Source organism: Alosa sapidissima, chromosome 1, assembly GCF_018492685.1.
Source record: "Alosa sapidissima isolate fAloSap1 chromosome 1, fAloSap1.pri, whole genome shotgun sequence".
Lineage (NCBI taxonomy): Eukaryota > Metazoa > Chordata > Actinopteri > Clupeiformes > Clupeidae > Alosa > Alosa sapidissima.
Genome location: NC_055957.1, coordinates 39,014,971 through 39,085,875, shown reverse-complemented (window position 1 = coordinate 39,085,875; position 70,905 = coordinate 39,014,971). Strand labels below are relative to the sequence as shown.

Genomic DNA, 70,905 nt, shown 5'->3' with positions numbered 1-70,905 from the left:
ACTGATTTGTGTTTTGTTTTGGGTTTTTTCCAGAGGGCCTTGAAAACCCCATGGAGTGTGTAAGTACTCCTGTATACATCCTTCGTTCTTCTCCATAGCACCACCTCAAGTCTCTTTTCTGTTCATTTCTGTTCCCTTACACCTGCAGTCTGTCTGCATTCTCACTGTTGTTCTTGAACAAATCCTTACCCTTCTATTTCCTCTGGAGTCCAAGTACTGTTGTCACAAACAACCTGTTCTATCAATTTCCTTTCCTCTTTTTCCTTGTGTATGTATGTGTGTGTGTTTTGTGGGTGTGGGTGGGAGGGTTGGTGTGTTTGTGTGTGTGTGTGTTTGTGTGTGTGTGTGTGTGTGTGTGTGTGTGTGTGTGTGTGTGTGTGTGTTTGCCTCCTCTTGTATCTTTGTGTGTGTGGTTATGTGTGGTATGTATGTCAGATTGAGACCCCTATCTTGAATCTGGCTAAGAGGGTTGACCATTGGACATGGGATCCCAATGAGGAGCGCAAACGTCAAGAAAGATGGCAACAAGAGCAGGAGCGCTTGCTGAAGGTATATTAGTGAGCTACAGGCACAGTGTCTCAGCACAGGTGCACAAACACACTATAGGCACCGTCACCTGCTACATATTCACCATGGTCAGCTGCTTGTGTCATATCATGAGAGGCACATCAGAGGCCTGTCCACTAAGAACTGTTCTGCAGTGTGTCATGCTATGGGGATAGAAAACACAGTAGAGCTATATGCCCATTCCATTAATCTGTCTTAGCTGTGATTTATATAGCATGATTCTAGGCACAGTGGTTTGGTGTAGCCATTCCAGTGCTGAAGCTGACCAGCTTGTGATCTATGTTTGTGGTGGTCAGTGTGTGCTTATGAGGGGCCTGCCTGTGTGTCTGTCCTCCGCCTGTGTGCTGTCTGGACTTTGGTGCCTCCTTGTGGCCTGCCTCACCTCATGTCCCTATGCTTTCCCCAGATGCTTCTCTCTCTTATATGCATACTGTTTCTGTTTCTCTCTCTCTCTCTCTCTCTCTCTCTCTCTCTCTCTCTCTCTCTCTCTCTCTCTCTCTCTCTCTCTCTCTCTCTCTCTCTCTCTCTCTCTCTGTCTGTCTGTCTGTCTGTCTGTCTGTCTGTCTCTCTTTCTCTCCCTCTCTCCCTCATATATGCTCTCTCTCTCTCTCTCTCTCTCTGTCTGTCTGTCTGTCTCTCTTTCTCTCCCTCTCTCCCTCATATATGCTCTCTCTCTCTCTCTCTCTGTTTCTCTCTCTGACCCCTCCCTGCCTGACGGCCTGTGTGTGTGTGTGTGTGTGTGTGTGTGTGTGTGTGTGTACGGTTGCAGGAGAAGTACCAGCGTGAGCAGGAGAAGCTGAAGCAGGAGTGGGAGAGAGCCCAGCGGGAGGTGGAGGAGGAGGAGAGGAGGCACCATGAGGAGGTGAGAAGAGAAAGGAAGAGAAGGCCTCTCTGTCCCCCATTGCTGCCCCTTCCCTCTGCCACTCCCTCCCCAAACACACTCAAGACTGCACCACCAACCAATATCTGTTGATTAATGCTGTGGGTTTTGTGTATTGTGTAATATATCTTTTTCTAATGCTGTGTTTATGTACATATCCTTTTTTCTATGATTATTTTAACCTATTTTAATTGGTATGTAACATGACTTTGATCTAGAATTGTTCTTTAAATAAAAATTATTATTATTATTGTTATTATTATTATTATTATTATTATTATTATTATTATTATTATTAGCAGCAGCAGTGCTGTGGTCGCTGGTCCCAGCACAGTTCCAGTACCCCCTGGGGGAGGGAAGGGTTTTTTTCCCAGTTGGCCTAGTTCAAATGTCTCCAATGATGCACAAACACGGTATTCAGCAAAGCAGAGTTAGACCAACGTGTTTAGTTGAAGCTGAATCAGTTTTGCCATTAAGAGGAACCTTTGTGTAACTGATGCATATACTCTGTTTTTTAATTTTCCAAATGGCCCTTTAGTAGTGAATAGAATGACAAGTCTATGACAGGAGCTATTTGTCTAGCATCCCCTCACAGTCATAGTCTCTGCTTGCCCTCTCCATATATGCACTGTTTGGTTTCTGTCTGTCACCCTTACTTTCAAAAATTGAGTTTGTTTTGACATGGTTGTTGGACATTTCTGTTTGTCATTTTCCCCCACCCACTTCCTTTCCCAACAGGAGAGACGCATCCTTGAGGAGACTATGACCCCGTTGACATCTCGTTCTGGCAGCGGAGGGTTGACCAGTCCAGTGTCCTCCCCGCAACGCACGCAGGACAGCATCGTCCTGTCACTGTCGGAGCTGGACAGGAAACTGACCCAAGACAAGCAGACAGAAAGCGGAGGACACACAAGCACTCACAATGGAGTGGCACACACACAGAGGTCAGTAGCAAGACAAAACCACACACACAGAGGTCAGTAGCAAGACAAATCACACAGGGGTCAGTAGCAAGACAAACCACACATACAGGTCGTGGATGTAGTCATCCATACTAAGTAGGTTTTAATAGGTTAATATTTGACAGTGACTTTAAGTGTGTGTGTGTGTGTGTGTGTGTGTGTGTGTGTGTGTGTGTGTGTGTGTGTTATTTAAACACCCTTCTTTATTTGTGTTAGAACTCTTTAAGCAATATGGCACAAGTAAGAGTGCCATTGGTTATGGGTATCACCACAACTGTGATTCGACAGTTTGGCAGTTCTACTACCAACTAATCAAGTTTAAAGACATCAAATTGTGTTTCTATAATTTGTTTTTGTTCATTCATCCTCTGCCCAAATAATAGTTCCAATCTCAGTCTTGGGGTGTCCTGTTTACAAGCAATAAAACACACCCCCAAGCTCAGTGAGAGAGACTATGCAGTCATTTGTAGACCTATACTTGCTTGTCTAGACATCACATGCTAAACTGAACAGTCACTCCATTTGATCCATTTACTCCATTTTGTCACTCAGTAACTGTCAAGTGTGATGTTATGAAATCACTGTTCTCTCCCTTTGAACGAATGGAACATTCCCATTGGATAATTCCATGCAAATGTGATCACTAGCAGTGAAGAGCATGAGTAGGGATGTCCTGAGATATCGCCACTAATTGAATGCCAGTCTTGTCCAATACATTAATAAATATAATATATATATAATATGTAAGTGTATAATAATTATTTTAGAATGTAATGTGTAGACTGGATCTTACTGGTGTAATCATATGTGCTGCTTGACTTTGGAAGTTTAAGTATAAGGACATATTCCAGAAAGTAAAAGACTGATACTACATGTGATATCTCTCTCATATTGTTCTTTTTTCACAGTCCTACCCTCCATAGCCCAGCTCTGACAGGGTCACCTACACCAGTGCAACAGAATGGGAAGGTCCCCTCTCCTATTGACAACAGCGAGTCAGCCACCCCACAGCTGCAGTTCATACAGGGTGATTTGATTAGACTTATGCACATATACATACACATGTGTCTGCAATTGGTCACTTTGGATGAAGGCGTCAGCTAAATGCACTAATAATATTAGTAATAATAATAGATAGATAGATAGATAGATAGATAGATAGATAGATAGATAGATAGATAGATAGATAGATAGATACTTTATTGATCCCCAAGGGGAAATTCAAGAAATAATAATAATAAAAGTAGATATGCAAACACAAGACACAATCTGTTATAAGCACACTCAATATCCTCATATACACACATTCTTATATACCAATATAATACCAGTGTGATGTCCTTCATTCATGTGTGCCTGGAGACGAAGATGCATTTACTGTCCGGTGTGTCCAAACAGATGGCTCATGGAGAAGCTCGCCCGCGGACAGGAAGCCGCAGAGTGACGAATGGAAGAAGACTTCCTCTCTGGACCGCAACTTCAGTCCTCCACAAAACTACCCTGCCGCGATGAGAAGGTGTGTGTGCGCGTGTGTGCGTGTGTGTGTACACATGCATGTCGTTTGAATAACGTATGTATTGATAAATTGTGATAGCATTGCATAGCAAAATGAGGTAACCAATTGCATCCACTAGCCTATTTTTTGTTGAAAACAAATATTTTTCCAGTTTTGCATTGTAAAAGCATGTGTGTGTATGGACTTTATGAGTGATGAATACCGTACACACATTCACGTATGCTTGCCCAGAGATTGTGTCTGCTGAGGCTGTGATGATGGCTGTGTTTGAGTGTGTATAATTGTGGGCTGCTGTTGAATGTTGCACTGGCTTGTTGCCTCCAGGTCAGGGTCCTATGAGAACGTTTTAGGGTCATCCACACCATCTCCAACATCACCCGACACCCAACCACCCTCCCCAAGCAGGTATGGCACACACACACATGCGCAACCACATGCGCACACACACACACACACACACCCACTCACACACTCACTCACACACACACACACACACACACACACACACACACACACACACACACACACACGCACACACACACACACATGAGCACTAAGGAGACAGATAAAGCTCATCACTCATACAGGTTGGTAGATATAGAACTGCAAAGACAGAACACCCACTTCCAGTGACATGACTACACTACCATACAGGTAGCAGTGCCTGGTCTGAACCCTGTCATGGTGGAGGTCGGTCTGTTGGTCATGCTGAAGAGCATTTTGGCGGCTCGGTGATGTGCGTGCACGAAGAGTTCCGGAGAAAAACATTCCAGAACCAGAACATGGGCACCTGCAAAGGGGTGTTGTCTGTGTACTTGATGATACATTTCCACTGCATACATTTCAACGTTTGTTTTTGTTGTTATTGTTTTTGTTTTCATGGCCTGTAGATCTGTGAGTGGAAAGAAGCTGTGTTCAAGCTGTGCCCAGCCCCTGGGGAAGGGCGCGGCCATGATTATCGAGACGCTGGGACTGTACTTTCACATACAGTGCTTCAAGGTATGTTAGAGAAAGGGGCCGCATATTGGACCGGATGCTTGTTTTGTTGATGCCAAAGAGTCTGCGCAGCCCGTTTACACTCCATGTGTTTGTTTCCTACAGTGTGGAATGTGTAAAGGGCTTCTAGGCGACACCAGCACGGGGACAGACGTCAGGATTCGTAATGGCCTCCTCAATTGCCAAGAGTGCTACATCAAATCACGTGGTGAGCAATCCAACACACACGCAAGTAGGCGCACATGCGATATAATACATTAACAAAACAGGACACTAAACCGTAAGTGTTGTCTTTGTTGTGCCCCCCCCCCCCAGCTGCTGGTCAGCCTACCACGCTGTGAGCTGCAGTGGACCTGAATGACACCCGTAGACACACCAACACAGAACAGAACAGAGTCTCTGACAATCTCCACTGAAGCAACCTGCAATGAGCGGAGTAATTTTAACACAACATCTCAGATTAACTGATATACTGATAAGGAGGGTTTAAAGCTCCCCCACGTTACACGTTTCTCTCTTTCTTTACATCAAGTCTACTCAGTTTTCAGATACGATAACATCTCTTTATTTTTGTACTTGTAAAATAACTTCCCCCTCCTACACTCTGCTTGACCTACATAACACAATAATAAGTGCACTGTAGGACGTCAATAAGATAAATAGTCATTTAACCTGAGTTACACAACGCTGGATATTTCGATATAAGTAGTTTTTAAAGGCTGTGGGGTCACGTGGTCGGAAAGCTAGATTTCCTCCTGATTGAAATTTCTATACAAAAAAGGCCTCCTAAGATCACATGCTCACTTTGCACCTTGATATATTAGTATTATTAGTATTTTTTTATCCGAGGCATAAGTGAGAGTCTGTCGGTCTGAAGCACACCTTACCGTCTTTAAATAGTAACTATCTCTCTGTATACAGAATCCTGTCAGAAAGTCTATAGTAGCCTATCTATCTATGCTTTTTAAATAGGATCATGTCTGGTGTCGCTGCAGTTTAACATGTATGATGCCTTAATCATTCACAACGTTGCTGAGCTGCCGAGCTTGGTGGCTGCAAAGTATTTTCTTGCATGAATTAACCTTCTGATTGATTTAAGTAGAGTCTACTTTTTTTTTCTTCTGAACTGGTGTGTTTTTTTTCTTTAGATTGTGTACATGTTTTTTTCCCTTTTGCTAATTGAAATTTCATTTGCTTGAGATGTAAGAAATGGAGCACACATGACCAACGTATGAGGCGAAAAAACAATGTTATCAGGCGAGAGGCATGTAACATGTACCCATACTGCGCCATTGTTGGTTGTGTGCATGCAAAACCTTCCCATTTCATTTTGCTGCATTGTTTTTGATTGAACAGTTCTCAAGTATTTGCGTATTGCCCGTTGTTACTCACAGCACTGTAAAGCCGAACAGTCAAACTAACTTAATTTATTTGAGTAAACTAATAACTTTAAAATGTTTAATTTACTACATCAGTTTAAGGTTAATCAAATGTGTGATTTCAGTACCAGTAACTCAAGTATTTAGATTTAAGGTGACTTCACTGTACATAAAACTACGGAGCATTCTGCAAACATATCTTGCCTTTCCCACAACTGAATAATGAACAGTAGCAGATAATAGTACATTGACTCGCTGTCAGCAGGGGAGACGTAGATGTGCAACACAGTGGACAATAAAGCCTGAAACGGTGTGACAGCCAAGGCTATGCTAATCGATGCTACTTGACTAACTAATTGGGTGAACAATGAGAGCACTGGATCATTCTGTAAAGAATCAAGTTGGTCTCTTGAGATTTTTCAAGGCACTTCCAACAATGGTTACTACCATACATTTGCCAGTATTCAACAACATTTAACTGCATCTATCCACCTGCACATGTCAAATTTCACTATAAAGACAAAACCCATGTCCATTGTGGCATCAGTATATTAGTGAAGCCAATACTGTCAAATGCACACCCTGACAACTATATTTACCAAACTATATTTACCAAAGGATCATGAGAATAAATTCCTCAGATTGACTTACACTCTTACACAATTGAGTCTGAGTTATATTTACATAAATATTTTGTTTAGGTTGACTGTGAGTGTTACTGTGACCTACCTATGGTGGGAATGAAGCATACATGTCAAAGCACAACCTGAAGACACAGTCCCTAAATTGTATTGATATTTCCGTGCAACTAGAAAAAAAACATTAAAAAAAAAACAATTGAAAATAAGTAAGTCAGTTTTATGATGTTAATGTTATTGCAAAAGATCATGATAATTTACGTAACACTCAAAACAGCTAAGTTGCTTAACTTTGTATTTTTGAGTTAGAAAAAAAATATGCATGAGTTATTATTCATTATTCATTATTTCGAGTTAGTTTGACTGCTTGGGTTTACTGTGAATAATGTTTTTAACTTTATGCGAATGCATGGTTGATGCAAATCATATATCCTTATTTAAGTTTAGAAATACATTTTATTCAAACAGTTCATTAGCTTCCCCTTGTGTACCTAATGCTCTCGCTTTCCGTTCTTACTGTACGGGGTGATTTTGCATCAACGTATGTGCCTTATGAACGAAGGTGGTTGCACAATTTATGAGAAGTTTGATTCCATAGATTCCATGAAAATCCCAAAGATCATCTCAGTAACGTGAAATACAACGAGATGGTGTGGATGCCTAACTTAAATCCGAATGTCAAACACGATCGCCTATCAGAGAGTAACAATTCAAACCAAACCAACCGATGGAGTACGTAGCCTACTTGGAAATACACTCTTTCTAAGTTCCGACTAATTATCTCTGTTAAGGCATGTGGTTTTCTAGGAGGACAAATGCACAGAGCACAATGGATTTCTACAATGTAAATCTTCTATGAAACTGTTATTATAGAACATTAGCTCATTTCACAAAACCTCATGTCTACATTTTCCTGCGTTTTCTGTGAATATTTTTTGTGAAACTTGAAACATATCCTTTAAGCGACCCTGCACAGATAGACATCTTTCTGCAAGGTTTGAATGATATTAACTATGTTACTAGTTTATTCCCATTTTTGGTAATTGACTGTCCTATCTAACCGCAATGTAAACCGTCTGTTGCACTTCTGCAAAGCTTTGTCCCATTTCAATAGCGTTGCTGTCATTGCTTTTCCCTTTTTATGCAGTATTGTTTCCGTTTCCGTTTTGCTTTGTTAAGCATTTAGATAAGGAACGATTTAAACTGGATTAAAATGCAATAAAGTGGAGGTGGAGTGGTGCAGAATCGTGTAATATGTTTAAGCTCTGTATTTATTGTAATCGATTAAAAAAAAATCTAAACTGAAACGAATTAGAAGGAACTGCTATGCAATGGCTTTTATAGCAAGTGTATGTTTGTACAATAAAACATTGTAAATGCACTTATTGACCATTGTGTGTAATTGGTGTGTTTGCATGAGTGTGTACCCGAATTAGAAATCTCATTTTGACGCGTCTGGATCTGTCCTTGGTGCTGAAAAACGACAGATGTGGTGGTACTTTATGTAATAAACATTGTATTTGGTATGTGAAATAATGGATACTATGGTATTCACAATACAAAACAATCACCTCGCTGCCAGAATTGTACTATGTATCGCTTTATTAGCAAGGCATGGGCACGCTATACCAAAACTGTTATGCACATATAAATATTCCACTTTTCTTTTTAAACACTCGAGTTGGATTTAGGTCTGTTGATGTTCATTCTATATCTAAAACGCAATAAAAAACATGTCCTATCATTTCACCTTTAAATAAAACACCATATTAATAAATAAATATTACAAATAAATATACTTTTAAACTGTAGATTAATATTGAAAACCCATAATCGCAATCACCCCTTTCTACACATTAGTTGTATAGGGTTGAGGGTAGGTAGGCTTATATGCAGGTTGCACTGCATTTTGGTAAACATGCCCAGATACTAGACTTAAAAATCCGAGCACAATATTGAAGCCCATTTGAAATACATTATACGGCTTGGGTGTATCAGTCTTGCAGTAAAAATGGACACAGCTCAAAATCTGACTAGTTAAAAACAGTTCTATCTCACATTAGGCACAACAGCTAAGGCGACACATGGAGAATACTGCAGGGTATACTTTACCCTCAAAAGAAAAGTGCTGGGAACTTCATGTTCAGCACACACACATTGTGTGCGCCCGAGAGATCTATAGCCTATCGTCTCTAGAAAATTACTAATAAACACATCTGTCCATGCGTAAAGTAAATGATCCGCAAATCCTTGTAGATGTTCTTCGTTTCGCATGAAATGTGTGTTACCTCAAGTGTTTTCTCCTGGACGCTCTCCACAGGTCAAATGTGGTATCATCAGAACATCTTTACCATTCCTGCCTTGTTGCCGTTTTGTCTTTGCAAGGAAGAGAGAACGTTGGCGAACGGTCCACCCAGAGAGTCCGGCAAATTTGAGATTCCACTTGCAGGCGACGCCCATCCAGGACTGGACGTGGTGCCTACGAGGTTTCCACTTGGCGACGTCTTGACAGACTCCATATGTCCGGTGCCTGTTGCTATCCCCGGGGAAGGGCTGAGTCCACCACAGGTGGAAGTTGGATTTGGGTTTGACCCAGGCCCTCCTGTGCTATCCGGATCGGTGACTTTAGATTCTTTGTTGTCTTCCTCGCGTGAGTCTGGTTTCTTTCCAGAGGATCCGTTTTTTGCGGCAGATACAGCAGCAACTGCGCGCTCTTGCTTGCGAAATTTTGCACGCCTGTTTTGGAACCAAACCTGGGGGAAATGAATGAAACTTAACATTGTAGATAGTATTATTATTATTATTATTATTATTATTATTATTATTATTATTATTATTAGTGGTGGTAGTAGTAGCAGCAGTAACTGATAGCCAATTACTAGTAGTATTTAATAACAATAGTAGTAGTAGTAATAATAATAATAATAATAATAATAATAATTGCCTTATAATAATAATAATAATAATAATTGCCTAATACAAATTCATAATTGTTTTTAGACATTTGCGTTAAAGTGGCGGAAGAGATCCGTCAATTTAAAATGTTTATTAACATTAGACCTATATGGACGTTGGCTTGGATAAAATATGGTGATAGGCTACCTGCACACGCGCTTCAGTCAGGTCTATTTTAAGAGCAAGTTCCTCGCGTGTATAGATGTCTGGGTAGTGCGTCTCAGCGAAAACGCGCTCCAGTTCTTTCAGTTGTGCGCTGGTGAAGGTGGTTCTTATGCGCCTCTGTTTCCGCTTCTCATTCAAACCGCCATGGTCCGTGAACAGCTTATATGGAACTGTAAAAGAAAAACATTTCGTAACAGCGAAGAGTAAAAGGGTCGTTTGAAAATGTAAATCTGGGTAATGACATCCTGATAACTTATTTTATTATAGGCCTACAGACCTAACGCCAAACCAATTATTGCAAAATATAGAACAATGAAGATTTAATGCAAAGTAGAAGTAAGTAAAATACTGTCTACTTCTGGAGCTACTTCGGTAAGATATGGGTAGGCCTACAGAAGTTCTCAGCGACACAGCTAAACTTGTCTGGCAATATCTGGTCGCCCTTATCTTGCGACTTCAGTACAGTTCCGTAATCAACTTTAGTCTTCGTTTATTGAATTATTTCCCAAGCTTACGTCTCATCGCAAAGTAAATAAATTATGCCAATCATTTTGGCAGTTTGAGGTAATTTTGTTGGCTGTTGAGGGTGTGACAGGGATAGTGTAACCGCATAACCCAATTACCGCGCGCCTGCAATCGCTTCTAACGCGATAAATACTTTCATTTGTTTAAGCAAATTTCGTTTCGGTAAATACTAAACACATTTCCATTTCCAAATGCAATAAAGTCCCCTGTACTATATAACCAACAGGATTTGTCGGCTGTGTCACAGTCAGCAGAACCTCTTATTACCTGCAGAGTACGCGCTGCTTTGGTGGTCTCGTAGGGGGCCTAGGCTGCAGGTGCCGGGTGTCAGTGAGGGACACCCGGCCGTTGGCCCGAAGGTAGTCCGGATGGGGTTATATTGAAATCCACTGGCTTGGCTGCAGGAACTGAAGTCTGCATAAGCTGATGCGAGACTGGAAGTGTCCATTCCAGCCATGCAAGACTCGTAAGCAGATGAGTTCAGGTAAGAATATTCCATCTTATACATTGGAAATCACGCGGTGAAATGAAAATGCTGCTTGGAGATGCTGTTGCGTGAAAAACAACTTCTTTATGCACACAAGTGATGTAAAAGCAGAGGGTCCACTGACGGTGCGCTCGTGTTGCTGCCTCTTCTTGACTGTGCTGAGGTAAGGTAGTTCAGGCTAGTTTTATGAAAGGACCTTCGCGCGCAACACCTTGCACTCCGGTCTCCAGAGCATACAAGTAAGCGCTCTAAGGACTTGGATAGTCTAATACCGCCAGGCGGTGGGTCTCGAAGCTCGCGATTTTTTTTACATGACAATAACTCATCAGTGCATTGGGGCCCTTGCAGTCGCGAGGGGGACCCGCGTCGCACGCCCAACCTCCTCCATCATCGATTCCCTCGCGCATCTCTAATTAGACTTTAATACCGCGCCCTCCATTACCGAAGAAGTCTCCCTGTCTCCCTTTCCGTGCTCTCCTCCATCCCCACTCACTTCTCTCACGGTCGCTTTCCTCTCTTCCATCTCCGCGCCCCCTAATTCAATCAAAGCACTTATAAATAATGAGAGTTGGGTGACGATTCTCCCTGATCAAATTTCGCGCGAGCTTTTAAGCCTTTTAACTCATCATTCAGCCGTGGTGCAATTTTTACCTGCCTCCCTCTCCTACCCTCCTCACCCGGCTCCAGGGTTAAAGGGGGCGAGGGAGTCGTTCCTCGGCTAGAGATCAATTTGACCACAAAATACACCATGTTGAGTTTGTAACGTCCAATTTACCACACAGCAACAGTATAGCAGAAACAGCGACTGCAATGATGCATCTTAACAGATTATTCATGTAGATGTTGGATTTTAGCCTATTTAATCACCCGCTTAGTTTTTAAAAGCTAAGCTTGTTAAACGTAGGCCTATTTCAGGCGTACGTGCATAGCCTAGACCTACTGTTAAGGGTAGACTACAGGTTCATTGTCAGGCCTATCACTTGCACACGTAAAGCCAGCATAAGTGTTAATACAATACAACAAAACAACATCGTGTTGAATAATGGCAGCACCAAATATCAGTTAGGCCTACTCTTGGTTTGAGCCTATCGAAGTGTGTGTGCCTAAAAACTACACTGATAGTCTGAGCCCACTGCCCTTACTAATTCCTCACAACAATTTCCCTACAGGTAGCCCCCCATAGGCCTAGCCTACAACCCTTGTCCAAAAACATCAGTTTGTCTTATCAAAAATTGTATACGGCTTCAGCACTTAAGTTTGGTATCATTGTAGTAGCTATAGACATTTTCGAAAATATCCTAACGAACTCGGTGTTTGTTTGTTTGTTTTACTGTAGGCTGTGCCATAAGTGTGTGCTCCCTGTAGCCAATAGCCTACGCCACACACTGACATATCAATCGTCGAACAAAGTGGTTTACATACTCTCATCTTGGAAACATGATTTTGAAAAGACCCTGTAAGCAATTTCGAAGACTAGACTGCTCTTTGACTGAGTGACCATAATGTGGTATGGTTTCGATGTCCCCCAAGAAGTAGTTTGGGCCAGTGTTTGAAGAAGAGCGCGGAAACAGAATGAGCAGATGTAAAGACATCTGGTCCTCGTGGATACTGAAGGAAAATCAAATTAACTTCTACTTTCTATTCCTCTGAGGGTAGAAACAGCCAGACTAAATCCAAAAGAGCAATTCACACGTATCTAAATATCCATAGTATAAGAGCTTTGACAATATAGCCTAATGGCTTAAAAGTTATGTTACACACACACACACATCTCTCTCCCTCTCTCTCTCTCTGTGTGTGTGTGTGTGTGTGTGTTTATAAGATTAGCTTGCAATCAGTAGCACAATAATGCACGTATCCTAAGGAATTTCGGCTATATTTAGATCCTCGATTTATTTCAGAATTGTAGCATGGCTTAATGTAGGCTATTCGATTTATAGACCAAGGCAACTCTTTAAATTCCACCCTTACTGCATTGTTCCATTGTATTACATACTATGTATGGTTAAAATATGAAATATCAGAGGACTAGTTTAAAAAGTATACTGATGTTAACTGGTTTGGCCAGACTATTTGGTTAGCTATGCTGTCTGGACTGTAGGCTGTCTATTCATAGGCCTACTACAACAGATCCTGGACACTGTTATAATTTTGCATTGACTTTAATAAGATACAGTCCCATTTATCAGTTAGCAAATTAGATTTTTGGCCGATTAGGCTACTGGTGGCAGTGTCAGGGTCACAACCCTACCCAAGTTATTTCAACACAGCAGTTTAGCCCGAGGGCAGTTTTCTTCGACGTGCCCCGCTGGCACGTGTCCCAAACCCTGTGGAAAAGGTCGCAAGCAAACCAGAGCTAACAGGTCGCCACCTAAAATGTGCATTGTTAGCCGAAAAGCTTGTTTCGTCCCGGTGTAGTTTTCGAAAGCGGAAAAAAGACCTGCATTCACATTAATGATCAGAGATGATTGAGTGGATCCTGTTGTTAATGACCACGTGCCTTTGTGCTTTTATGCACCAAGAGCTTCATGTCGTGTTTTTCAAAGGCAGTCATAAATGCGAAATGGCATTAATCATAAACTTCACAAGACAGCTGTCATTGTAAAGCTTACGAACAATACCATTACGATATTGCATTACGGCAATAAAGACATCTGCCTATGTAAATATTCCCCTTTCATGATGCTACTATTATGCAAAAGAGTAATAAAAATGATGGCCAGGGCTTATAACTCAAAAACAAAAAGGGCTTTACTATGCTATTTTTACTACGTGTAAAGCCTAATAGCCTACAGTTATTGTAAAGTAGCCTATCTGAACAGTAGTTAATAAATCAGCAGACAAATATGAAAATAAAAAAAGTATAGTTTCTCCATAAAATAGCAGGCTAATAATAACAAGTATCAATAGTAACAACATCAACAATAACAACATAATGTCTATCATCTCAGTATTTCAGTGTATTCTGATAGATTAATCAGTTTTATTTTGCACAGTGCAAAGAAAGGTTCCACCTATATGACTTTCTTGTACATTAAAATGGGAAATCCCATGAAGCTACATGATGTAGGCTGTATGGAGCTGCGGCTGTGTTCTCAGTCCTGTCACTCTTGCTGGATCTGGGGCAGGATTGGCTGATGGGAGCGCTGGCTGGATAGATGTCACTGGATGGTTGTGCTGACCTTTGCTGTAAGACCCCAGGCAGACACACACTGCAAACTCTCACATTAATTTTCCAGGATTGAATGTGGCATTTCTCCAGATAACTTGATTTTCAGATGGGTGCACCTGGTCCCGTTGTACCCTCTAGAGACAAACCTCCTCTCCTCCTTCTCCCTCTCCCTGTTCCCAGCCCTCGCTCTCTCTCGCTCTCTCTCTCTCTCTCCCTCTCTCTGCCTCCCTGCCTCTGGTCATTAGGCGTCCACACAGAGGAGTGCCAGCCATTAGCTCAAAGCTAATTGAATTAGGACTGATGTAAAGAGGAAGCAAATGCAGGCTGGAGAAAAGGGGGCGAAACGGGAGGTGGTGGGGGAGGATCTGAGAATGGATTAAGTGGAGACAAAATGTGTGCTCTTGCAGCGTGCCGTTTCCTTGTTTTCTTTTTGTTTCTGGTGTGTGTGTGTGTGTCTGTGAATGTGCAGAAGAGAAAATGAGTGTGTAAAGAGAGAGAGAGAGAGAGATGTGAATGTTTGCAATATAGCTCTTCTGCTGCATCTCCACATCATACATGCAACATCACTCCGCATTTCCATCCTAGTATTAAGACCCCTGAGGCCCCCTGCTCGTGCCCACCAGCCACTGAGCCCCAGGTCCATGCAGGTCCACTTCTCCTGACCCACCACCAGCCTTGGCCCTGGCTCTGACCCCCACCTACCCCTCCACCATAACCCAGTCGGAGAGCATTCAGGCTGGGTGTCACTGGGAGATTGATGGGCTAGGGAGTGGAGAGTGCGGAGGAGCAGGTGGTGGAAGGAGCAGACATGCTGCCTCCTGATGGCTGGAGAGGGAGCCTAACTCAATAAGCAAAGACTCCGGCTGGTTGGCAGCCATTTGGCCACTTACAGCTCTGAGTGCCTCACCCACTGCACTGTGGAGACTCCGTGGTCACCAGTGCCAGTTTACAAAGGTGTATTTAAATGTATTTATTTATCTATTTTAGAAGGACATTTAAGTTATATGTCTGTGGTTATGTGGTCTTGTTGAATGTTCAGCCTGAGAATTGGTGTGTTTGTTGTTAATAATGTATAGGAATGATGTATAATGTATATAGGCTATGTTTATATGTTTGGGAATATGTTTCCTGATTCCATTATGATCTGAGGACAAGGTTCAAGGGTTTTCCAGGTAATGTCATGTTGTTTTTCTTTTCTTTTACTTTTTATTTTGATATCATAACAAATTACTCTACAGCACAAGACTCCCCACACCTGTGGTCACCTGGATGACTGCCCTGCATTGTGCACTCTGTCTTGCTTTAAGATTGGAAGTCACTAAAAAAGGAATGAAAATTACGATGTTTTCTAGGCCTATTGAGCAAAACCCAATATCAGCTTCCCAAATTCAGTTGTCATCTGTAGAAAGAAAATAACTGTAGAGAGAAAGAATGAGGCAACTTCAGACTCCCAGCATGATAATACTGTTAGGAGATGTGTGATGCAATCTCAGATAGCAATAACATGAAATTTAATGAAGCTAGTACTTTGGCCTTTGCAGTCTACACCTAATACTTTTGATTTTCTGATGCAACTCTCTGAAATGATATATAAATAACAGATTAGGACCCAGCAACATGCTGACTCAAGGGGACATTTCCATTTGTTGACAAAAGGACAAGCTGGCAAGGGGGCATACTATTTGATTTTAGAACCGTGGTATCTCTATCGTAATCCTCAGTGAAAGGCAAAATCCTACAAGTTCAAGGACAGGAGAAAATGGCGAACATAAAATTGTCAAAATAAAACAATCAATGAAAGATTAATAAACTAAAGCAAAGGCAGTATTCACCGTGTCTGTGTTTGTGTGTTGGGGGAGGGATGGGGTACATAAAATAATAATAATATCCCTGAAAACTGATGGATAAACTATATTCCATGCGCTCATGATGGCTGATCCGGGGCCCTGAGGTTAAGTAGTCTGGAGTCAAAGACGGCCATACATCCACCATGGCATAAGGGCTGCAGCACGGATAATCCAATCAGTGCTGGGAATTCAATTAGTGCGGGCCCAGGGCCCGCTGCGCCATGGACAGGCCGACCGGAACGACGCCCGCTCGGTGCTCGGCAAGTCCGCATAGACCAGCGCATCGCCGCTGCATTTCGGGCATATTAGGACAGACAGATGGGAATAGAAGTATGAAAATTCAACAGACAAGCTTTGCTTTTGTCTGTTGTTTCAAACAAAAAGCCATATCTAGTTAAATGATGGCAATCACAAATAAAACCACAATCTCAGTTTAAGAAATATAAACTCAATTCAATATGTTCTTGCTGTCCTGTGGTGAAGGATTCAGTCTAAATACAGAACAATGACCTAGACTACTGTGCCTCTTTTCTCAGAAGTCATAAAATTCAAACACAAAATCTGGAAGAGCATAGTCCTCTTCTTCCCGAAAGGTTACAAATTCAGTATTCCTAACGTCACAGTATAGGCATATTAACGATGATACAGACTTCGCTCCACGCTACTGCAAGCGAAACTATTGGTGATTAAAAAAACCCACAAATGTCTTGAAGGAAGAGTGGATAATATTTACACTTACCATTAACTCTTATTTCACATAGGCTATCCAACGAGAAAGTTACTACGTTTTTACTGTGTTGGCCTATGTTATTGTAGACAGATTGATAACTTTCAGACTAAAGGAAAGAATCACTGGAACACACTGATGTTTGAATTGCTTATTTTAATTTAGAAAGGTGCAGAAAATTACTAAAGTTTCGATGCGGTTACAATCTTCAAGAGTAACTGATTAAATTGTTCTTCACATTTAAGATGTTGCATATTTGATTTAATACTCAAGAAAATTCATGTAAAAATTCCAGTCGTATAAGCTACGGAGCTCCCCCTTTCACTCCAACTTTCCTTCACAATACTAGCACCTGCTGCCCAGACACGCAGGGTGAGAGCGCATGCGTTTTCCATGCCTTGCTAGACCTTCGCGCTGTCTGGAAATTGCCTTCACACTGGCACCCGCTGAGCTAGACGGGTGACGATTTATCAAAGAATGGAGCAAGGGCTAATCCATAATTACATATTCATAAGTGCAATGAGGATAACTGCCACAATTAACACTACAATAAATGTAATAACCAAAGCACAGTACTTCTTGAGACCTTTTGAACTCATCATATAATGTAGCCATGCATCATATCAGATTCTCCAGGCATTTCCAAAAATCCATTAATCTAGCTTTCATATGCACAGTTATTAGGCTATAGGCCGATAATCTTCCCAGTTGCGCGCCGCATCCCCCTGCGTAATTAAAAAATGAAGGCCATCGAGTATGGAGACCACGGGCCGTACAGGGCGTCAAAATACTCCAGCCAGAATATGCTACTATTTCAACACACCCAGACAAACCACGCTGACGCACCCCACGTTGCATGCTATAATTGATGTGTGCAATAGCTGATGTGTGCAAAGTGTCAGGGCAAATCTGTCAATCATTTATTATAGGACGTTGTGGCATAGGCTATCGTCAAACGTGACATGAAAATCCCTTCTCTGTAAAAATATTTCAGGTAGATTAGTTATGGTAATATGTCTTGAGTGGACAGATTCTTTTATTATATTTTATGCCTCAGTCTGATAATCTAGGCTGAGATAGAGATAGATAGATAGATAGATAGATAGATAGATACGTTATTGATCCTCAAGGGGAAATTCAAGGCTGAAGGAGTGTCTTCATAACTAAAAGGAGTGTCTTCATAACTAAAAACCAAGAGGGGTAAACTGTAAATCCAAATTAAATCCATTCAGTGTACAAGATTATAAAAAACGCAACAATTCTACCCCTACCATTTAGCCTTTATTTAAAATCAGCAGCTACCGTACATGTGTTAGGCTCATTGGCGGAGCGAGGGGGTGGCTTCGGGGGCTCAAGCCCCGAATCTTTTTTTGTATATGTATTTTCAATTTCCAACTATTCTAATTTCTAAATTAACTTCCCCTCGGTTTCTCTATAAATGTTGCAAAATGTAGGCTACTATTACTGAGGAAATATCCCTTATTTTCATAGCCCAATATTGACAAGATAATCTGATTTCCCACACGATGAGTTTAGGCAATGCCAGAGCCGAGATGTAGCGGTTTACGTCATAAACCTGGCAGGAAAGTTCAGAGCGGCGCAGTTTAAACAGCAAGCCGGTAAGAAAAAACGATTGTCAAGAGATTAGGCAATTAGGCTACTGTACCCCGGAATACAAAAATAAACTTCAGAAAGACAGAAAGTTTGTTGTACTGTATTCATAGAGTCTCAATGACCGAATCAGTAGATTTACCTGTTGTCAGTTGAGTTCGTTCAATTCATTTATTGTAGGCTAGTAGCCTAGGCAAATATGAAACGGAGATGTACTGGCGGGATTTTGAACTTGCATGTTTCATGCATTTTAGGGCAAAAAATACCATGGGATTAATGTGTTCTCCATTTGAGGAACGTAATCAATTGCGGACGTGCACCGACAGCTCAGACACAGCCTACCATAACTCATAAAAAACGCTTAATTAACTAAGTGCATGCTGATCAGATGCTATGCCTTAAAACCACCTGAGGCCCCTGGGCTATATGTTTTTAAGCCCCCCCCCCCAACCGCAAAAAATAATTGTGATTAAATAATACCCGGCCCGCGATATGACCCGCCTATTTACATAACGTGCGCTTTTGGTTAATATCCCTATAACATGCAGTGTAGCCTATCATTATTGAGCCTATGTAAAACCTTTACATAAACAGGAACAGAAAGTCCTCCTTAATCACGTCAGCATACCCCTGACATCGCTTATCAAAAAGGCTAGCCTACTGCACTTAAACAAGCGTTGAACTCTTACAACAAGTTAAAAGATGCGTTAGGCTACATGGACGTTTCGAGCTTTTCAAAAGTGCATGTGTTTGTCGTGTCGGGGTGTTCCCCAGGAGGTTTTTTGAAATTCTGTCCACTTAACACACCATTTTAACGCAGCTTGGGAGGGACATAAATACTTTTAGCCTACAGAACAAGCAGCTGGCTCATGTGACGTGAACATTGGCTACCCTATGCCTATTCACTATACTACACTACATGGAGACATATCTCACGTTAACAATGGAGAAAACATAACATAGGCTATTATTTGTGCGAATGGGTTAGCACAAACTTAGCTTTTGGTGAACGGAGATGCTGATCACTAATTAATTTCTTTGCGCAACAGCCCATGTTCTGCGTTCACTCCAGTGAGACAAGTGAAATACATGCTTTTAAAGCCCTTTCATTGCCAGGCTATTTGCTACGATATTTACCTGCTATGCCTTCTGTTTTCATGGACAGTTACAGGAATCCACGTCATTCGTTTATCGTTGCTTCAATCCTAGCCTACCCACGTTATCTCCAGAGTTTGTAAGTTTGTCAGTCAGTTTCAGCCTCTCCTCTAGCTCCTCTACACACCCGTTGGAATTGATTAAGTTTTGTTACATTTTGTTACACTTTAGAAGAGAAGACAAAGGGGGCCTCTGCATGGATGTCATTGTAGAGCAGTGCGATGTGCTCAATTAGGCTAGCTCCAGAGTAGGCTATGACTGACGCCGCGAATACGGACACGGCCGTTTAATATTATTGATTATCATTATTATTATTAGGAGGCCCCTCATTGGTCGAGGCCCCTGGGCTGAAGCCCAGGTAAGCCCCTGCATTAAGGCGCCAGTGGCCTATGCCTATAGACCCCTCTTGAAAGACCCAAAGTGCCAGTCAGATATAGGCCTACCTTGAGTCTCACATTTTTAAAGTCTCAATGTGTCCATTAGTTTACACAGAATTTACTAGAAGTAATTATTTAAGAGGTTATTTTTCAAAATTTTCTGCCGGGGGGCATGCCCCCGTACCCCCCTAGCCTTCCTGTGTGTGACACTGGGCTAAGCCCCCAATGTTTCAAATGTCTGGCTCCGCCCCTGGTTCGGCTGTCACTTTCGGAGCACTCTGACTAGTTCTAATGAACATAATCAATCGTAGGCCTATACTATTGGAAATCGAGCCGGTCTAAAGCTGCACCTAAATGCAAATGCGATATAGCCTAGTATAGTATGGCAATGAAAGTATTTCCCTTCAAAATCTCTGGCCAGTACGGGGATCGAACCCGCGACCTTGGCGTTATTAGCACCACGCTCTAACCAACTGAGCTAACCGGCCACGACCACCAAGTTAAAATATCTATGTTAACTTCAGATACAAATGTTATAAAATGTCGATCTCCCAATAGAAGATGCTGTCACACCGAACACGCACTGGAGAATACACAAGTTGTAAAGAGCATTAAACATCTGTTGCCAATAAGTCTATGGATGCACCATTACATACTGACTATAGGGTAGACGATCCTCATAGGACATGTAGCCTATTTACAGATCCTGGTAGTCTCTGAAACGTGCAGATAGACAGATTTTCAACTGTTTTGTTCGAGGGCTCTTTGTAAACTTTCAGTAACCACATACAGTCTATTTAATCTAAAGCGCAAATTGGCCATGACCCGTTCCTTTAACAAGTGCCCACATAGCATATAGGCATTACATCCTAAAACAGGCGTTTAACAGCGGTGACAAAGTGTCACATTCGCACTCAAGGTGTCCAAACGGATGAAGGGGCCAACAGCAACACCTATTTAGTCTGGATAAATCCATCCTGTATTTCAGTAGGCTAGGTTTTCTCAGCGGACAAACTGAATTGAGATACCGTTTTACAAGATGCATTTAGTCGGTCAAACTATTCTTCTGATTTGGGTAATGGTCATGGAGATATGGGGAATTTCATTTCAGACTCACTTCAGGGCGAATAGACAGTTGCGAAGGAAAAAGGAAACTCATAGCCTTGACATACCCACCAGAGAAGACATAGGCCTACCGAGGGATATTGGAAAGGCAGGTACTCAAACAGATTATTCGTCCGTTGAGCATTTGAGTGATGGCTTTTCTGTGCCGATGGGACATCCTGGGTCAGATAGTCGAGTACCCAAAGTCCAAAGTCCTACAAACAAACCTAATGACAGGAATGCTAAAGGGTTCTGGAATCATTTCTTGTACAGAAGACGATCAGGGTTTCAATATGTCCTACCTATCCAGAACAACGAAGTACGTCAGGAGAAATGTCGAGCAATTCCTTTCTGGCAGGTAAAGACATGTTCTTATTGCCTATCTTTCTGCTAAATGTTAGACCCACTATATTGAGAGGACATATCGGCTAATTGTATGTGTTTGCACCTATGTTTAATTTACAGAGAGTTTCCCACGAAGACTGCGAACCCCAGCTACTGAAAAACAACGTTTGCTTCGGAAAATGCGGCACCCCGTTGACCAGTGACGATTCCACCGCCTGTCTGTTGTGTTCACCAGTGAAATTAATCCAAAAAGCGGTGCAATTAAAATGTAAAGACAGCGCAGAGGTTACTAAAGACATCAAAATGGTTGAGGAGTGCCAGTGCAAGGAGCATACAGGAAGGCATTTCATCAATCGTGGTGAACCAGTCTTGATTGATCCCAGTATTGGAAATTAGTCTCAGACACTCAAAGATGTTCCTCACATGAAAACGGCTTCCATGTTTCAGTAGCTTTAGAAACGGCAATATTGTTTTTTTCATGTCATGTATGAATTATTGTATGTAAATATCACTTAATTTTGTTTTTCATTCTGAACATTTTTGATTGGTCTGAGCTATTCACTGTTCTGTCCCAAAATGTGTGGTGTTCTTAAGAGAATAAACTAAATGATGTAACACTGTTTTCTTTATTACACAATTTATTGCAAGTTTATTTATAGAATTAACATGTCAAAATACAGTACATTCTTATAGGGTACATTTTAGAGCACTTTCACAATTTAACAAATCATTTCCCTTAAGCTACCAGTGCAAAGACACGCATTGTGCAAAATATACCCTCTTCCTTTTCAGTTAAAACGGTCTGACATGTTTGAATGAGACACAGCCACAATGCGCCTATACCTTCACAATTTTACCTTTGAAAAATGTCTTCTTCAGCTGCGGCACAGACATTGTCCCTCTACTCTTTGGCACAACATATGTTTGAATTATGTTTTGTATTTGTCAAGTGTGGCCCATAGTATATTTAATTGGGCTGAGTCAGGCCTGTATGATTTGTCACGTTTAGGCTACTATTGAAAATGGCATGTGGCATATTCAAGCCTATATGACTGAAATGTGATGTAGTGTCCCATAACACTGTTTAATGTACACACGTAACAACACTGCCCGCGAGGTGCCGTAATGGCACTCAGAGATTTAAGAGGTAGGCCTGTCTAAAAATAAAAAGTGACCCTTTGCTCTTTTCAAGAACGTCTAATTATTGCCAGTAGGGGGAGCACATAAGACGGATTACAGCCTCCGGATAGACGTGTGCTCATGCGCACTTGGGAGGATAAATATAGAATAATATAAATGATTTCACATTTAAGTGACATGGCATCCAGCACATCTGGTTATGCACGGTGGACGAGAAATCCAACGGTTTTTATCTGAACTTATTCATCTAAAGCTTAAAATTATTCAAAATATAGAAAAGCATTTTTACTCAAACAAATCTGACACATCTGTTCGTTGCATAACAATAGTAAATGTTAATAATAATATACATGAGTAAATAAGATTATGTTTGAACTACACTGACTTTACAAACTGCTACTCTGCCCATCATTTAAAATCTTCATCTTGATTTCTAAGCAAATAGACCTCTCCAGAATAAGTCCCGCCTCCGTAACTTCCGTATCCATCCAACTTCCGGGCGTCGATTGTCTATGGGAAATAACGCGGCGTTTCGAAACATCATACCGGTAAAACATCTGTAGGTAGTAAAGTAGAAAAAGCTGGTGGGCAGATTGGCCTACACACTTCTGCCATCTAGTTTCCACTGGATTTTTTGATTGTCGTGGCACCGGCACTTGGATGTAAAAAAAGTTAGGAGGTGGGACTTATTCTGAAGAGATCTATAAACATAACTTGTGCATGGTTAATATATCTCCAACCTATTCAAATTAACAATCAACACAATACTTCAGATAACTGCTCTAATGCTAAACAACTACCTACACCACTGGTATGTAAGGATATGGCATTAAGATGTCAGCAGGTAATGCTTTGGAGTGGAGAAGGTTATTGGCCCCTGGACAGAAAAGATGCCAGGGTGCAAAACACTTATCTGGACATTCAACAAAAGCATTGGTGTGATAAAACTCAAAGTGCTATAACTTTAAGCCACTTTTAAACATTCTAACACAATTTTTGTCACTTGTCACCACAGTCAAACTTAGTACAAAGCAGATCTTCTTTTGGCAAATCACATGTAATGGCTTTTCATCATATATTTGGCTAATTCTCATAGCCAAATGTCTGACTGTGAGCTTTCCACACATACACAATTTGATAGCAAATGTGGTGTGGCAGTGGTAGGTGAACTAATTTAAATTCTTCCCAGACAATCTCTGACATGTAAAAGAAAATGTTTGGCATCTGGATTTGGATATCTCTCTCTGAGAATTCAATATTGCTGTTAAACTCCAATAGAGCTTATTTGACCTTTTCCTTAATAATGCACACTACCTGCCTTTGAGTTGATATGTTTTTGAACTTTCATTCCTGAAAGAATGATATGTACCTTTAAATGTACCAATATAGCTGTTGTGGCAAAAAATACCTCACAAAACCAACCCTTCATAGTCAGACCAAAGGTCTCTTGTATCTACAGAAAAATGAGAACTTTGTGCAGAAAACACAACATATCCAGCCTCAGCTATGTGCTTATCAATGGTTGGGGGGGGGGGGGGGGGGATTTGTTCTTTAACCCTTTCCAGCCCTGAGGAGAAGTGAGTTTGTTTTATAAAGCTCGGAGCACCTCCGGGAGGTTGAGCTGAGGTAGAGCACTTCAAAGCCTTGCAGCGTGAGCACTAGGTCATCTTGATGGGCGACTTGTTTTGAGCGTTGAGCAGGGTGACGTAAGGGACTCCGATGAAGGCCCATTTCTCACTGGGCCAAAAGAGGATGACTGGCCCTCTCTCCGGAGCCTCGCAGACGGCGTCAAAGTATGCAAAACACACACAGCCCAGGTAGGAGGCCAGGCAGATGAGGATGTGCCTAGAGGGAAGACCACAAGCATCAAACCACAAACCAGGACAAATGTTGCTCTACGGTAATGTCTTGTATAGCTTACAGCAGCCGACTGTTAGGTTAAGTTTATAATGTTGTGGACAGCCACCAAGCGTCTTCTGCCCCACGGCTGCGCGCGCATCTAGTTTTGTTGGTAAACGGGAAACCCGTCTATTGGGACCATGAGCTAAAAATGCTTGGATCTAGTAGAGATGCACGGATATATCAGCCTAACATCAGTATAAGCTGATATCTGCCTTGTTGATAGGTATCGACCGGTCAAGCAAAACATTTATAGATTGCAGTGGCTAATGTGTCATCAATTTTGCACTAGCTAAATGTTGTGTTATGTGCAGACTGGCACATTCAGACATTGAAATGTAGCAGATTCAGCAGGGCTGAAAGACCTGAAAACAGTTCAGTTATCTTTTTTTATCATGAATACTTTTGTTTCTTTGTCACTAAAGGCTATAATCAACAAAATAAACAAAGTAAACAAACCAAAAAAAAAACATATCAGAGTCGGCAGTGGTTATCGTCCAAATTAAGTATATATACTCTTTTGATCCCTTGAGGGAAATTTGGTCTCTGCATTTATCCCAATCCATAAATTAGTGAAACACACACAGCATAGACATACACACACAGTGTACACACAGTGAGGTGAAGCACACACTATTCCCGGTGCAGTGAGCTGCCTGTATCAACAGCGGCGCTCGGGGAGCAGTGAGGGGTTAGGTGCCTTGCTCAAGGGCACTTCAGCCGTGCCTACTGGTCAGGGTTCGAACCGGCTAACCAGTAGGCCACGGCTGCCCCCCAAAACATCTAAAACATCTGTATCGGCTCAAAATTTCAGAATTGGTGCATCCCTATTAGAGATGAGCTGAGGGGCGGTCACTTACCATACACAGTGCAGATAGGGAAAATTGACCGAGGACCACATCTCACAGAAAATGCGATCACTGATCCAGCAAAGCAGCGCCAACGTCCACCAGAACCCTGAGATCAGGCCCAGCTTAAACACACGGAGGTTTTCACACCTACAGTAACAAACACACACACACACACACACACACACACATTATCCTTCATGTCCGTTGTCTCACAAGTTTGTCCCTCACACGTACATAATCAAAGGTATTGACATCAAAGCTCAAGACACTCCAAAAAAGTTTACAGGCATATTATGTTGTGGAGGTGACTAACCTCTTTTACGGGCCCAATTCTAAAACTAGCAATGGCATCTGATGGCTGTTAAACTGATGAAGATGGTGTTGGTGTCACCACAGTGACAAACAGCTGTTCAACACTTGGACTATGGGTTTCTTTATTCCTGTTTTTTGTAGTGTCAATAGACACCTTTTGCAGTTCACCCAGCTGTGTAGCCTACACCCGATTTGTGTATTCAGCAGTGCTATGAAAAACTCCCTTCTAAATTATTGCTCAGCCAGCCTAGTCTCTCGAGATCACAAATTCTTAGTCTATAGAATCTGTCGACGACAATAATTCTGGGCTAACGGACAAATCAAGCTGTTGGCATGTTCTCCAAACACAACAGCCTGAGTACGGCATGGCTGATGATGCTTATGTAAGTGGACACACATGTGGCTGAGAGCTGTCACCGGACACAACACAGCCGAGAGGGTGTGGGTCAGGGCTGGAGGAAGACGATAAGGCCAGGCCGAGGAGGGACGCTGTGGGTTGGAGGAGGACCGTCAGAGACAGGACACTGATGAAGATTAAGATTAAAGGAAGTGGATCAAGAGAGTGGAAATGTAAACAGATCACAACGGTAAGGATAGGAGCGGTCAGCTCTTCCTCTTGAAGTGAAAAGATAGGAATGGCCTTCAGATGCTGCTTACAGAGCCATATGGCAGAGTGGGGGAAAACACTTCACTTGAGGCAGTTAAAAGACTGTTTACATTATGCTACCAGTTATCTCCCAAACATATATTCACATGGATTTGCTGGGAAAGTGATCGGTTTAGAGTGTGAAATCCACAACAGTGTCTCCTCAGATGGCTCTTGAAATGATGGCCTCATCTTGGTGGAATGTTATTTAAAGACACAATTCAGCTGAGAGTGGTTTACATACTGAATGTTAAGACATAAAGAAGGTGCATAAAGAACTTGGAAATATATAGTACAGAACTGCAGAAATGCAGTTTCATACATACACAGCTGTTTTATATTATACTTACGAGTACTGTTATATTCAAACTAGTGCTTACAGTATGGGAAAACAACACTACAATGGGAGAAGGGAGACCGCTTGTGGACACGTACACCACCAGACCAGCTGTCACTTTAAATTAAGACCAGCTCTGGAATTCCGGCCTAAATTGGCCTGTCATATGGTGTTGAAAACATTTAGGAATGAGATAACGAATGCATCAGTTCATGGAAGAGATGGGAATAGCCCGGGTCAAACATGCCAAACATTTTATCCAAGAATAAAATAAAAAGGAAGACATGGACTAATGCCAAGTAAAACCATGTCATTGAGGGCAGAGTTGGTGAGTCATCAGAGAAGAATTCCTAGCAACTCACAGTTGCTGTGTTAACAGAGTGGACTGCCGCCAAACCGTGCCCAAACTTTCTTTAACTCAACATCCATCATCACAAATAGACATGGAACAATACCACAAGCGCCAGTCGGACTTCCTACAAAAACAACATCAGAAACAAAGTTCTAACCTTCTCAGAGACTCAGAACCAGCAGATCCAGTGAAATCTGTCAATGTGTCAATTCCTTGAACCAGATTGTCAAGGAACAGACCACACATTTATGCCATAGGCCTCTTAAGGCGAGAGGCGTGAGGCAAGGCATCAGTGACCTCCACTGAACAGGAATTTCAGTCCGTCTCAAAGACAATGGCCATCATCTGTGTTAGAGGACAGCATTCCAAACGGGTGAGAGGTTTGGGCCTATTCGGAGCCAGGGACAGCAGGCCTCTGACCCAAAGTGCAAAAACAAGTAGTCCATATCAGCCACTGTCACACAGAGCACGGGGGTCAGGGGCAAAATAGCTGGCCAAGTGAGGCAGGGTTCAATGTCTACAGACCTTACTCCACCTAACGTTAGACACATGAAAAGTTAGTGCCATTTAACTGCCAGATTACCTATAAAAGCAGAAATCTCTTTTCCCATCAAAATCTTTCAGTAATGACATGAGGACACTGCACAGGTTCAGCAGGAAAAAGCAGCACGTAGCAAGGCATAGAGAGAGCCACGTTCCACGATAATTAAAGAAATCAGGGATTACTGCTCATGCATGCGTACGCGTACACACACACACACACACACACACACACACACACACACACACTGAGTGAGTTTGCCTCATTAACTCCGGATGGAGCAGCTGGAAGTAGCCAGCAGTGCTCTGTGCACCCTGCTAAGGTCAGATTGATCATGCAATGCAGCTTTATTTATTTATTTTTTTAAAAGGCCCACAAGTCTCTCTATGACCCCTTGACCTGATGCTCAAATACTCTCATATTTGCATGCTCGCAATTTTACTGACCACTAAGCAAATTAACAGGCAAATGACCGCCAACGGATGCCTATTGTGTTCGAAAGACTTGAATAGCTTCAGTTATTTTATTATTGTTGCTCCCCATAACTCATGCAAACCATCTCCCCACAGACTGTGAATGGAAAAGGTTGGAAACCTTTTTCAACTCTGTGTGAGAGTGAATGGGGTGACAAGCACTGTCCAGGCAGTGCTGTGTGGTACCCTACAATGCTGGGCCATGCAAATCTTAATTGCTCAAACAAATGGGTCACTTTCCTTCATTGGCATGTTGTGCTTGACACAGAGAGAGACCGAGAGGGGGACAGAGACAGAGAGAGAGAAACAGAGAGAGAGAGAAGAGGGAGATAGAGAGTAGAGAGAGAGAGAGAGTAGAGAGAGAGATATATATATATAGAGAGAGATAGAGTAGAGAGGGAGACAGAGAGAGAGAGATAGAGATGTCCCTCACCGTTTGAGCTCGGAGATCAACAGCACAGTGCAGGGGATGCCCAGCATCATCAGGGACACGGAGTTGATGACAGGCTTGATGAAGGCCAGGCCCGTGGTTACGCCAGACAGCACGCCGATCACTACCTTAAAGCGCGACCTGGAGGGGAGAGGCAAGGGAACCAGTCACATGGATAAGGACCTAAACAGGTTCCACAAGAACTAGTGCAATTGTGTATAGAAAATCTGATTCTTTTGTGTTATTGGCTTAGCAGGGCAAACATATGTTCAACTTGTTTAGGATCACAATGAAAGGGTGTTGGAAGGAACTCGGAGAAGGCACACCTTTGCAAACTGTGATTTAGTTTAGAATCACAATGAAAGGGTGTTGGGAGGAACTCGGAGAAGGCACACCTTTGCAAACTGTGATTTAGCCCTATATTTGTTGCCTATATGTTTGGGAAACACTGAAAATAGACACACACACACACACACACACACACACACAGACAGACACACACACACAGACACACACACACACACAGACACACACACCATTCATACATAAAAAAACAGAACAAACGCTGACCCTTTAAAAAGGCCTGCATCGAATAAAAGAAAAGCCAATCTGTTTACTAGAAAGATAATCCTGGAAAGACTCCAATGCCTATAACTAGAAGGTCAGATTTTGTTCCCCAGATATAATTGAAAGCAAATAAGTCATTCGGACTCTCTCTCCCCCCTTCCACACTGTGGTGCATTTCTAGGACTTGTTGTGACAGGCAACCATCCCTGCTGCCTAACAATAGAGCATGAACTGATGACACAACAAACCCATGTTAATAGTGTCAGCGCTACCTCTGTCTGGACAACACTATTCTTGGGCAGAGAGGAACCAAACGTCACATGACACACAGTTTACCAGAGAGCACTAGCATAACTAACATGGAGTAACCCTGAAAGTTCAACATGTTAAGATGTATAATGGATGTTGAAGGGAAGTGATATTTCTGTACACCCCATTTCCAATTATGTGGTAATTTGTAAATTCTCATTATATAACTCACAAAGGTAAAGATAAGTGATTTGGTTTTGGTTGACTGACTTAACTAAACAATGCCTGCAAGACTCTTGGTACATGGGCAAAAGTTACACAAATCTCAATAAGCAAGAGAACTGGTAGGGTGTTATGGTTGGTTATGAAAGGAGAATCCATCAAAGGCTCAGGATGGTTTGTGGCTTAACATTTAGTATCAAGCTTTGTGAGAGAATTGTGAAAAGAGCATTTCTCAATGTAACCTTGCAAAGAAGCCAAAGAATCGGAAATACTTTCACCATAGAGTACATAATATTGTGAAAAGATTCAGAGAATCTGGACAACAGCCAGTCCATGTGTAGTGCTGAGCCAGAAATAACTGTTGCATGTGTGTATGTGTGTGTGTGTGTGTGTGTGTGTGTGACGTTCCTCAGAAGACACTGCATGAGATAGTGATCATGATGTGATAAATATAGCCACTTGGGGCTCTGGAGTATGTCAGAAAACAGCTAACCCTTCACACAGTCCACTGGTGCATCAAATCAGTTAACACTTAACACAGTCCACTGGTCCATCAAAAGAGGCAACTCCATTTCACAAACGGAAAGCCATTTATAAATTCCATGCAGACAAATTCCCCAGTGTTCTAGCTGAACTAATCTCAAACAGACTGAAAGTCAGAAAAGTCTTTCTCCAACATCTGTCACGAGATGGGGGTTCATCAGTCGCCATGACAAAGGTGACTTGCGTACAGCACGTGGATGTTTATTTCAGGATTTTAAGCAGACATATGCTGACATCAAGCTCATTTCTTTTCCTGGGAAGTACAGAGCTATACCAGAAAGATGATCATTCTGAATGTACTACAGAAGTGTGTCTTGCTAGACCCAGAGTGTGTGTGCTTCACGGGTATCTGTCTCCTTGTATCATCCATTGTGAAGGGGATGATTAAGACAACAGACTGTTCAGCAGCTGAGTTCAAGCAATTTGCGTCCATTCAACAGAATTCTTTGTTTTCATTACCCTTGCTTATTATTGCTTGAACTCAGCTGCTGAACAGTCTGTTGTCTTAAATTCTCAATAATTACTGTGTGAGGTGTCTAACCTGTCCTTCTTGAAAACTCGCGGCAGGTATCGCTTTGGAAACCACATTCCAATTGCACACATCAGCACCCAAAGAATGGCTAGCTCATCCAGCATCTGACCCAGGAAGCTGAGAGTGGCATGGAAGTATGTAGACCCAATACCTGTAGTAGAAAGAGGGGAGGAGGTACATTAGATTAGATTCAACTGTATCATCAAGACATTATTGACGCTACATGCAATTTAATCCATATGAAGTTATTTTGAGAACGCCTGCATCGCAAAAGGGCTTTAGGGCATTCACACTCACAGGAAAGTCACATTCAATATCATACGACAACTTAGTTTGAACAATGTTAGCATGTGACTAGTTATTGCTAGTGGGAGCTAAACTTCATCAAGTTTTCTCTAAATATAAGAAGGTGGGGCTCAACATACAGCAGGTAAAATCACCTATACAACAGCCTCCTCTGGCCACAGGGTTTAATATTTGTAATTTCAAAGAAGAGCTGTACACATATCTGTGCCAATTACTGTATTTGTACAACAATGAGCATCGCACGATAACCCTTAAATATACTAATTGTACTAATGTGTCAAGCCATGAACTTTCAACATCTGTGCTTTTAAGGGGTTTTCTTTCTAACACAATAATCCCAGATTAAGACTTGATTAAGGCTCTTAGCAAGTGAAGCAACTGAAGATCTCAGGGTTTAAAGTCTGCACTACATATGTTTTTGACTCAACAAAAAGCCAATCATCATAAGGATTGAATCTGAAAACAGTCATTGTTTCTGTGTATTATTAGAAAAATCCTGACCGTACACCTCTGATAAGAAAGTGATGCCCAAGAGAAGCAACTCCACCACTTTACTCACAACTCATAACCCATGCACACTTCATCCCAACTTGAAGGGAATTGTAGGAATGTCTAAGTACTAAAGACATTTACTGTTTAAGGGGCAAGGGCCAAGTGGATGGGTGAGGCGGGGTATTTATTTAGAGGTGTGTGTATGTTTGGATATCTGTGGAGGAACTGCACTATCTACACAAGTGGGTGTATGGGGGGGGCGTCTCCAACATGGGCTGTTCTATCTATGATGATAATGTCCGCTTAAACAAACACCAAACTGAACATCCATAGCAACTGTAGTCCAGTCAAAGAGTATAAATCCATTACTAGGGTTAGAGGTGGGGCTATACTCCAACTGTCAAGTAATCCTTGCACAATGAGCCTGTTCTCTAAAACAAACACACAACAACAACAAAAACAGTGAGAAGTCACTAGATTTGTGGCTATGGTATCTTCACAAATCTGTGTAATTTTATGTCTGAACAGTATTTAAGAAAGCAACGTTTGTTTTGGAGATGTGGAGTGAGTGGCCTGGGGACCAGGGCCTACTTCTATTGCCGACTGCAAGTTTGAAATATGATGACCTCTCGGGATATTTATGAGCTGGATGTCTTTCACCGTCAAGCACATCTGTGGTTGACCTGACGATTAAACTTTGGCCTAGTTCTTCACATAGTCTACAATTTGTGCATGACACTGAGGTTATTGGTCTAAGACTACAGGCTAACAGTGTGAATTGACTGAGGAGATATACGTTTGTTTACTGGAAAATAAGCACAAGTAGAATGTATCTTGTGGTCATGTTGTTTTAAGACAGCCGTTCTTCCAAAATTGTTAAGTGAAATCAGTAATACAGATCTGTAAGCCTAACACTTATTTACACACTGCATTTCATATTTCAAGTTAGATCAAAACATACAGGCCAACGACTTAAACGACAGGAGTTTGAGTTTTTAAATTCATTTTTATTTATTTAAAATCCCATTTCTGGTGCTAAAATGCATAGCCTACAAATGGATTAGTTAATGGAAACCCACGGAGTTTCTTTCGAGTTTAATTATGAAATTTGGTGAAGCTATTATCCATGGTAGAGAACAAGGTATTAGTGGTCCACCTTTCTAAATTATGTAATTCTACTTACCTACAACCACCAGAAGAATCCATATTAGATAAATTCCACTGTTGTAATGTGTGGCATATTGACGGAATAACCACATCAAAATAGGTGGCAAAATAAAAAACAAGATGTTGCTGATCTGAAATGATAAAACAATTGTCAAAAGGAAATATGAGCAAAATGACTGCAACAAAATGCTAAAATAAAAACAAAAGAGTGTAAGCTATAAACAGAAAGTGACACATGCCAGCATACTGTCTTTGTTATCATACTGTCAGCTGAATAGGCCATGCAACATATATTTTCCAGAAATATATAAAATCCTTAGTTAACGTCTATTGTGACCGTGGCACGCACGCAAGGATATGTCATGATTCGTGGCATTCGAGTTCTCGCTACTTGTTTAATCTAGGCTACCAAAATGTGTGGATGACCAACCCGGTTAAAGAGACCGCGAACACAAAATATTTTAGAGAAGTTGGAAGGAAAGACTCAAGTACAGACCGTGTTGTAAAACTCCGCAATGTTTGGATATATCAGGTAATTGCCTTCACACCAGTCCACATCGGAGCTGCCAGGTTCTAACTGGTCCCAAAATCGCAAATCGCTCATTCCTTTGCTTGATCACACGAGATATCAGAATAGGCTCTTGCAACCCAATTTGGTCGGTCCCGATGTCGCTTTTGTTTCGCTTTACCGGAGCTCGTCAGTCAGAATCCAAAACTTAACATATCTAATAGAAGATAAACGTCTATGTTACTTCCCTTTGACGTTTGATAATGGGGTCTTTGAAATCTTTCGTGGTCATACTTCCAAACACAGGGGACAGTCCTGGTGATAGGCTATTCTAATTCGCACGACTAACGGATTCGCTCCGAGTGAGCTTATCTTCTACACACAGCTCACGGCAACAGTTTAAACATTCAGCTGCATGTGATATGTGATCAACGCATGCGTGCTCTTCCAAAATAATATGTCGACCTTGAACCCGAATCACTAACGAAGGACCAGTTCGCCTGGATCTGTAGCCTATCTGATTTAATTAGGTGTTGCTCATATGTCAGATGATTGCGCAATTTCACGCGCAATTGACTTTACGGTCTTTTACGCCATGACCCTCTTCTTGTCAACAGCTACAGCCACAGATGAAATAGAGGAAATAACATAGTGTACATCATACTCTAATTAATGGACGCTCAGGCATCAACAAGCCTCCTAGTAGTCTACATAAGATAGATCTATAGCTGGACTTAAACTAATTATCGCGATTGACAGCTATTGGTTTTGACGTGTTACGCAAGTGTCAACAGCCTACGGATGTACAGTAGACAACGGTACACTGAAGAAATGTTACTCTGCCCTCTGCTGATATTTTTGAAAATTGCCTCGTGGTTCAGAAGACAAGAACAAGTCGCCAAGTCTAGTCTACCATTTCTGAATTATGAATATTTCCAATGCCCATTTCCATACCTATATAGGTTACTTTTCCATAAGGTGTGTGATGCTGAGTCAACCAGTCATAAGAGCCATGCCTGCTCTATGGTCAAACATCTCAGAAGGCTTGCCATGATTTTGTGATATACAACAACTATCTTTACTTTTTGGCCCCAAATACAGCACATTTCATGACCTAGCTGGAGCACCTTTCATTTCCTTACCCCAAGTTTCTAATATTGGCTGTTCCCTTGATATGTTGAGAGATGTCAGTGCACTTAAGCTATTTAACAGCACAGGTCTTGGGCATTGTGATGGCATTTGAAATGTATTTTTTAAACATGAAAAAGCAGTGTCATTGAAACTGAGAGTTTGCTACATTAAACTCTTTCTCTCTCTCTCTCTGACACACACACACACACACACACACACTTTGTAGCATCGGTCAACATTTATTTGACACAAATGAAATTGACTTTCTCTGAATGTCACTGATATGTATGTAAAATGTATACACACACACACAATATACTTTTCATGACTGACTGACAAGAAATAAGATTCAACAACAATTCACATCTGAAATGACATCTGAGCATTAGGGACTGGCACAAAAATCAGTGATCAGTAGAGTAGATTTGCAGTAGTTTTAGAGGACAACAGGACCAATGCCCACAGTCCTTGGCACAAGCACTTTCCTTACTTTTTTTGTCCCTTCACATTTGACACAAACTTTACAATGTCGGGTTATTTTACATACATACATATATTACAACTGAGGCTGTTTGGGCCATTCTGTATCAAGCATGTATTTGAGGTATTTCCATACCACAGCTGTTGAATACCATAAGTTGTTTCAAGCCCAAAATAATTATTAAGATAAATTTAGTTCCAGACCAAATCTTCCTAGGGTTAGAACCCAATTACAGTTTTTGTTCCACATTTGGTCTACTTTTGGTCGACACTTGGATATTAAACTGGACTCTCAGGCGTGTCCGAATGGACAATCACCCATAGCCAAAACTCACAAATCTTCATTATCAGTGTCAGCACTAAACACACACTAACTAAAACTAAGGGGGGAAATATCAGGGAGGGTTTGAGTGAGTCATGGCTCTTTAGTTCACATATCCGACTGCCATGATGCACATTGCAGACATATGATGAGAAGCCGTTTTGAATAACACGCTCTCACTCCTGCGTAGGGAGTGTCTCTATGTAAATCTTACTTGTCTACTTGTCACATAGTGAGTATTAAATTTAAAATGATGCTTTCAGCACAGTTCCATTTCCTCATCGATCATCCTGGCATTAAGGCTTAAAGGAGAAGTCTGGCAGGTTTTCACATAGATCTATGTTCCTCGAAGTCACCGAGTATTGTTGGTATGAAAAAAAATGAAAACAATCGGTTTTACCTAGCACAAGTTGCTACAGCCATCTGTGAGTTCCCATGTACATACATGCCCCAGAGTGTAGCGCTGTAGCTGCCTGGCTGCGTTAGCTGCTGGCTGTAGCAACTCGAGCTAGGTAAAACTGATTGTTTTCAGGGTTTTTTTTCGTACCAACAGTACTCGGTGACCTCGATAAATGGAGATCTATGTGAAAACTCCCTGGATTTCTTCTTTAACGCCCAGAGAAAAGCATTCAACATACTTAGTACACATAGAAGTTACACAAGTTACCGACAACACTAGAGTGGAGAAGTGTTACATGCACCGTGCCACGGCAAATAGTACAGAAAATAAATATGTAGGCCACTGGGAGGTCAAAGAAACTGTGAGAGATGACATGAAAACATACAGAGTGAGTGAGTGTGTGTGTGTGTGTATGTGTGAGAGAGAGAGTGAGAGAGAGAGAAAGAGAGAGGGGGGATGATTTGGGCGCTGGGCGTGTCTATCTATACTGCAGGAATCCCTTAAGGAGTGTGGGCAGCTTGAGCTGGGTAATGAGGTGCAGTCTGGAGCGGCCCAGGTAGTCTCGGATGCTCAGACGACACAGCTGCAACAGGGAGCGAGGTGTTGCTGTAGGGTTGACATGACAACTTGTAAATATATACTCAGACATATGAGACAGTATGATTAAGACAAGAAGCACTACAACACTACACATGTACATTACCATGAAAATAACAGCTGTTACCACATAGAAAAAGATTATTTTCTGGGAAAATGTGAAATATGCTAAAACTAGTTACCAAAGACTGATCACAGTCACAGTGTCTGCCAAACTTTCAATTCCTGCTTAGTAAGCACACAGCCAAAGAGGTTTTTTGCCCCACATCAAGATTACTGATTACACAGCAGTGCAGGGCAATGGCCTGTTCTTGAAAAGCACTACCTTCATAGAGTAGCAGCAGGCCCTCTGCTAAGCTGCTAGGGGGCGCTGTCTCCACCGGTCTCTTCAGCTCCAGGTTTTTGGCATTGATGTTGGCCCCAAACTCCAGCAGGACTTTAATGACGTCTGTGCAATCCTTCTGAGCAGCAGCGTGTAAAGGAGTCTCCAGGAAGTGACCTTTCTGTACATTGGCTCCTGAACAGATAATAATTACTATATTATAAAACAGCAGATCCAGCTACTTTACTTGTATACTTTAACATTAATATGCAGTAATAATAATTGGCCATTTGTAAAGCCAAGACCGTTTTTTTTTCTTTCTGTTCTGCTTTTAAGAAATGTGGTTTTGCAGTCACTCCTCTAGTTATTGTCACACATGCTCACATACCTCCATCTAGAAGTGCCTGTGTGCACTGGAGCTCCTGAGAGACACAGGCAATATAGAGTGGAGTACCCAGATGTGGAATCTCATAGTCTACGTCTGCACCCCAAGCAAGCAGTGCTTCTACACATGCTGCTTTCCCTGAAAACAGAGAATCACAACCCGCCTCCTTTTTATTAACTGAGCTTAACAGCTAAACAGACAGGGAAGACACTGAGATGGTGAAAGTTGTTTGCAACATTTTGACAACCTGACATGCCTTCAAGCAACATATATTTGAACTAAACAAGCTCTTCAAATAAGAAAAGAATCAGCAGACATTACTGAGTTATTACACAAAGCGTAAAGCCTCAGACCAAATCATCTTGCATTTAAAAAGCGCTTTATCCAGGCACCCACTGTGCTTTACAGTGAAGGGCGAACCTCACTAACCACCACCAATCAGTTACTCTGCTCACATTTATAATACATCACAGAGAATGCCACTTGTTACCTAATTACTACAATATTATATTACTGTGGCACTTGTAAATGAATTTCTATAGGCCATGATTACTGTTTGTACAGGTAAGTTCACCTTTACTTGTCGCCTCGTGGATAGGTGACGGCTGGCATGCTTCAGACTGTGGCTTAGCTCCGTGTTCCAGAAGAACTTCAACACATGATGAACTGCCTGCCGAACAGGCGTTGAACAATGGCGTCACTCCATCAATGGTTGTAGCATTCACCTAGCAGGAAGACAGAGCATTGAACACTATTGTATTCCATTGTAGAAACTAAAGTGCATTGCAATTCCAGGAACCTTGTTGTAGGAAATGTTTTGGTTCCTATACCTCAGATCATGTGTTTATTTTTCAATGTTCCAGTAACTGGGCTGAACTATAATGTATATCTAACCTTATCTCTTTGAAAACAGGCATCTGCTGAGCAAATAAGAACGTTTACATCATCTATATTTAGAGATAGCAAGCAAACAGAAAGCAAGAAAATTGATGTGTTATTAATTTAAATGTATAAATAGATAATTGATCACTCCCAAATAATAATATTCAGGATTATTTATGTCCATGCGATTCCCCTACATAGGTGGACAAATGCTGTACTGTAGGTACACATTTACAGCAAGATATACTATGTTTATGTCTGATATAGCCATACTGATAAACCGACATTAAACCATACAACTTAAGCATCAGTCAGGCCTCACATAAGAATGACTTACATTTGCACCAGCCTGAATGAGTATCCTGGCACAGGCAACATGGTCTCCCAGACAGGCCTCATGCAGTGGAGTCACATGATCAATGGTGATGATGTTTGCATTATAACCCTTAGGTGAATAAAAATGACACAGTTATTTAAACTTACAAACTGTCCAGTATTCCTGTGTTGTACCTCATAGAAATCAACAATGTAGCAGAGATGTACATATGCACACCAATATTGCATTATATCACACAGCATGTATTATGATTGGTGTCCCTGTGAGTGCATGTGTATGTTTGTTTTGGTTCACCTGTGCTGATGTATAAATTACTAGGAGTGATCAGGTGTGTGTACCTGTGAGATGAGAGTCCTGAGAGCCAGCAGACGACCCTGACATGCTGCCTCATGGAGCGGGGAACGGTCAGCCCAGGAACCTACGAAACACACACACACACACGTACACACAGAAAAATGCACATACACACACACACAGACAAATGCACATACAAACAAAAGTACAAACATACACACACAGACAAACACAAATCAACAATTTCTTCAGATACTACTCAAGACTGAACTCGCAAAGTGCTGCAACAATAACAAATTCAAGATCCATTCAAGACTCAATGGTCATGTATGTATTGTTACACTTCAATATACTTCATGCATAAGGAGAGTCAAGATTTTGTGTTTCAGCTCCCCTTGCAGCAATAAAATAAGACTATTATATGTAAATGCTAATGTTATCAGTGTTGTGCTGATGTTGTAGCAGCTTTGTTTGAATAAGTGATAAGTGTGTGTGTGTGTGTATGAGAGAGGAAGAAAGTACATCTGTGTGATCACAGATAGACATATAACAGTCCCTCAATGTCCAAATGACCAAATGTAAAGCAGAGGTACCACTATTCACATATGTGCAACAGCTATGAGGACACATTTTGTTTGAAAAGCACATACAAAACATCCATATTAGATGGTAACACAACAGCGTCTCTGCCTCTCACCTAATTCTGTTCATTATCTTCTTATCTAATCATCCCACAGTTTATTAGCCTGGTTATTGTCTGCACTGATTTCACCTCCACCTAGTTTCAGCCAATGACCTGTTCCCCTATTTAGCTCAGTTCAGTTTTGTTTTGTGTTTATATTTCTACAGTTTGTAGTCTATCAGTGTTTATATGTGGATGCATGCTGTCACACTCGCCTTCCCTGTTTGTAACTACTACCTGTGAGTAAAAACTCCTCCTTGGTTTTAGAGTTGTTGTGCATTTAGGGCTAGCACTCCTGCAGTTGTTACAGCATTCCAAACCAGAGCAGCTATATATATCCCCTGCTCACCCAAATCTGTCCGCTACCAGGGACACATACCACTGCCAACCTAAGACAGACACCAGCACACACACACACACACACACACACACACACACACACACACACACACACTGACACTCTCCCCAAGTACAGCTATGCCCACACCCGAGGTGTCTGTGCTGAACGGTACGTACCCAAGTCCCCGTCACCCCATGGAACATCTAGCCACTGATACGTGTACGACATGGCCTGTGAACAAGAGGAGGCCAGTCACCTGTCGAGCCCTGAATCTAAGGGCCAGAATTGCCAACAGCCATATTTGAAAATGAGTGATGGTTAAACAAATCAAACAGTAAGATAACCTCCAGGCACCAGTCTGTTTCACTTTCGCTTAAGTGAATTTAAAATAATAAAAACAAGGCCTTAAGCGTCCTGGATAAAATCTACCACATACCCACTCTAATATAGCTGGCATATCTTACTAGCAGTATTGCCATTTTGATTCATGCACTACATAAAGACAGCACTGGTGGCAACAAGAGGACCTTTTACTGGTTGCCTGGTACTGCTCTTCAGCGGGCAGTCTATTCAAGAAAACTGAATGCAGTCCCTCATGAATATTACAAGCACTAACTGCCCGAGTGACCTCATCAGGGATTCCAGCACACAGCAGCAGCACTCCCATAATCCTTTGCAAAACTAGCTCAAAGTCTAATGGCTGACGCTGTCAGGGAACTTTAAAGCATGTGTTACTAATACAGCACTGCAATACTGTGCCTCTTTACACTGTAAAAATACATCTCACCAACCTGATGTAGTGCAGTGTTTTGCAAATGGTGGCAAAAGGTATAGCAACAGCAAAAGACAATCCAGTTCACTGCATGAGTTCTAGCTGGTATCCCAGTTTAGAAGGGGCATTCAACATGCATGCTGTTATGTCATTTTACCTAACATGGCCCATACTGTAAAGCCTGTGGCAGTTCAAATATCACTGTCAGGCAATCCAAAATAGATTTGGGAGAATCCAGAAAAGCTGCAAGGACCAACCTTCTCAACACAATCTTGGAGATTGATATCATAATGCCTTATCTCCAAAGCATCCAAATGGAACGTCTTGAAGATTTGACTAATCATGATTAAGCCTCTTTAAGACATTAACCAATGTGACTCATGTGACAGACATGTGACTCAGAGGTTACAGTGTAAGTGTCCTGAAAACTGTGAGATTAACAAGTCACAAAGTCAATGACAACCTGATCCTCTGCTTAGGTGTTGCTAATACAACTACTACTACTACTACTGCCACTACATGTTGTAGGCTAAGACCATAATAGGACCACCACCATTGTTGTCTTACCCCATCACAGTTGTAGACTATTAGTCTAAGGTTCTTAGTAGTAAAGGATCTAGCCTACTACCACTTTTAGGCAGCAATAATAATAGCCTAACAACAATAATAAATACATAAATAAATAAAAATAATAAATAAAACTAAAATATACCTCCATAATTATAGACTACTATTGGTGTGATGTGGTATTTAGGCTGCATATTCATTACATTGCATTTACATCTGTCAATTATTTCAGTGACCAAGCGAGTGAAGCACAATTTCAACCATGGAAATAAAAAAGCCAACTGAATTGCTACGATATTATGTAACGCTCATTGCCGGGTGTCTGGCATCAAAACTAAATGTAATGTATTCACAATAATTCAATATTGCAATATTTCTAGGCTGTGTTCTGGTCCATTGCTATTCCACCTCTACATCTGGGTGACAACATGATGCACGTGATGGGGTAGCCTAAAGTTTGACGGCAAGCGATGATCACTCACCTTGACTAGTTAAAATGCCCCAGCACGCTCTCTTTCTGGGATGATAATCATATATATCCTCTAATGACCTTTTCTTTGGTATCTTTTCGGTGAGCTCGCTTTCCCGTGCAGGAACTTCAGGCATGTTTGCATCAGATCTACACAGCCCGCAGTGCCAGGGAGTGTGAGCCAGCTGGTCCTAGCTCTGATTGGCTAACAGCGCTTGTTGTTGTTATACACGGTCCTCGGTTCTCGGTGAACACGAGCAGTAGCAGACGACAGGGAACCTCTACTGGGAGGGGTTGGGGAAGAGGCGGTGGAAAAGGATAGCATGGCACCGAGCTATTTTTATCACAGGTTATGAATCTGTTTAACTCGGCGCTGCATGAAAGACATTTGTGCTGCACAGAGGAACTGTTGATGTTTAAATTCATTATGATTCGACTCGCATTTTGAGGAAATGTTAGGCTACAATGTCCAAGTACACCTCGACACGATCCCGCCCCTTTTTACCACGTGTATGACGCAGTTTGTTTTCATCCACACAGTAGCTGTAAGCCAGAGGAGAGAACCTCTAGGCTAGGCTACTCCATGATTTTTAAAAATCACATTCACTAAAACGTGACTGCTGATCTCTTTACGTCTTTATTCATTTAGTCAATGATTCAGAATATACATTAATAGAGATAGCCAGAGATTGCCATAACCACAGTTGATGGAGTTTTATATAAAAAATAAAAATGAAAACATAGAAGGTATAATAGGCCTAATTCTTTAGTCCTAAAGGTGTTTAGTCAGTGTTTACCAATATCCTGGCTAAATTATTTATTAATCACCACTATGTGGATACTGTTTTTAGAATTGATTTAGATTAAGTGTTAGTATAATTTGTATTTTTGTCATTTGTATTTTAGTATATTTTTATATATTGTATTAAGTGTTAGTATAATTTGTATTTTAGTATATTTAGCATATTCTTTATCTTCTACTGTCCTTACTGCTTAGTTGTGTTTTTATATTATATACTTTAATTACTCTTTCTGCTGTTAAAGAATGTGTTTGTGTTGTATGTATGCTGCTGAGACCTTGAATTTCCCCTGGGGATCAATAAAGTATCTATCTATCTATTTATCTATCTAAATCCTCACTATTCTTATCTGAAATTGTTTTAAGCATTTGCTCATTTTGCTGAATGAATGCTGCCCTTTACCCTTCAAATTACATCTTTGGTTAAGAAACATTTTTCTTTTACCAGCCAACCTACTGTATCCTACCTCTTTGGCTACATCTGTAGGCCAAGTCAGACTCTCTCATGGAATGTCAAGGAATTATATCCACCTACACAATTATCAGTGAGGCTGCTTTAGTTGAAAGATTGATCTACCATACTTCCATAGTCAAATGTGCTTCACCTGCGGTTTTGATTGTAATCAGGGATGTAGTGGTAAAATAAGAGGTGGGTAGGCCTAAACTATGAATTCTGTGATCACGGTGAGGGACTGTGCCAGGCGGTATCGGATTTTTTAAAAAGGCATTAAGAACATGTTTGATGATGATGGAGGTTATTGTCCAATGTTTATTACAATCAATAGTATCAATGGTTAGAGTGTTGATGAGTGTACATATTGTAAATGTGGATAATGTGTATTTTTGGAATGTTAAAAGTTGCAATTGGTGAATAAACTCTTTTGACAGGTGGATAAACTCTAATAAGAGGTGGGTAAACTCTATTTTTGAAATTTCAGAGGTGGATAAACTGTGTTTACTTGCATTTAGCCTCCACTACATCGCTGATTGTAATGGAATATTGTCTATGAGTCAATGAAAGTTTTCCTGATGACATGGTGATGATTTCACTTGATAATCAATGGACTTAACCCTGGTATTAACACATCACCACCTATTGTCTGAGACTTTCAAGTGATCTGTCTCTCTACAATGCATAGTCTTGACTCAGTTAACAATGGACCATTGAGTAACCTCGTCACCATGTCCACAGTATGGTAAATATGCATGTGAAGAGCCCAGTAAAGGTGATGAAAGCCTCTAGGATTTATTAACCCCAAAATGCTTACAGTATATAGGTCATTGCCTGATTTCAGGGCTGCAATCCCCAGTCAATACTGCCCAACCAGACACTGTAACTGTTATAACTGACTGTAAATCCATCCAAACAATCCATAAAGCCACAGGGCCAGAGAGACAAATGTGCAGGGATTGCTCTCAGACACAGTGCCATATTGTATCTGTGAGGACCTATCCTGGACCGATACTGGTAGTTACGTTCATCTCCCAACACTCCAAAACAGACATGGATACATGAAGTGAAGATAGAACGTTTTACTCACGGTGTCCTTGACCAAAATCATAGAACTCGGCAGCAATTCGTGCAGCCTCCTTTCGATTTCCTCTGACAACATAGAAATGTGTGAGAATGTTTAAGCTGATCTTGATGAAGAGCTTGAAGCAGAACAGCGCAAATATGGAGAGGTAGACATTGGTGTAGTGCAAACCGAACGGCCGGCTCTCCAGAAACTCAGTCATTGCTGTAGCGACAGTCGTTGTTTCTGTTGCTGCTCCACAAATGTTTTGGAATGAGGGGGCCCGGCAACGTGTTGACGGGGATCATATGCCACTGTGACACAGAAATTCCCCTTAGCAGCTGGGCTAAGAGCAGGGGGTTGATAAGGCAGCTGCAGGAAAATGGGCCACTTGGACAAAGCATAGTTGTGGGCTTTGTCACAGTGGTGGAATAGGTCAACATGGCATTTGTTGTCTTGATATCAAAAGTTGCATGGGCAGTTTAGCTTTATTTTTTACATGAACCTTTGTATGAATATCAAATGTTATAACATAAACACTGGCTGTATGTGAATATTTAACAGGATGCACATTAGTTCTGGAAGAATCAAGGTGGGTCATTATGTTGTGATAGGCCTATATCAATTATAAGGTACAAAGCATGTTTCAGAACTGACTTGATACCAGCTTGCTGCAGGGAGCTATCAGACATGTATTGTTTATTTGGCACCAGCCTTCAGTAATATAAATATAGTTGTTCTATATGAATATTTTTTTTGCAACTTTAGCTTGTCTATCTGACACAAACCTTCAGTTAGAAAATCTAAATCTTCAGAAAATCTAAATCTTCATTCAATCTAAATCATATTAACCCTTTTTGTAATAACTAGGCCTATCCCTTTGTCTCACAACTGTGGCTAAAAAACAGTTGCTGCTATGAGACAACAATTGCAGTCATCATGCAGTTTTTTTCTGCAGTACGATAATATTTCCATGTTCAAAATATTATAAGCTGTAAAGTGTGTAATGTGCAGGATTAGAGCAATGCAGTTTTTCCTGCATAGGCCTATGAACTGGTTCTGATATTCAGAAAAGTAGTTATTTTTAAGGGACTTGTCTCTGTCGGGTCTGCATAGCCCTTCATTTGTTCTTACATCAAACCATAACAGCAATGACTGCAACATTCATTTTTTTAGATGCAACATGTCCCAGACCAATAGCCTCCTGAGAACCAAGAAAAAAAAGTGTCCTCCAATTTTTTTTGTTGTGATTTCCTATCTAGGATTGAAAAAAAAAAAATCTTACAATTTTTATTTTGTTAAATTTATTTTTATTTTCAATTTTATAGCACGTCCACTGTGGTGGTCAAAAGGACCGTTTTAGTATAAGAATGTAGGCACAAAAATAGACACAATGGACAAATTATGCTTTTAATGGTATTAAATTAAAGGTAAACTTAACCAAATATAAGCTATTTATTCTTCTAGACTATTTTATTTGCCTTTTGGACAGTTTTATTTATTTTTTCTGGATTGCTCGTTTCATTTTCATGTTTTTCTTTCATCTGCGATAATTCTTTTTAGTCTTACTCTTCCTCCCTATCTTTTTGAGGCACAGTCCTCATCTCTGTTTCAGTCACTCATCACCTGAGAGCTCCAAATCTGACCCTCCCCCCCCCCTCATTTATCTTATACAAATTATATCCTAAATTTTCCAAAAAAACAAAGTATGTTGGTCCTGGTGTCCATTATAATGGACATTCATAAAGTCACTACTATTTCAAAATGTAAATAACTTCACTTCTTTCAAAATGAATGATTCCTGACATTTTCATTACCATCACCATCATAATAACTAAAGGGATATGCATCTACAACTTATGTCCACTACAGAGGACATATGTCTATGGGTTGGGCCTCGGGAGAGCTTTATAATGTACAATTGTAGGTTAATCTGAGAAAGAATCACCTCAACAATGCTCATCATTGCCCTAAAAAATGGCAAGCAATATCATCCCCAAGCCAGTAGATGGCAATGTAACCACATTTAACCAGGAAGAACATCAACTTCCTCATCTTCAAATATCGTGCTAATTTCCTGTTAAGCCCTTCGCGCACAGTTGGATGAGCTCACACTAAAATTCTTATTTATCTCCTCCGCCAAGCGCACATTTGAAAGATGAATACGGTACTATCAAGGGCAAATTCCCTTTTCGCGTTCTCGCTGAGTGTGATGGCCGCTCTTACGTTTGGTTGTTTTATCACGACTGCATTCAAAGACAGAAGCATACCTGTGGATATCCACGTATCGAAAGTAATGCTGTAAGTGTCTTAAAACTACACAACCTATGCTAATGCTATACATGCGTACTTATAGTTAGAAAGCCGCACAGTTACTCAGTGCATTGATTATTTTTGATAGTTATTTTCTAACTGATATTCTCCATCATATACCCAGCATATGGTAACGTTAATATTGGCTTCCCGTTTGCAATGAGTAGCTGCTATAACGTTAAGTTAACAATGCATGTTGTGGGTGAAACGGGCGAAGTGCGGCCCCATAATCATTGATTAAATGCTTACGAAAATCTAAATGACATTTAAAGTGAATGGTTGTTAATTTGGTAAATTGCTGCAAGATTTAGCGGTAGTAGCAAGGAGCTCCAAACCGTCCAATTGCAACGCTGCACGTCATGCTATAACGGTGCGCAACATTCAACCCAGGAAGCTTGGTGGTTAAAATACGCTACATCAGAGAATGTCTAATACGGGCTCTGGCTACATTAAATAGGTGAAGGTACAGTGTCTAATGTTCACATCAGGCGCTTGTATTATATCGATTTTTATACCCCCACCAGAATCATCACTGATGACCTAGTAGAAGTTTTGCTTGAACAATACAGGCCTATGGGTATTTTGTGATGAGAGCGCTTTAATTTTAGATCCTTCCAGCGACTGGTCTTGGGTGTAGGCCCTATACCAAGTAGGTGGTTAAGTGGCAGATCTGGGTAAATTAACCCAGAGGAAGCGGTAAACATTCTAATAGAAGTGCCTTTTGGCTTTGTTTAGTTCGGAGATTGAAGCCCCTCTTGGTTATCTTCCTCTGGGTTATCTTGCTTAGGTTTGCCATTCAATTCTACTAAGATGATTCAATGCATTGTTGACTTTTGCAGTTTTCACTATTCTATTCACGGACTGATTGAAAAGGGAAGTTTCAGACACCTGGGATCCTAATTTGAAAGAAGGGCTAAAGTGTAAAGTCTTAAGTTTAACTAAATCTAATAAGTAGGCAAAATCCATTTCTATAAAATCAATTTGCTAGTTCGACACCATGGATTAAGACCTTAAGTGCAACATTGATGAGTTCACTCATTTCTTTCACATCCAGTACGATGCAATACGATGTTCATGCACTAGTAGTGACTAGAACTTTGCTTGTTAATGCGGGCTTTGGAGTCTCTCCGCCTTTTAAATTAGAACCTAAAGTGATTTACTATTGTGTAGGTGTTCAGTTTGTTAGTGACTAGTAGATATTCACATATTTTAAAAAAAGTTGATTTCCATCCCTGTCTATGAATGTAGGTGAAGGCTTTGTCAAACACATGCACTGGACACATGCATTTTTTTTCCTGATCATACCTTTTTATCTCTAATATCGCAGGAAGAACGTGGACGACTTCACTGGGCCAAGGGAAAGAAGTGATTTGGGCTTCATCACATTCGACCTCCAAGCTGATATCTTTTTACTCAGTGGAACTTGTTTAGTTATGATTTTGATGATTGATTATGTCCGCATTTTGTGTTGGTGTTTTCCTTAATGCAAATCACATTTGCAGCCAATATTTGATTGGAACGTAAAGCAGCTCTTCCTGTACCTTTCAGCCGAGTATGCTACTAGGAATAATGTAAGTTTCGATTAGTCACTAACTAGTATATGTATATAATTTCTGTTGTTTTGAATGCATTCGTTTTGTCTAATTTTCCTGAAGTTTACATACTGTACATGCATTAAATTGTAATAATAGTTTAGCCTTTTTGACCACTCGGGCCATTTGAAAAAGTCATGAGCACAATTGCCATAAAGTCATTACTTAGAGTATTTAGGTCTACTACTGACCAGAATTGCATGTATTTTGTAGTGAACATGAGTTAATTTAGCATGTCAGAGGTGGTCTTCAAAGTATTTTTTGGGATAATCTGAACCCTGTGTGTTCCTAACACATATACATAACGGGGACATAAGTAGACACACACTAACAATCTCTCTCTCTCTCTCACTCTCACTCTCACTCTCACTCTCTTTCATACTCTCACTCACACACACTCCCACTGCTCCACACTGCCTCCACTGCTCCACACACTCACACACACTCGCACTGCTCCACACTGCTCCACACACTCGCACTGCTCCACACTGCTCCACACACTCGCACTGCTCCACACTGCTCCACACACTCGCACTGCTCCACACTGCTCCACACACTCGCACTGCTCCACACTGCTCCACACACTCCCACTGCTCCACACTGCTCCACACACTCCCACTGCTCCACACTGCTCCACACACTCCCACTGCTCCACACTGCTCCACACACTCCCACTGCTCCACACTGCTCCACACTGCCTCCACTTACTTGTATGTTAAGTGCATGTGTTGTGTTTCCCTTCAGGCCCTTAACCAGGTCGTCCTTTGGGACAAAATAGTCCTGAGGGGGGAAAGCACGAAACTGAGGCTGAGGGAAACGAAATCCAAATACTTCTTCTTTGATGATGGAAATGGTCTTAGGTATGCATTTGTTTTTTTTATTATTATTACTATCACTCATGCTGATGCTCTGTTTGTTTGTTTCTTGGTGGCATAAGCATCTGCCTGTAAGTCTTAAAGGTCCCTGAAGAGTTTTGTTTACCTTTCCTTTACCGTTGTTACCGTTTCCAAAATCATTTTGATCAACTCTTAATAGGGCGACTGCACTTCTGCCGCACTCTGAGCAGATCGCATTGCTTCTATATAGACTAAGCAAGTTTGCTGTACCAGAGGGGTATTTCATAAAACCTAGATAAGGGATTAAGCTGGGATTTTTAGGTTATCCTGGATGAATTTAGCCTTGACTTGGTTTCACAAAAGAGATGGCACATAAGTTACCATGGGGATTTATTCTCTGCACCTAACAGCCAAGCTAAATTAATTCTAATGGTAATTATGTTGTCTTATTGGTTCAGCTAGCTGTCATTCACATCAGACCTCTGTGCTAATTTTTAAGGAGCTTTATTCCATTTATAAACTATTTGCTAAATGTATTTGCTCGCAAAACAAAACAGATTGTCTGCCTACTACCATATGGTTATTATTTTAATTGTAATGGCCTTATAATTATTAACATAGGCCTAGGTACTCATTGTTTGCTTATTTTATTGATAGACGTTTGATGAATAGCCTACTGTAGTTGATTGGAAGTGGAGGGGCAAGTTTTCGAAGGTATTTTCAACTATAATATTAAGGTATATCATACTATGTGCATCTTTGCAGTGGCAAGCGCTTTCTTACAGTTTCTCAGTCGCTTTGGTGCTTTTCTCACATCACTATTAACATTTGCACAGCAGTTGGTGCATTTCTCAAAACAATTAGTGCAAACTGCAAAACCTAGTGGATAACCTGCAAAAGCACATCACTTGCTCAAAATGGATAGTCCATTCCTCAAAAGCAAGTATTTATGTCAATGAAACTGCCAGTGTCATCAAAATGAGTAAAGTATTGACACCATCGTTTATGAACAAGATAGTCAAATGGCTTTGTCATGTTTTCATTACGACAGTTTATGCTCTCATTGTTTTCCCATGCAAAAAAAGGGTCAGAACTCGTGACACTACCTGAAAATGCTCAAGACAGCCCTATACAGTACTTGTACAGCCATTTGAAAACTACAGTAAAGTTACAAATTGCTGTAGTTAGGGGAGTAAGTGAGTACAAGACACTGAATATGTACGTTTCACAGTTTTACTGTATATGCTCTTTGCAATACTACAGCATTGTGACAATTTGATAACTAGTTCACCAATTTTGTATGTAATGACTCAAGCAATGAAATGAAGACTATTAGTTTTATTGGGAACGACTATTTAGCATCCATAAGTATAGTTCATTTTGACTGACCTGACAAAACAACTGATACATGTTCAAAAGCATTTGCAATTTGTTCAGAGGAAGGAGAAATTGCTGTTATGATGTGCACAGATGACTAAATGTTGTGGAGGTTGAACTAATAGTTATGAGAATTTTCATTCTGATCTGAGAAAAGCACCAAAGCGACTGAGAAACTGTAATGACGTTGTGTGCCGAGACAAGGAAGCACTCACACGTGGGTGCATACGTAAATTTGCATTCAGTTGGTCTACCACTGCTACTCCTGCTGTTTTACAGAAATAGCCATGATTCCCCATTCCAAAAAGGACAACTTTACTTTATTGTTAGTCTATATCAAAAGCGTTTGTTCACTTTGTGTGAATGACTCTATTTTCCGCGTCTTTTTTATTCCAACCGTGGGCACTGGAGCAGAAACGAGAATGCACACACATCCTGAATTTCTTACACCTGGCTTGACACAGTCGCTCCTATCTGGATTGGCATTAGTGAAACGAGTTGAGCTAGGATGACCAGACAACGCTATGTCAAACCTCGCTTTATCACTTATCTTGGATGTCTTAATTCTGCCTTTGTGAAATACCACTCTGGTCGATACACTGCCCTGCACGTTTTATTAAATCATTGAGTTCATTCATTATTACGCTTCTCAACTGTAGGAGGACCCTGAGAGCAAATTGGGCAAATCTTCTTTAGTGCTGCTGTAAAGAGAAAATATTTATTGCCACATTTGATGATGAATATATTATTATTATTATTATTATTGTTGTTGTTTTTTTATTATTATTATTATTATTATTATTATTATTATTATTATCATCATCATCATGCATGGAGCAATGCAAGCCTGCTGTTGTCGCTCTGTCCTTTTATTTGTATGCTTTCCTCATGTGGACATATTTGTGTGACACTTGTGACAGGTCCAATAAGAACATTACCCTCACGCTGTCCTGGAATGTTGTGCCGAATGCAGGGATCTTGCCTCTGGTCATGGGCTCTGGATATATTTCTCTGCCCTTCCCCGACGCGTATGAAACTACCAAGAGCTACTGAGAGTGATGGAAATAAGTTGTTGTTTGTAAATGTTATGTGGTCTTTTACAGTTGACGCTTTTAATAAAAGGGGATGTTATGGGTGAGTTGACTTTGGTGTAGTTTGGCTTAGTCTAAATGATGTCAGTTCAGTTGAGTGTATTCAATGTCCTTTTAGGCAAGTCCCTCCACTTGCTGACCATATTGCAACGCATTTTGTACACTTATCGGGCATCTATTTCGGGCAGAACTGCATGTGCGCAAGGCTTCACGATAACAACCTCGCTCCAGTGGTGCGACCACAACACATAATTGGCACAATGTATTCACAACACATCACATGATCGACACAATGTATTCACATGTTGACTTTTGGTCGCAGAAGATATGTGTTGGTCTACCTTTCTATGGAGGATTCTTTTGAGTGCTGTCTCCTCATTAGAAATTCTCTGGTGTATTGTTACAGCCCTTTTCACAATGTAAAGTTGTCAAGGCAATGTTAAAGGACACCCATAAAATCGCAAGAAATTATAACTTGTTTCCATCAACCTTGCATTATACCAATCAATCTGGCTTGCATTATACCCTGTGCAAATTGGAAGTTAGCACATTAGATTGCTTTTTGTCTGCTAAATCCCTATGATTTAAATGGCACAATAAACCCACAATGACTTGGGGAAGGTATGAAAAGTGAAGTTCGTAACTGTGCCACTAGGTGGCAGTGAAAGCCTGGAAGATTAGATGTGATGTACAGGAGATTGTCTATCCGACAGTGCTGTAGGTGGGAGTTGCGGTAAAGAAACTTCTGTTGAAATATTCCACACACTAATAAGCTGTAAGAATTTTGACCCCTGTCAATTCTTTATTTAAAAAAAAAAAATTTAGTTAAAAAACACCCTTTGTTAGTGTAAACCCTGTCTTTATTTAAACATAGTGTGTAGGTTTTGTGGAACTAGTAAGCTGATTGGGTGCCAAATATGCTATATGCATTTATTTCATATAAAACCCTGTAATACCATGCTAGTCTTTATCCATGAAAAACATAAATGAGTAAGCATTGGAGACAGCCCATTCTTCCCGACACATGAACAGTATTCACATGGTCATTAATCACTGAACTTTTTCAATTTTCTGGAAAATTTGTTGAATGCCTCATTTTTGTGGCTAAAATAAACTAATCAGGGTTCCTATGCAGTATGGAAAACCTGGAAAGTATGGAACTTGATTTTAGTCATTTCCAGGTCGTATGGTATGGAAAACAAACAAACAAGGGTATGGGGAAAATGCCTTAGTCCACATCGTCAAGATGCAATTATAGGGGGGGGGGGGGTCCCCAGAAAATTTGGTACCAAAACTAAATAGAGAACCCCTGGTCTATGCAAGTGCCCTACACCATTGTGCACTGGTATGTTTGTGTAGCTCTGCTTTTTCCGGCTAAAACACTGGTAGACTTTCGTTTAGACTTTCTAAATGTTACCAAGACATGCTGGATGCTGCATTATCTGATAAACTGTTATTGCAAACAAAAAATACTGTCTAAGGTGATTTCTGAGGCCTCTGCCAGCAGTGAACTAGTCTCTATCATATGTAGGCTATGCTGTATCTACGGAGAACTAAAAATGTTAGTTCACCTTCCAACACATTGCTTCGTCAATGAAAATTATCCAACAATGGGCAAGTGTGAGTTTTCTGAGTTATAATAAATATAAAAAACCTGGTTCTAAAATGGCAAAACGTGTACAGCTCTCTGTCTTATGGCGCCCATGTCTTGTTACAGTCTTATGCAACATAAGCATATTATATTATGTTAACATAACCTTACAATTATTTATTTAAATAATAAATATTGACTATGCACTTTCCCCATTGCTGAAATTAGGGCTTTCAGTTAATGAGCAATGTTTCTCATGCATTAACTAAAGCTATTGTGTGGCATGTGGGAGCGTTAAACTGATCGACTGATGTTCGTGCTTAGGAGGATCTTTGTCATAGAATTAAATCAAAATCAGAATCAAATAGATTTTGCTTCAATAAAAAAAAATAGCTTTAGGTATAGACTTTAGAGTTTTTCCATAATTTAAATTAGGGCCCCTATTTGTTTTGGTGAAATTCCCAACATTGTGGTAACTAACTACATTTCTTTTTGACATAAAGCAAAGTCTATGAGCACTGCTCAGTGAAAACAAAACCTTATGGTTGTTTATTCATTGAAAACTATGATGCATTAGATAGAATGGCAAAAGTGTTACAGTCTGAAGTTGACGATGGCTGGATTGACTGAGTGCCCGTACAAACAGCCAGCTGGCTCATAGAAAAATGTGGATGAATGGATGAATATCTAGTGCCATTTTTTAATTCACTTCAGTCGTCCATACATTTGTTTTCACAGAGTTATCCCAAACCAGAAGTGGCCGCAATGTCAAGAATATAGTCAGATAAATCTACTGAGAAGTTTGGAAATTTGACTATGGAAAAAGTATGGAATTTTGAATGGAAAAATGTGTAGGAACCCTGACTAATACACAATGCACAATGCGTAAAACTGATTATATCTTGTCTTGGAATATTCATTTTGTCCTCATAGCATAGTTCTGCAGTATTATGAAAAGTAAAAGTATATTCTCCTGACACATTTTACAACAGGAATTCCATCCACAAACTAAAGACTTAAAAAATGTTGTAGGAATCTGTGTTTTGCTGATGTCCAAAAGGAATGATGTCCTTCACATAGTGGTCCTAACTGACAACTTAAATGACAAAGGACATTTTGTCCACAGAAGCAAAGGCTGCTTGACTTTTCATAGCCTAGATTTCAGTGTTTTGCTAAATGGACTTAATGTAATTTATTTCCTAACAATACAAATGATTTCCTATACTGAAATCATTGTTTGTACTAAATGCTGAAAAACAATGTTGAACTTTTATAGAACTCTGAACTGACACTGAGGCCTATGGAAATTTAATCAGCGTTTGGTTTCAGTAACATTTTCAGACAGATATGCATCTCTGCGAAGTTGAAAAGGGTTCAAGTGACTCATGTGACTCAATGGAGGCCAAAGTGTAGTTTAACAATAGATCAGACATAAAAACAACAGCATGTTTAAGGTTGTCTTAGATCAGTAGCCTGGCCTGGTCTCAACGTCTGGTCTAAGAGTCAAGCATTCGATACACGGCAGTAATTAAAGAAGTTAGTTCCTGGAGATCTGCTGCACTGCAAGCCCTTAAAGCAGGGAATAGGTTGTCTTTGAGGAGTCCAAGGTGGAATGCAGACTTCTTAAAGGCTGTCATGATGCATATCATTTTTCAACCATCAGAACTTTCCCTCACAGGTCTTGTTGCGTGTTCTGATCGTAATGCCTTGCCCATGGAGCGCTGTGGAGTTTCTGTCTAAGAAATTCCAGCTGCTCTCTTGTCTTTTATGATGGTCACAGGGGACAATCATACATCACCTGGAGGAAACAGACAAGAAATTCAATTCAGACCATCAAAAAATGCTTTTCCTCAGCACCTGTGGAGGATGCATGATCTCGTAACGCTGTGACAGGTTTTCGAGAATAGCTCAGTCATTTTGTGTGAACCAGTGAGCATTATGGGTGACTTTGAACATTAATAGAAGACCTTGTGGAGTTTTGAGGGGTAAAAAAATCTATTGTATCTGACAGACAATAGAAACTGTAAAGCTCAAGGTCGCTGCCATTTAAACCTTAGTTGAAGGGGGAACTGCAATTACAGCAGGACAAATATTTGCATTCAAAAGGCAGATTTCAATCTTGGAAAATAACAAGGCGAGTCTGTGATGTGAACATCTGTGGTATGCAGGGGGTACCAAACAAGAGCAGTGAGGGGAAAAAAAAATCTCTGCACAAGCTCTGCTATTTAGACAAAGGGACTGAAGAAAATGTTCCAAACACTAAACCCAAAGTGAGTTACAAATCAACATCAGGATAGGAGAGAGAAACACTATGGGGAGGACATGCCCCCCATTCCCCCCATTCCTTCAGTGCTCTCCTTAAACTAAACATGCTGTTGATGCTTTCTGTAGACTCTCTGTGTAAGTAGTACATGGAGCATAATAGATATTTCAACAGCAGTCCAGTCCAATTGTAAATGACCCTTAGGGCCTTTATTTCTTAGGCTGCCCCTCTGCTCTGCACTATTAGAACCAGGGTCTCTGTGTGTTTTTTTTTTCCTGACTGTAAACAGGCGGCGCAGACCACAATGGTGTTTTTGCCATTTAGTGACGATGTGCAGATGTGGGAGCCCTGGTCCACTTTAGTGGGACGCCTCTGGACACACGGGGCTCCTGTTTCCTCTCACAGATGCACCCACTAATGCCTTTCAACACCGACACCGACCCCGACCCCTCGTCCTCCACCCTCCCCTGTGCTGGGCCGAGTCACTCGGCTGCCTTCGATGTGCGAGCACTTTGCCATACGGATAAGAGAGGACACAATCCACCTGTTGAGGTGCGCACAAGGCCTTACGGCTGCTTGAAAGAATGGTGAACACAAAGAAATCAGGTGAACAGAGCAAAAGTGGTGGAAAAAAGTGTTTTTTTTTAAACAAATATTTATCATGTCTCAGTGGACTAGTATTTTGTTATTGCAAATATATCAGTGAATAGTCAGGAACTGAAGTGCACAAATCTCTAGAGGGCTAACAGATTTGAAATTGGAACTCTACATGCGTATACACATCTCTACAGCAGACAAAACGACAATCTCCACAGCACTAAAATTCACAGTATACATCCCATAGTAATCCCCAAAGGAGTGATTTCTATGGAATTGATTTGCTCGATGTTACCTTTAGAGCAGGGGTGTCAAACTCATATTAGGTAGTGGGTCGGATTTGTTAGAATGAGACCTTGTCGTCCGCCGCCATTGTCATGGTCATTATCATTTTCTGCGTGGGTATCAGAGTGTTATTTAATGATATCACTTATGAGCAAACAAGTACTGCTGTCATATACTGCTCTTTCTCTCTTGAAATGCCCTACTTCCATGTTAGGTTTTCCACTTCTTCCATCCTGAGGATGGTTTCTAGTGCTAGGTTATCAATTTATCATATCATACAGATATTGATTATTACACATTTTTGAAGACAACTGGATGTGATTTTTTTTTTTTCTAATTTTCCCTTCCTACCTAAAACATTTGGGGGGCCATATGAAACCTGCTGGTGGGCCTGATCTTGCCCCTGGGCCTTATGTTTGACACCCCTGATTTAGAGAGAGAAGCTACAGTTGCCAGCTCACACGAGAAGACATCTGTGCTGACCTTCACTTAGTTCTGCTGATATTTTGCTATTGTAAATAGTCTAGAAGAGCGGTAATGTATTCATGCCCTAGAGCAGTTGTCACAGATGGTAGGTCTGTCCTTGAACCGTGTAACTCCATGACCTTTTTGAAGGTGGAAAGTGATACAGGTCTCGGCGTAAAAGTCTCGCCCGCAGCCAATTTCATCTCAGATCTCACCCTTGAGGACTTCTGTTAATACGAGCACATGGACACAATTAGCACACCCCTTTTTGGTGGAATCGGTGTGGCAAGGCACAGGAGACAGCGAGGTCAGGGGCCACCTGCCCATGTGGGTGCACACACTTCAATAGCAGTGGAGCTTTTCCCCCGTGCACAAGATGCTTACAACATTATAAAACAATAATAAGCTTTATCTGTATAGCACCTTTCATACACAGAATGCAGCTCAAAATACTTGACATTTGGAGCATGTAACACAATAATAAAAAAGAATCAGTCATTCCTCTTTGTTGCTGTGGCTATTTATGATCCAATCATAACACCAACAGCATAGAAACTGGAAAAATCAAGAAGCAAAGAAGCAGCCTTATTAGTAGGGAAATCATAGTTACATCAAATGAGAATTTAACAAAGGATGACATTTCAAATGAACTGAAAAGTAACAGTGACACATTTTTCATCAGATGTAAGTCAGCCGAACTTAATAAACGTTAAATGATGTAAACAAAGTTTTGAATAGTGACAAAAGTGCAATGACAACAAGCAAGTCTTGGTTTTTTAAATATAGCGTTTATGATGATGACCATCGTGCCATTTGTTCAGAATGTAATGGGACTGTATCCCTCTTGATACTACAGAGGTATGGTCAGATTTATTTGTGGACTGCAACAGACTTTGAATGTCAGAGTTGGCATTAGTGCTCTTTGTAACATCAGGGGATTTGTGGTGTACAACTCTGGGTCATTATTAACATAACTTAAAAAGGATCCCACTCCAAGTTCTGCCAGATGAATTGCCCTGTGTCAGGCCTTTGAACAGCTATTCATCGCTTGCCCAATTAAGTTTGGCATGAAAGGCGTCAAGTCTGAGCAACGTTCAGACAGATTGCTCTTCCTCCCACAGAGAGGCCACAGAGGCAGCTTCATTTAGCTTATCTGCGGCCAAGCAGGCCGACCCTACTCTGGCACCTCCACCAGCCCACACATGCATACACTCTGACTCTGTTTTGAAGTGCCTTCGGAGCACACAGTTTTACCATAGCAGTCCCTGAACCCCCCCCCAATACACACAACAAACATACAGTTTTACCATAGCAGTCCCTGAACACCCCCCCCCCCCCCCAATACACACAACAAACATACACAAATAAATTACACTCTGGGTGCATGTACATGGGGTGTTGCGGACATGCCCCCAGTGCTGTAGCTGCCTGGCAGAAATATCCAGGTCTTCCCTGAAAAAGACACCTGGATGGCAGCATATGTTGCTGTAAACCTGCATCATTCAGCATTAATTGTGCCTTTCCAGCAACCTGGCCATGCCCTATACTCTAATGCACCCCCATACCATCATTGATGCTGGCTTTTGAACTGTGCCCTAATAACTAGTTGGATGGTCCCTCTCCACCTTAGTCTGGAAAATGCAGAGTCCATGATCTCCAAAAAGAATTACAAATGTTGAGTGGTGTGACCGCAGTACAGTTTTTCCACTTCACCTCCGTCCATCTTAAATGAGCTCGGGCCCAGATAAGACAGAGGCATTTCTGGATAATTTTGTTACCCCGTCCCAACATGTTGCCAATATCAAATTCAAAATGAGTTTATATTTTCTGTGAAATATTTACCTTTATCAGTTTCAACTTATAACCCCAATACACACAACAAACATACACAAATAAATTATGAAACACGTTCACACACACACACAAACCGGCATGAAGGGGTGTATCTGTGCTTTTGACAAACATCGCTTTTGAAACACCTGCGATGTGACACACATGGTATGTTCTCCTGAAGGCCTTCAGATGATGATCCCGTTCCTGAGGTCATGCTCGGCTGCGGGGTTTAAACACCGTACCTCGCAGCCTGAGACACACAGGACGGCCATTGTTCAGAAATCCTTCAGACACAATGCCACAGCTGGTGTTTTTGTGTGGCCCTGTCACCTTTAGCTTTTCCTATGGGTTTCTGAGTGCCCCAGTGCCACACATTGAGTCATCAGAGGGCCTTCACACGTGCCATCAGTCACTTTTTAGTCTGTTTTAGTCACGTCTATATTTGCCTCTGCGTTCCAGAAACAATTGTCAAAAAGATTTCTGTGACATCATTTCAGTGTGGTTGTGTTTTTCAGACATTCCAAAGGCAGGAATGTTGACGATATGGCTTTTGCTCTTCCACCACAAAATTGTCCAGGCAGCTGGTCTACAACAGCAAACATTTTGGTAATTTTCGCAAGTCATTTTTTACGAATCAAGTGTTGGACAATATTATTTCCAAGGTAGGCTACTTATTTACTTCCTTGGAAAACAGTGCTGCATGGTTCTCATTAGCAGCGCCCACTCTAGAAGTCATCGTCCTACTTGGTGTTGGCGTTCATTTCCGCTCTGGTCTCTCCCCTGTACGCTCAGTTGTGCTCGCTGACATGAAGAGGGTTACCACCTCAGAGGGGTGCATCTCAGTTTACAAACCCTGTTTACAAAACTAAAAACTGGGAAACTCTATTAAATGTACAGAAAAGCAATGTGACGCAAATAATGTAAAACTTTAATTGAGTGCAAAGACAACATATTAATTGTTGAAACAGAGACATTTTTGAGACTTTTAGAGACATTTTAGATATAGAGAAATATTTGTTCATTTTAAAATGATGCCTGACATGTTTATGATTGTGTTGTTTCACCCTTCTTTTTTTGAGAATAAAATGTTGTCCCATTCTTGCCCGTTATAAACGGGCCGAAGTTTCTGAGAACATCGATTCCCAGCGATAGAGTAGCCTAGGTGTTTTTTTAATGTGAACTAAATACATTTTTGTTTGTTGCCAATTTCGAGTCAATCTTGTGTTTCATAAACTGACTAGGCATGTGGTATGGATTACTCAGAGCCATAGAAACTGCGAACCAATCAAAAACTCATATTAGCGTCACCTGATTTGAAGTCTGTCAGGTTTGGTAAATTTTCCGCTGAGGATTCCGGTAGATCAATGTTTACATTTGGGGTCCTGTTTAAGCCATACATGATTAGTTGGCTTTTTTCAATGACGTGAAAAACTTAAATCTGATTGGGTGAGCTATCTCAATTTGACCGGGAAGAAAATATTTCAGCAAACCAGGGCTGCCAACATTTTTTAGACTTAAAGGAGAAATCCGGCGAGTTTTCACATAGATCTCTGTTTCTCGAGGTCACAAAGTACATCAGTACAGAAAAAAAACCCCGAAAACAAACGGTTTTACCTAGCACGAGTTGCTACAGCCAGCAGCTAATGCAATGAGACAGCTACAGTGCTACACTCTGGGTGCATGTACATGGGGTGTTGCGGACATGCCCCCAGTGCTGTAGCTGCCTGGCAGAAATATCCAGGTCTTCCCTGAAAAAGACACCTGGATGGCAGCATATGTTGCTGTAAACCTGCATCATTCAGCATTAATTGTGCCTTTCCAGCAACCTGGCCATGCCCTATACTCTAATGCACCCCCATACCATCATTGATGCTGGCTTTTGAACTGTGCCCTAATAACTAGTTGGATGGTCCCTCTCCACCTTAGTCTGGAAAATGCAGAGTCCATGATCTCCAAAAAGAATTACAAATGTTGAGTGGTGTGACCGCAGTACAGTTTTTCCACTTCACCTCCGTCCATCTTAAATGAGCTCGGGTCCAGATAAGACAGAGGCATTTCTGGATAATTTTGTTACCCCGTCCCAACATGTTGCCAACATCAAATTCAAAATGAGTTTATATTTTCTGTGAAATATTTACCTTTATCAGTTTCAACTTATGTCTATATCCTTTTTGCAACCCAACATGGTTTACACGATTTGCAGATTATTATAGTCTTTTTAATCAGTGTCCCAGCTTTTTGGAAAACAAGGTTTTATTTCATTTCCCCAGAACATGATAGTGATTTAGAACACTGCCTAATTTCAATCAATATCAGCTTTGTTTGCCAGGTTGATTGGGTAATTGAGTGAAAATAATCAACAGCAAATCACTCATCTGTTTTGAAATTCAAGGCCACTTCATTTGTGGCTTTAGTGGTTTGGCTATTTCCATTACCGGAGCTGCAGTAACCTAACCGCAGGATACTGCATTGGGCCCTTACCTGATGATTTCCTCCACAGCACTGACTTCATGCTTCTTGAGGCATGTCAGGCGTAGTAGATAAGGGACCATACCGATATAGTGCTAGATAACCATTGACTCGAATCATGTTCTTAACTTGACTCTCTTCTGAAGGAAGTACACCAGTGTCATGATTTGTAGGGAATTGTTGTTCTAGAAAGGGACTTCACCCGCACCTCTGATGACTTATGCAGGTTCCGTACTCACCCATCCCTCTTTCTCTCTTCCGCTCCCCTCCCCTCTCCTCCCCTCAAGCTTTCTCCATCGCCATTGTTGTGAAGTGAATCAGGGCCACGCCCTGCCACTAGTGCAGGGATACACACCTATAATGGCAGGTCAGTGAGCAGTCCTTCCACCCCCACCTTCCACTCATGACCCCCCCACCCCCCCCAAACACACACACACACACACACACACACACACACACACACACATACACACACACACACACACACAGAGGTCATAAGTCTTCCACTGTTTCAATGGCAGGAAGAGCACATGATAGTAAATAATGGCCCCACTGATGTAATATATGGTGTGAACACGTTGCTGTGCTGTGAGAGATTATCGTACAATCTTGGAGTCCAAGGCAATTGACACAGTTTCCTTCCCTGGGTTGGAGGATATTGGCCATCCTTTAAAGAACCTTTTGGGTGCTTTAGACGTTTGTTATTGTCAGAGCGTATCCAGGATACCAGCTAACAACAAACCATTTTCAAGAAACTATTGTTAAAGCAGTCTTTTGTTGGAGGAAAGGTTTGGACTCTGGTCAGGAAAAAAGGCAGAATTGGGGAGAAACACAAATATTATTTCAATATTGATTTAGATTCAGAGATAAGTTAAAAACAAGACTGGTGCACAGCATCTGTACGCCCTAGATTGCACGTACTTCCACAATTTGAAATTCTACACTGGACAAATATGACCTAATTGAAAAATAAATTGATGTTGAACTATAGAATAAATTGCATAATCTAGATTCAGGTCATTCATAGAGCCTCAGGTCATTCATCAAGAATTCAAAACATATCAGTTTCATTGTTTTAATCCCCAAACGCAAACATTTTCTTCATTTTCTTTTTCTCATTTCATTTGCTCATAATATGGAGAGTACTAAATGGGGAAAAAGCTTGCGTAGTATTGACATTCAAAGATTTCAGAGCAGTTCGGCTAAACTACACCTTCGTTATCGGAATGAAATATCACACCAGGGATTTCCATTCACGTCTCTGTGGGTCTTTCTGGTTAATTGCCACTGAATGGGAGGCTGGATCTGTTGTGAAGACAGTCAGTCCCAGAGTGCTATTGTAACCCTTACCCACTGAAAGCGACCTGACTTGGAGCCTGAGTGGCTCTAGGCTTGACACTGGAGAGAGGGAGGAGGTCTGACTCATGCACCTGTCAAGATGTTCTCCCAAACAAAACCAGTCCAGAGGTTGATTAGAATGAATAGTCACTGAAGTGTGGGGTTCCTGTGTGTGTGTGTGTTTGTGTGTGTTTATGTGTGTGTTGTGTGTGTGTGTGTGTGTGTGAGAGAGAGAAAGAGAAATGTTGTACTGTAAGCATTCAACATGGAAAATGTGAAACAGGTCATTGAACCCACCGTCTTATGATAAACATTCAAAGGCAGCGCTCACTTCAGATTGCACATCACATATATATCATAGATCATCCCGTGAAGAAAGCCATCTCCCCTTACATGAACTTTCTTGGACTGAGACTTATCTCCTCTTGAAATCGAGCACTGGCAGAGCAGCTTCCCCCTGAGGAAATGCATGTAGCAAGCATGGGATGGGAGAATGGTGTTGTCACACAATATCCCCAGCCTTATTCATCTTATGACTACTGGCTGAAAAATAAGCTTGTGTGTTTCTGCACATTTGCATCCCTTGCTGCTCACATACTTTTGTAAAGTTTCCCAGTGGACTACATTTATGTCGGCTATAGTGTAGGTATGTTAATGGGTGTTCATAAACTCCCGGTAACTATTTAGAAACGCTTGTTCTAAAGGCCTGTGTGCCAGTGAACCATATAAAAAGGATTTGCAGCAAATCTCTTCAGGTTTATGAAAGCAACTTGGGTGTTATTTAACAGTAAAGGTCTCTGAGATCCGACTATACAACTTTCAAACTTAAGCAATGCCCTGGTGGGACGGAACTCTTTTAAGCTCTCCAGCATGTTTTAATCACAAACACATACTGTAAATAGATCATGCATTATTAAATATATGACTATGACTTTTATGACTTGTGTTGTGTGGTGTCCCTACACACAAATAAATAAAGACATGGATGGAAGTAAAGAAAGAACGATAAAGAGAGAAGGAAAGAAGGCTCTTTTATAAGGGTGAGTATGGACTAATTATCCAAACACAGATGGAACTTCTAAAACCATTTCAGAAACAATTACAGCTGAGATGCAATAAAGTCACAAACTTCAAGCGAGGGCTTTAAATGTGTGAAATGTTGACAAAGTCATGATTTAAAGGATAACTATCCCAGTCGACAGGAAATCCGTTAAAGTCTTGGAGCATGTTCTTGTTTTTCCGCAGGGGAGGCTGGGCCATGTGGGTTGAGGACACTGATGTGTGGGAGAGAGGGTCAGGTGCACATGAGTCAGAGGCTGGAGCTAACTCATTCACCCCTAACACCTGCATTTCCCTCCCAAACTATTAATAGCTCTCGGAGGGGATTTGGTTCACCTTGTTGTGTAAGAGTACTGACTCTGGAAATCCATTCATTTGATTGCACAAAAACTGGTCTTCCGGAATGAAATACGGTATTCCAATATGTATTATATTTCTCACGTCTATTCAAGAGAAGGAGATCAGAAATATATGTAATCAAATGAAATGATCGCTTGTTGTCTTCAAATGGTGCCTGTCAGCACTGTCATAAATGAACGAAATAAAACAAAACATTGCGTCAGCTCAACAATTGACAGATGTTCTAGACCTACAGTATACATTGTTGTATGATGTGACTGATAGCTGATTTCTGCTTCCATGTACTGTATAAAGAACACTTAGGCATAAGTGGAGCACTTGGAACACAATCTCTGTCACGTTGCCACTGGTACGGAACACAGAACCACACAAAAGACTCTCTGGCTGGGGTAGACTGCCAAAGTGCTGCCACATACATATAATAATAGATCCTACTGGTTACGGGTGGCTGCTTTTTGGATCAAGTCAAATAAAGCTAGTAAGTACATGTAAATAACAGACCTGGCCTATGTTTTATTTGGAGCTGAGGTGTGTTTATTCATGGTGTCATTTCGCGAGCAGTGGTCAGTTAAAAATAAAAGTCAGCATGGATCTACATACAGATGATTGTTTGGCTCCTTTTGACTCCATGGCAGCCATGGCCTACTGGTTAGCGCTTCGGACCGGAGGGTTGCCGGTTCGAGCCCCGACCAGTAGGCAGGGCTGAAGTGCCCTTGAGCAAGGCACCTAACCCCTCACTGCTCCCTGAGCACCGCTGTTGTTGCAGGCAGCTCACAGCGCCGGGATTAGTGTGTGCTTCACCTCACTGTGTGTTCACTGTGTGCTGAGTGTGTTTCACTAATTCACGGATTGGGATAAATGCAGAGACCAAATTTCCCTCACGGGATCAAAAGAGTATATATACTTATACTATAGAATACGTTTCTTTATACCATCAAACAACCTTGGCATGAAGTAGAACAGAGATCGTGAACCAGGCTTTCTTGTGCAACATCAGTACCTGACCTCACAAATGCTCTTCTGAATGAATGAATGGGCAAAAATGCCCACAGACATTCTCACATATTGTGCAAGCTGTTGCAGCTGTCAAGGGGGGACCAACTCCATATTAATACTAGGGCTGCCAATCGATTAAAAAAAAGAATCAAATGAATTACATACTCTGTGATTAATTAATCTAAATTAATAGCATATATAATTTTTGATGTGAAAGTATTTTAAATATTTAAATTCAAATGAATCATTGAATAATCGGCATTAGTGACATTAAAGTTCAAAAACTCTTCTATTATTATTTTCACTGTTCAAATAATGGCCATAATAATCTACGATATGACCTAATATGCTGAGGAAATAAATTCAAAAGTGCTTCGGGAAGAAGTTTTTTTCCACATACATTGCATATCAGGCCACAGATATAACCTAGGGGACACAATGAAAACTAGATGTACCACATAGCGGTACAAAATATGACCGCCGCTCAGTCCTGTACATCCGTTCCGCGAAAATAAATCACACTTCAATTTGTCTCCATATTTTACTCCATCCCCCACTCTTGAAACTTTTGTGTATGCTTGTTTGGCATGCCTGAGTGTGTGTGTGCGGCTGCACAGAAAGTAGCCTACTGGTGCTGAAAAGGTGAATAGATTGTAGAATAGCCAAAGAAGATGTAGCATTGTTATAAAACCTTTAAAATCTCTAAACAATCACAAGTAGGGCAGTTCATCACAGTTCATCCATTGCAACTGGATTGATGAAAGGTCACTTACACCTGTAGGCTACATTGTATTTGGGAAAAGCAAAAGGTATCAGCATAATGTTATTTATTTATTTATTTATAAACAAAAACACCTCTGTCAGTTCCATTTTTTGTGAATGTTTCTTCTTCTACATAAGATTTTAGTCATCTTTAGTTCATGTAATACTTTATTGTCAATGCACAAATTAAGTAACAGTAGTCTGAAACGAAATGCTGTTTTACATCTAACCAGTGGTGCAAATAACTGACATGTCCAAATGGGCCTTGATGAAATGCATCGTTAGACTGTTCATACACATTTTAACGGGCCAAAGTTGAAGAGCTGTTGTCCGTTATTGTTCGTGCAAATATAGGCTGATTCATGTTCCCTTGCATTGTGTAACTGAGGTCCTTGGCTAGTCTGGCTTTCACCAGACCAAGCTCAATCTTTTAAGAAATCAAAAAATAAATAGCGGGCAGATCAGGCTGGGTTCACCCAGCCTAGTCCATAGGCACCCGATATTGTTTAATTTTCCGATTGAGATATCCACGCTCTGGCTATTCTAAATGCAAAAATGCATCAGGGAGTTATGACAAAACTGTAACTAACAAAGTAGATCCTAATAGAAAGCTGTTAGCTTCCCTAAGCTACAGGTAGGCTTATAAGGTAGGCCTATTTACAACATAAATTGTCAATAGGCTATGCTGGCGACACAAATAAAATCTCCTTTGGAAACCAATGGCTTACGCCTTACAGTATCAAGCGGACTTAAACTGCCATATCGTGGCGAAAAGTTGTAATAAAATTCACGCAGCTCCATGAGTCAAGGAAAGCGCGAATGAAGTAGCCACTTCTAAATGGGACCCACTACACAGTAGCTTAAGGTGTGTTGCTAAAGCAGCCATAATGAAATGAAGGTGTCATTGTTTGGATACTTCACACACACGTGCTTTTTAATTTCACAGACTACAACTACCAAGCTGGAATCAAAGCACATCGATTCCCCTCTCACACCCTGCACGCACTTAAAACAAATAAACAGGCGTCTCAGTCTCACGCATGTATAGGCAAAACTGCTTTTTTTGCGGTTCGGGGGGCCCAGCAAGGGGGGGAGTGGCCCCCGGGGACAAAACAAAATTTTTCCGTAAAAGTCTAGTGGGGCTACATACCCACCAAATTTCATGTGCCCCGGTGGTTCGGTGTCCCGGGTATCGTTGACCAAAAATTCAGGAAGTAGATAAAAAAAAAAAAAAAAACTTTGACAATCCCTATATGACCGCTTCGCTAGCGGCGGTCATAATAAATGAACACTCCCCTCAATGTCAACACTATTTCTTTGCATTGATGTGCGACTTTAGAGTTGACAAAATCCAATGATATGCAAATTCCTTGCTACAGACATTGCAGAGGACTTTATTTTAATCAACTCTTTATTTTTATCAACACCATCAGGCCGTTTTTTAAAAGTAAATGTTCCAATCAATGATCTAGGCAGTACATTTTCTTCTCTCTCCTTCATTTTAAAGTCTAATGGCTACTGACTAGAAGGGCTTAGGGTCAAAGGTCATACGGAATCGATTAATCTGCGCAATTGTTTTTAATCAGTTATTTTTTCTCAAATTAATTTATCGAAATGAATCAGTTATTTTGACAGCCCTAATTAATACCTATTGATTTAGAATGGGGTATCACTGAATTTCCCATGGATGTAATGGCAGGCATCCCAATACTTATTATGACCGCCGCGCAGCGAAGCGATTTTTTTATTTTTCTTTTTTTTCTTTTTCACATGCCCAAATTTCCGTCAATGATTCCCGGGACACTGAAAGACCGGGGTACACGAAACTTGGTGGGCATGTACCCCCACATGGATAGCATGGAACCGTCATTTTTCGTTTTGATCTGTAGCCCCCCCGCTGGACTGGACCCCCCGAAAGGAGGGTAGGGCAGACACAGTTCTCTGTGAATATCTTGAGAACTGTAGGGCCTAGGATGACCATTTTTTCCGTATGTTTGCCTCCAGGGGTCATGTTAACCCATTTCATGTGCACACATGTGCACAAACAGATACACACACACATACATTCACAGTAATCATACGTATGACACATACTCACACAGTAGACATATGTGCGCTTGCATGCACAGGCACATACGCAGGCACACACACACACACACATATAACATAAACATAACACAAACAATCAAGAATTTCTCAGAATTATGAACAGGCAAGATGGAGGTGGGGTTGTATAAAATCAATTTTACATGTGAAATCTATGAACTAATCATGTTTTGGTACTTGTTGTCTAGCAGATACCAGTGAGAATTGAGTGTGGATAATGCAATTTAGTGAGACAGTTAGAATCATATAGGCCTTTCAGCGTGATTTCTTTTTGTGGAAAAAATGTGCTGGACTGGGCGGCGGTCATATTTTGTACCGCTCTGCGGTACATCTAGTTCTCATAGTGTTTGTGAACAATGAACACACTAAAAATCTTAATTGAATACATAATCACCACAACCTGAAACTCACATACTAAATGTCCAAACCTTGCAAGATTATTTTCTGCTATTCAGTTTCAAGGTAAAATACCACATACCCCTCTGTGTCCTTTGTCCCATATATGCTGCATGTGTATTCAGAAAAAAAAATAAAACCCATCTATTGAGTTGGAGACCCGCATCACTGGGAATAACACTATTGTATTTCTAAATTTGATAGCTGAAGTATATTTTCCAACTGGCTGGAGAAACAACGCTGCCTGTGGGGGGGTGAGAGCTGTCAGTGCAGTGGCCTGCACATATTTACTGTAAGTGGAAAGCCTGTTTGTGTGTGTGTGTGTGTGTGTGTGTGTGTTTGTACGTACGTTTAGCTTTGTTCCGTTTGGTTTGGCCATGTGCACTCATATTTAGATAGGGATTTTTTTGGACCACCAGCACATTGTAACAGATTCCTCTGATGTCGGGTCAAATAAGCTGTCTGTCTGTCTATGACAGGAAAAATAATTTACCCTGTCATAAAATCATACAAATCTTCCCCATGGGTCTCCTTTTAACTTTTAACTTGTTGGCGTGACTTTTCATGGTTAATAACGACTTTTCACTGTGGTATTGTGTTTCATATGTCTGTTATTGTTATTCATTTTATGCAACAGACATTAGCAACTTTTTAATGCAAATTTGAACAATAATAACAAATGGAATGGAAACATCTGAACTTCAGCTTCTAAAGGGGAGTGGATTAACTCCTGACAAAAATGTGTCTGAGGTCAATAGAAACACATTTATTTGCATTATCATATTGGCTGTTAAAGCCTTAATAATCTCAAGTTTTGATCCCACAGCTCTTCCGTGGGAGCAAGTCCATTTCTAATTCATACCCAACACAAAAAGACACTCACATTTCCTTTAGCTGCCTTTTCAAGAATGTACTTAAAATATGCAAACGAGTTAGATAGAAAACCAGTTATTGACTGTTTTAACCTCATGTGAATTTCAATAAGAAGACATGCACTGCATTAAAACCTTTTATAGTTAAAAAACTTGTCTATTTAGTCCCTATTAGACAATATCACATATCGCCTTTGTGTGGATGCTACAGCTAAATCATCTGTCCACCACAATCGTGCCCTTTATCGCCACAGTGAGGACTCAATCATTCCAGTTGTGACCAATTCCATTGTGTGACCAGTTAATTAAGCATCTCTGTGTTACAGTAAGAAAATGCATATGTGGGTAAAACACAACAATGAGACACAAGATTTAGAAATCAGCAAAGCAGTAGGGTAGCCTATTTTAGTGTATATGTAGTTTATGCATTTGCAATGAGAAGAAAAAACACACAGACATTGGAGTTTGTATTGAGTTATTTTCTTTACAGGTGGATGTATGGGCATTTTTCCTTATTGCACTGAGAATAACACACTTGCCAAAGTCCACATCCTCCTTTTCTTGCCCCTCTAGATTAATTTTTCATTAGCCCTTAATGGTTTCCTTTTCCCACAGGCTAAACAAACAGAGCCATCAGGGGGGCTGTGCTAACTCTGGACCCCCCCCCCCCCCCCCCCGTCTGTGAAAGTCCACCCTGTTCCAACCAACAGGTGAAGAAATTGGCAAGGATCTTGATTAAAATCAGACTATATAATTCAGTTAGGCTTGAGTGTTTATTGTTGTTTTAAGGTGTGACCATAGTGACCCTGAAATTAAAACAAGTTGGAAATCATAACAGTGCAAGAGGTGTGAAATTAATCACATTTAAAGAAACAAAGCAGTGTGGAATGTTGTGTACACATAGCCAACGGGGACCTATATATTATACATGATAAAATTATATGTTTTTCTCTCCTGAGAAATAATTGGGTCTTGGTTAATGAATATAATTTGTTCAATGATAACTAAAGGAATGGAAGTGACATTAGCATATGTAGTGTGATATTTTGCCTCAATACACACAGGCCTGATTGAATGACAATTAAATGGTATCTTTCAAAATCACAGAACTTCCCAAACCACCTGTGCATTACATCATACTTTCAGACCTCATCTGGATAGCCTAAATAAGCAACTCTTCCTGGAGAGACTGGGTGCAAATGATTTCTTGAAATGTATTGTTCACCAGTTCTTTGATTTTTTCACCCATATGCAACGTTATCATGGTTTCATTGTCTTCCTAAATTTCACAATGACAAGACTTTTTAAATGAAATAACACTTAATATCAATTCTGGGTCAGTTTAATATTCTAATAATCTATCGCTGAGTTAACATATAGGGTTTCTGCAGTGAAGAAGAGAGGTTAATCACACTGATGAAAACACGGGTAGTTTCACCAATGTCGATTATTGAGAGTTCCTTTCAGCCAAACATAGCTCAGGGGATAGATATAGCCACATGTAGACAAACATTTTGTTACAACTATAATGTTGTCAGTACAATGGGGCAATCATCAATTTAATAATGTTTATTAAAAGCTCCCATGGGCAACGTTGTCAGTCACCCTCGTAAACGTTGCTGTGAATGACAAAGTGAATGAAAAATGATGAACTGTGCTCTCCAGCGAAGCCAGATCCATAAAGCTCCGAGAAGGGCCAAAACCAATGACCTCTCCAGCACATAACTGTCAGCCGTGACTCTGATTTATAGCCTTGGAGAACAGAGAGAGCGTGTCAGTTTCCCAGGCCTGTGTGAGCCAATCACCCCCCCCCCCCCCATACTCCTTTCCAGGTACGCACTTTTTGGAGCTGATCACGTAGAGAAGCGCCAAACTTTTATCAGGCCGTGTTTTGTGGTGAGCAACTCAGTGCATATCAGTGCAGTCCAGTGAGGTTTCCCCTGAAATATTCAGAAAGACGTGGATGGACTGATGCCCATAGAGGATGGAAGAAAGTAAAGGGAAAGAGAGAAAGAGAGAGAGAGAGAGAGTCAGAGAGAAGAAACCATACAAAGTGCAGGGCAAGGTGGCTGCCAACACTGGTCTTTGAGAGGGCAGAGAGGAGAGCCAGATGGAGCAATCAGCTGTGAAAATAAGGAGGCGTTTACAGGCGCAGCGCAGTCTACAGAGACCGACCTCACAGACCAATCCACACTCGTCAGCTCACACCAAGCATGCAACCCCCCAATGCCAGTCGTACGACTACGTTGTGTCAGTGTACAGTATGTGTGGTCTAATTCCTGTGTCTGTTCTGTGATGTCCGGGAGAGTTCCAGCGATCTTGTGCAGACTACGCACCAGGAGATGGAAGCATGGAGAATCATGACTATGCTTTTGGATGGGTTTATTCTCAAGAGTAAATTGTAATGTGTCATTTGGAGAACACTTTGAAATAGGTTTTAAACTGTCACCCAATCTCATCCATCAGGCTGTCTTTGCTTGCAACTTGAGCGGTAGTGGCAAGTAAGCGCTTTAGAGAGGGACTGTGTTCTGAGAAAAACAAACAGTCAATATACTTCACTGTAAAATCCCTCTTGCTTTGAATGTTTCTAAAAAAATCGCCAACACCGTAGCCTTTTGAGAGAGTGCTCTCTCTGAGAAGGCCCTCCTTAATGCACACCTGCCTGGTCTGAAAGCCCCGTTGGCTACATTTGGTGGGGTTAAGTGCAGAACTATAAATACTGACCATGGCAAGGCCCAGGTTGCGCTCACAGAAGGCGGGTATGCAGATACCAACCCTAACGCTCCCCAGGTGCACTGAAGTGTACAGTTCCCGGGTTTGGTAACCTGCTCAGATACGATACTATTTCCATACGTTTTCAATGATGACCATAGGCTATGTCTACAGAGACCACACACTCAGGCTGTCCCGCAAACTTTCCTTATAGCCTTTATTGATTTGTCTCTGCCAAATGCAAGGTTTTGGCCAGCGGCGAAATTGATCGTGTTCCTCTTTTACCCCAGTTTCTGCCATTCGTTTGTACTGCAGCCGGTGCTT

General features: G+C 41.0%; 5 protein-coding genes, 1 long non-coding RNA gene and 1 other non-coding gene across 18 annotated transcripts in view; 3 read left to right on the top strand and 4 right to left on the bottom strand.

Annotated features, from left to right (window-relative positions):
- Window positions 1–8,319, top strand: part of limch1a (LIM and calponin homology domains 1a) — a 53,291-nt gene extending 44,972 nt beyond the window's left edge. For 6 of the 8 annotated variants that reach the window (XM_042092347.1, XM_042092388.1, XM_042092355.1 and 3 more), the window contains 10 exons: window positions 34–59; window positions 436–549; window positions 1,337–1,429; window positions 2,186–2,391; window positions 3,318–3,436; window positions 3,808–3,925; window positions 4,250–4,330; window positions 4,816–4,924; window positions 5,027–5,129; window positions 5,237–8,319. In XM_042092347.1, the coding sequence (XP_041948281.1) occupies window positions 34–59; window positions 436–549; window positions 1,337–1,429; window positions 2,186–2,391; window positions 3,318–3,436; window positions 3,808–3,925; window positions 4,250–4,330; window positions 4,816–4,924; window positions 5,027–5,129; window positions 5,237–5,262 (995 nt within the window). In that variant the 3' untranslated portion in view covers window positions 5,263–8,319. The remainder of the gene's footprint in view (window positions 1–33; window positions 60–435; window positions 550–1,336; window positions 1,430–2,185; window positions 2,392–3,317; window positions 3,437–3,807; window positions 3,926–4,249; window positions 4,331–4,815; window positions 4,925–5,026; window positions 5,130–5,236) is intronic. The other 2 variants (XM_042092371.1, XM_042092380.1) reach the window with 1 other exon arrangement.
- A 300-nt stretch (window positions 8,320–8,619) lies between these two features.
- LOC121717380 (paired mesoderm homeobox protein 2B-like) lies at window positions 8,620–11,267 on the bottom strand. Its single transcript, XM_042102543.1, has 3 exons — window positions 10,851–11,267; window positions 10,041–10,228; window positions 8,620–9,691 (listed from the first exon to the last, which is right to left on the bottom strand). The coding sequence occupies exons 1-3, from the start codon at window positions 11,089–11,091 to the stop codon at window positions 9,275–9,277; spliced, it is 846 nt and encodes a 281-aa protein (XP_041958477.1). The 5' UTR covers window positions 11,092–11,267; the 3' UTR covers window positions 8,620–9,274.
- Window positions 11,268–20,373: 9,106 nt separating this feature from the next.
- On the bottom strand, window positions 20,374–20,447 carry trnai-aau. Its single transcript has one exon. It is a non-coding gene; the product is annotated as a tRNA-Ile (tRNA).
- Window positions 20,448–22,015: 1,568 nt separating this feature from the next.
- Window positions 22,016–33,635, bottom strand: LOC121705705 (alkaline ceramidase 2-like). 2 transcript variants are annotated; one of them, XR_006030876.1, is made up of 7 exons: window positions 32,964–33,635; window positions 32,484–32,598; window positions 30,512–30,653; window positions 28,393–28,530; window positions 25,308–25,445; window positions 23,258–24,393; window positions 22,016–22,995 (listed from the first exon to the last, which is right to left on the bottom strand). XR_006030876.1 is itself a non-coding variant. In XM_042086887.1 (6 exons), the coding sequence occupies exons 1-6, from the start codon at window positions 33,069–33,071 to the stop codon at window positions 24,207–24,209; spliced, it is 828 nt and encodes a 275-aa protein (XP_041942821.1). In that variant the 5' UTR covers window positions 33,072–33,635; the 3' UTR covers window positions 22,016–24,206. The 2 variants fall into 2 exon arrangements, 1 of the variants encoding a protein (XP_041942821.1); XM_042086887.1 differs by having other exon boundaries at window positions 22,016–24,393.
- Window positions 33,636–33,835: 200 nt separating this feature from the next.
- On the top strand, window positions 33,836–52,187 carry LOC121705726. The gene is made up of 3 exons (XR_006030880.1): window positions 33,836–33,847; window positions 36,104–36,108; window positions 51,755–52,187. It is a non-coding gene; the product is annotated as an uncharacterized LOC121705726 (long non-coding RNA).
- asb5b (ankyrin repeat and SOCS box containing 5b) lies at window positions 34,326–43,528 on the bottom strand. 4 transcript variants are annotated; one of them, XM_042086859.1, is made up of 8 exons: window positions 43,296–43,331; window positions 39,324–39,378; window positions 38,170–38,249; window positions 37,832–37,939; window positions 37,187–37,337; window positions 36,616–36,750; window positions 36,231–36,422; window positions 34,326–35,914 (listed from the first exon to the last, which is right to left on the bottom strand). In XM_042086859.1, the coding sequence occupies exons 1-8, from the start codon at window positions 43,314–43,316 to the stop codon at window positions 35,787–35,789; spliced, it is 870 nt and encodes a 289-aa protein (XP_041942793.1). In that variant the 5' UTR covers window positions 43,317–43,331; the 3' UTR covers window positions 34,326–35,786. The 4 variants fall into 4 exon arrangements, with proteins under 4 accessions (XP_041942793.1, XP_041942808.1, XP_041942792.1 ...); XM_042086874.1 differs by lacking the exon at window positions 43,296–43,331 and adding an exon at window positions 40,969–41,083; XM_042086858.1 differs by lacking the exon at window positions 39,324–39,378 and having other exon boundaries at window positions 43,296–43,528.
- spcs3 (signal peptidase complex subunit 3) lies at window positions 45,321–50,524 on the top strand. The gene is made up of 5 exons (XM_042086899.1): window positions 45,321–45,569; window positions 46,909–46,982; window positions 47,076–47,152; window positions 47,918–48,033; window positions 50,307–50,524. Exons 1-5 carry the CDS (start codon window positions 45,427–45,429, stop codon window positions 50,437–50,439), a joined length of 543 nt encoding a protein of 180 aa, XP_041942833.1. The 5' UTR covers window positions 45,321–45,426; the 3' UTR covers window positions 50,440–50,524.
- Window positions 52,188–70,905: the final 18,718 nt, after the last annotated feature.

Coding starts and splice junctions, on each gene's coding strand:
- LOC121717380 (XM_042102543.1), bottom strand. CDS start 11,091: ATGTATAAGATGGAATATTCTTACCTGAACTCATCTGCTTACGAGTCT. Junction 10,229..10,850: donor AAGCAGCGCGTACTCTGCAG/GTAATAAGAGGT, acceptor TTTCTTTTACAG/TTCCATATAAGCTGTTCACG. Junction 9,692..10,040: donor TGACTGAAGCGCGTGTGCAG/GTAGCCTATCAC, acceptor CATTTCCCCCAG/GTTTGGTTCCAAAACAGGCG.
- asb5b (XM_042086858.1), bottom strand. CDS start 43,491: ATGACTGAGTTTCTGGAGAGCCGGCCGTTCGGTTTGCACTACACCAAT. Junction 37,940..38,169: donor TCAGGACTCTCATCTCACAG/GTACACACACCT, acceptor TATTCACCTAAG/GGTTATAATGCAAACATCAT. Junction 37,338..37,831: donor TCATTCAGGCTGGTGCAAAT/GTAAGTCATTCT, acceptor TCTTCCTGCTAG/GTGAATGCTACAACCATTGA.
- spcs3 (XM_042086899.1), top strand. CDS start 45,427: ATGAATACGGTACTATCAAGGGCAAATTCCCTTTTCGCGTTCTCGCTG. Junction 46,983..47,075: donor CACATTCGACCTCCAAGCTG/ATATCTTTTTAC, acceptor AATGCAAATCAC/ATTTGCAGCCAATATTTGAT. Junction 47,153..47,917: donor AGTATGCTACTAGGAATAAT/GTAAGTTTCGAT, acceptor GTTTCCCTTCAG/GCCCTTAACCAGGTCGTCCT.
- LOC121705705 (XM_042086887.1), bottom strand. CDS start 33,071: ATGAGCGATTTGCGATTTTGGGACCAGTTAGAACCTGGCAGCTCCGAT. Junction 32,599..32,963: donor TTGCGGAGTTTTACAACACG/GTCTGTACTTGA, acceptor TTATCATTTCAG/ATCAGCAACATCTTGTTTTT. Junction 25,446..28,392: donor TTGATCTCCGAGCTCAAACG/GTGAGGGACATC, acceptor TTGTTACTGTAG/GTGTGAAAACCTCCGTGTGT.